The sequence below is a fragment of the Zea mays genome, chromosome 7 (assembly GCF_902167145.1).
Source record: "Zea mays cultivar B73 chromosome 7, Zm-B73-REFERENCE-NAM-5.0, whole genome shotgun sequence".
NCBI lineage: Eukaryota > Viridiplantae > Streptophyta > Magnoliopsida > Poales > Poaceae > Zea > Zea mays.
This window is the reverse complement of record NC_050102.1, coordinates 107444371-107516459: the sequence shown is the minus strand read 5'-3', so window position 1 is coordinate 107516459 and position 72089 is coordinate 107444371. Positions and strand designations below refer to the sequence as shown.

Below are 72089 nucleotides of genomic sequence, written 5' to 3'. Positions count from 1 at the left end.
TACTATTGCCAACCTTAGAAATGAAAATGCTAAACTAATTGCTAAGGTTGATTCTAATATTTGTGATGTTTCAATTCCCAATCTCAGAGATGATAATGTTAACTTGCTTGCTAAGATTGAAGAATTGAATGTCTCTCTCGCTAGCCTTAAGATTGAAAATAAAAAATTAATTGCTAAGGCTAAAGAATTAGATGTTTGCAATACTTCCATTTCCGATCTTAGAGATAACAACGATATTTTACATGCTAAGATTGTTGAACTTAATTCTTGCAAACCCTCTACATCTACCATTGAGCATGTCACTATTTGCACTAGATGTAGAGATATTAACATTGATGCTATTCATGATCATATGGCTTTAATTAAACAACAAAATGATCATATAGCAAAATTAGATGCTAAAATTGCCGAGCATGACTTAGAAAATGAAAAATTTAAATTTGCTAGAAGCATGCTCTATAGAGGGAGACGCCCTGGCATCAAGGATGGCATTGGCTTCCAAAAGGGGGACAATGTCAAACTTAATGCCCCTCCTAAAAGATTGTCAAACTTTGTTAAGGGCAAGGCTCCCATGCCTCAGGATAACGAGGGTTACATTTTGTACCCTGCCGGTTATCCCGAGAGCAAAATTAGGAGAATTCATTCTAGGAAGTCTCACTCTGGCCCTAATCATGCTTTTATGTATAAGGGTGAGACATCTAGTTCTAGGCAATCAACCCGTGCAAAATTGCCTAAGAAGAAAACTCCAACTGCATCAAATGATCATAACATTTCATTTAAAACTTTTGATGCATCTTATGTTTTAACTAACAAATTCGGCAAGATAGTTGCCAAGTATGTTGGGGGCAAACACAAGGGATCAAAGACTTGTGTTTGGGTACCCAAAATTCTTGTATCTAATGTCAAAGGACCCAAAACCATTTGGGTACCTCAAGTCAAGAACTAAACTTGTTTTGTAGGTTTATGCATCCGGGGGCTCAAGTTGGATCATCGATAGCAGGTGCACAAACCATATGACAGGGGAGAAGAAAATGTTCTCCTCCTATGAGAAAAACCAAGATTCCCAAAGAGCGATCACATTCGGGGATGGAAACCAAGGTTTGGTCAAAGGATTGGGTAAAATTGCTATATCTCCTGACCATTCCATTTCCAATGTTTTTCTTGTAGATTATTTAGATTACAACTTGCTTTCAGTTGCGCAATTATGTAAAATGGGCTACAACTGTCTTTTTACAGATGTAGGTGTTACTGTCTTTAGAAGAAGTGATGATTCAGTAGCATTTAAGGGAGTGTTAGAGGGTCAGCTATACTTGGTAGATTTTGATAGAGCGGAACTCGACACTTGCTTAATTGCTAAGACTAACATGGGCTGGCTCTGGCATCACCGACTAGCACATGTTGGAATGAAGAGTCTTCACAAGCTTCTAAAGGGAGAACACATTTTGGGACTAACAAATGTTCATTTTGAGAAAGACAGGATTTGTAGCGCATGTCCGGCAGGGAAGCAAGTTGGTGTTCATCATCCACATAAGAACATTATGACAACTGACAGGGCCCTCGAGTTCCTACACATGGACCTATTCGACTCGATTGCTTACATAAGCATCGGCGGGAGTAAGTACTGTCTAGTTATTGTGGATGATTATTCTCGCTTCACTTGGGTGTTCTTTTTGCAGGAAAAATCTCATACCCAAGAGACCTTAAAGGGATTCTTGAGACGGGCTCAAAACGAGTTTGACTTAAGGATCAAGAAAATTAGAAGCGACAATGGGACAGAGTTCAAGAACTCTCAAATTGAAGGCTTCCTTGAGGAAGAAGGCATCAAGCATGAGTTCTCTTCTCCCTACACGCCACAACAAAATGGTGTAGTGGAGAGGAAGAATCAAACTCTATTGGACATGGCAAGAACCATGCTTGATGAGTACAAGACTTCGGATCGGTTTTGGGCTGAGGCGGTCAACACCGCCTGCTACGCCATCAACCGGTTATATCTACACCGAATCCTCAAGAAGACATCATATGAACTCCTAACCGGTAAAAAGCCCAATGTTTCATACTTTAGAGTCTTTGGTAGCAAATGCTTTATTCTTGTTAAAAGAGGTAGAAAATCTAAATTTGCTCCTAAGGCTGTAGAAGGCTTTTTACTAGGATATGATTCCAACACAAGGCATATAGAGTCTTTAACAAGTCCTCTGGACAAGTTGAAGTTTCTTGTGACATTGTGTTTGATGAGACTAACGGCTCTCAAGTAGAGCAAGTTGATCTTGATGAGATAGGTGATGAAGAGGCTCCGTGCGTCGCGCTAAGGAACATGTCTGTTGGGGATGTGTGTCCTAAGGAATCCGAAGAGCCACCACATGCACAAGATCAACCATCTTCCTCAATGCAAGCATCTCCACCAACTCAAGATGAGGATGAGGCTCAAAATGATGAAGGAGAAGATCAAAGAGTTGAGCCACCTCAAGAGGAGAGCAATGATCAAGGGGGGATGCCCATGATCAAGATGGGGAAGATGAACAAGTTCCAAGGCTGCCACACCTAAGAATCCACCAAGCAATCCAACGAGATCACCCCGTGAACACCATCCTCAGCGATATTCAAAAGGGTGTAACTACTCGATCTCGTGTTGCTCATTTTTGTGAACATTACTCTTTTGTTTCCTCTATTGAGCCACACAGGGTAGAGGAAGCACTTCAAGATTCGGATTGGGTGGTGGCGATGCAAGAGGACCTCAACAACTTCACTAGGAATGAGGTATGGCATTTAGTTCCACGTCCTAACCAAAATGTTGTAGGAACCAAGTGGGTCTTCCGCAACAAGCAAGATGAGCATGGTGTGGTGACAAGGAACAAAGACAGACTTGTGGCCAAGGGATATTCACAAGTCGAAGGTCTGGACTTCGGTGAAACCTATGCACCCATAGCTAGGCTAGAATCAATTCACATTTTACTTTCCTATGCTACTTACCATGGCTTCAAGCTTTATCAAATGGACGTGAAAAGTGCCTCCCTCAATGGACCAATCAAGGAAGAGGTTTATGTTGAGCAACCTCCCGGCTTTGAAGATAGTGAGTACCCTAACTATGTATATAAACTCTCTAAGGCGCTTTATGGGCTCAAGAAAGCCCCAAGAGCATAGTATAAATGCCTAAGAGATTTACTTATCACTAATGGCTTCAAAGTCGAAAAGGCCGATCCTACTTTATTTACTAAAACTCTTGACAATGATTTGTTTGTATGCCAAATTTATGTTGATGATATTATATTTGGGTCTACTAACGAATCTACATGTGAGGAATTTAGTAGGATCATGACACAGAAATTCGAGATGTCGATGATGGGGGAGTTGAAGTACTTCTTAGGATTTCAAGTGAAGCAACTCCAAGAGGGCACCTTCATTAGCCAAACCAAGTACATTCAAGATATTCTCAACAAGTTTGGAATGAAGGATGCCAAGCCCATCAAGACACTCATGGGAACCAATGGGCATCTCGACCTCGACACGGGAGGTAAATCCGTAGATCAAAAGGTATACCGGTCGATGATAGGTTCGTTACTCTACTTATGTGCATCTCGACCGGACATTATGCTTTCCGTATGCATGTGTGCAAGATTCCAAGCCGACCCTAAGGAAGCTCACCTTACGGTCGTAAAACGAATCTTGAGATATTTAGTTTATACTCCTAAGTTTGGGCTTTGGTACCCTCGGGGATCCACATTTGATTTAATTGGTTATTCGAATGCCGATTGGGCAGGGTGTAAAATTAATAGAAAGAGCACATCGGGGACTTGCCAGTTCTTGGTAAGATCCCTGGTGTCTTGGGCTTCAAAGAAGCAAAATTCTGTAGCTCTTTCTACCGCCAAAGCCGAGTATATTGCCGCAAGCCATTGTTGCGCGCAATTGCTTTGGATGAGGCAAACCCTTAGGGACTATGGTTACAAATTAACCAAAGTTCCTCTTCTATGTGGTAATGAGAGTGCAATCCGCATGGCGGATAATCCCGTTGAGCATAGCCGCACTAAACACATAGCCATTCGGTATCATTTCTTAAGGGATCACCAACAAAAGGGAGATATCGAGATTGCATATATTAACACTAAGGATTAATTAGCCGATATCTTTACCAAGCCACTAGATGAACAAACTTTTAACAAACTTAGGCATGAGCTAAATATTCTTGACTCTAGGAATTTCTTTTAAAGTTTTGCACACATAGCTCATCAATATACCTTTGATCATATCTCTTTTATATACTATGACTAAAGTGTTTTCAAGTATATTTCAAACCAAGTCATAGGTGTATTGAAAGGGAATTGGAGTCTTCGGCGAAGACAAAGGCTTCCACTCCACTCCATAACTCATCCTTCGCCGTCGCTCCGAGCAACTCTCCAACTTTGGTATAATCTTCACTCATATTGTGTTCGCCAAAGGGGGAGAAAGTAGTTAAAGGGCTTATATTTCACTCAAATATCCGTTTTTGGCGATTCATGCCAAAGGGGGAGAAAGTTTTAGCCTAAAGCAAAAGGACCGCACCACCACCAATTTTCAAAATTTAAAAGGTCTTGAAATGATGAATTTTTCAATTGGTATCTTATTTTTGATAGAATTTCAAATTGGTTCACCCTCTTCAAAAACTAACATCTAAAACCCTCTTGAACACTAAGAGGAGGATTTTATTGAGGGGGAGTTTTGTTTTAGTCAAAGGAAAAGCATTTGAAACAGGGGGAGAAAATTTCAAATCTTGAAAATGCTTCTCAAAATTTTGTTTATTTACCTTTGACTATTTGCAAAAGGACTTTCAAAAGAATTTACAAAAATAACTTACAAAAACAAAACATGTGGTGCAAGCGTGGTCCAAAATGTTGAAAATAAAGAAACAATCCATGCATATCTTATGAAAATATTTATTGGTTCAATTCTAAGTAATCTTTGCACTTACATTATGCAAACTAGTTCAATTATGCACTTCTATATTTGCTTTGGTTTGTGTTGGCATCAATCACCAAAAAGGGGGAGATTGAAAGGGAATTAGGCTTACACCTTTTTCCTAATTGATTTTGGTGGTTGAATTGCCCAACACAAATAATTGGACTAACTAGTTTGCTCTAGTCTATAAGTTTTACAAGTGCCAAAGGTTCACAATAAGCCAATAAAAAGACCAATAAAGGGTTCAAACAATGAGAGCAAAAGACATCCCAAAAGGCACCCTGGTCTGGCGCACCGGACAGTGTCCGGTGCACCAGGGCACTCGACGCTGAACTCGCTACCTTCGGGAAAATGGGAGGCCGCTCCGCTATAATTCACCGGACTGTCCGGTGAAGCACCGGACAGTGTCCGGTGTCACAACAGACTGTCCGGTGTGCCAGCGGAGCAACGACTACTTCGCTCGCAACAGTCGACTGCAACGCATTTAATGCGCGCCTGCGCGAGCAGAGGACAGAGCACGCGCAGTTGGCGCACCGGACAGTCTACAGGACCTGTCCAGTGCACCACTGGACAGCCCAGAGGCCCCACCTGTCAGAGCTCCAATGGTCGAACCCCAAGGGCTGGCTGACGTGGCTGGCGCACCGGACTGTCCGGTGCGCCATGCGACAGCAGCCTTCCAACGGCCATATTTTGGTGGTTGGGGCTATAAATTCCCCAACCACCCCACATTCAATGGCATCCAAGTTTTCCACCTTCAACACATTACAAGAGCTATAGCATTCAATTCTAGACGCATCCAAAGAGATCAAATCCTCTCCCAAGTCCGGAATCACTCCAAATCAAATAGTGACTAGAGAGAGTGACATTTGTGTTCATTTGAGCTCTTGAGCTTAGATTGCTTCTTTTCTTTCTCATTCTTCTTGTGATCAAACTCATTTGTAATTGAGGCAAGAGACACAAATTGTGTGGTGGTCCTTGCGGGAACTTTGTGTTTCGATTGATTGAGAAGAGAAGCTCACTCGGTCTAAGTGACCGATTGAGAGAGGGAAAGGGTTGAAAGAGACCCGGTCTTTGTGACCACCTCAACGGGGAGTAGGTTTGCAAGAACCGAACATCGGTAAAACAAATCCTTGTGTCTCACGCTTTATTTGCCCGCGATTTGTTTTTCACCCTCTCTCTCGGACTCGTTCTTATTTCTAACGCTAACCCGGCTTGTAGTTGTGCTTAAGTTTATAAATTTCAGATTCGCTCTATTCACCCCCCTCTAGGCGACTTTCACAAAGGCCACACAACAAGAACCTACCACCATACAATTAGCAAGCAAGAATAACTTGCTTCATCAGCTGCTCAACCTTCTCAGTCAAAGGAGGTGTTCAGTACATCTTCATATTGTTCACCGTATGTCCCCTAGTATGTTCAACCCATGTCACAGGGGCCAAGGCTACATCTGCCTTTGGCCTCAAATGCTTCAAGCAACCCAGTGATGAGCACATGGTCACCATCTACCTCCTTTGTCCCAGGACCACCTCTCTATGACCAAGTTCCCGTTGGTCATCCTAAGTTCCCAATGCAAGATTTATAGTAAAGGGACAGAAGGGAGGGATCCAAAACTTGTACGGTCAACAGTATGGTCCCAGAGACGAAGCAATATACTAAGAACCCCAAGTTGCTGGGTAGTGGAGACCCGAAGCTACTAAGAAGAAGCTATTTCGCATTTACGTTTATTTGCAAAACCTCTTTTCTATTTTGTAAGTCAATGTAATAAGTGAGTTGGCACCTTCAAGTGCAACGAGGAACCAATTTATTCACCTAAGTAACGGTGAGAAAGCTCCAAAGTCGTTCCTAAGGGAATGCAAAGCTCCAATTTATTCACCTAAGCAGCAGTGAAAAAGCTCCAAAGTTGTTCCTAAGGGAATGCAGAGCTTCGATTTATTCACCTAAGTAATGATGAAAAAGCTCTGAAGTTGTTCCTAAGGATGCAGAGCTCCGATTTATTCACCTAAGTAACAGTGAAAAAGCTCCAAAGTCATTCCTAAGGGAATGCAGAGCTCCAATTTTTCACCTAAGTAATTGTGAAAAAGCTCTGAAGTCGTTCCTAAGGGAATGCAAAGTTTTGATTCGATCACTAAGTGATATTACTTCAAGGCCATTCATGAGAAAATGGAAGCATAAATTTAGTTGATCCTGAAGCTATCTCTATGAAAGAACATTCCTTTGTAATGTGTGGAAGGAAGGGAAGGTGTTTTTTACATGCGGCTCAAAAACGCATGATGGATAACTTTCACACATCACAAAGGAAAGAGAGCTAATCAATAAAAGTGAATCAAGGAAGTACAATTATATTACAATGAAGCTGCTAGAAAGCTTCGAATGTTCAAATCGCTCTGCAACACAAATATACAATAAAAATAATTGTTCCTTATCCCTGCATCATTTCGTCGTAAATTTGTTCACAAATTTTGAATCTAACATCGTCTATAGCTTTCTTTGTGACCCTGACAGCTATTGCTTCGGCTTCTATAGTAGCATCCTCAGCTTCGCCTCAATATGCTTTACTTCAATTATCACCTGCGATGTGGAAACTTCCCAACAAAAGTTAGAGGACAAATAGTCAAAATGAGCACAAAGAAATTCAATAGAGGTAAAAAAGGAAAGTACCTTTGGCCTTCTTGGTTTGCAAATTTTTTCTAATGTTTGCAGCTTTTTTGGCCGCCTTTTGAACCAGCAAAAAAGTTGACGTTAGAACACAAGCATATCTTGTGCAAGAATGACGAAGGTAGATAAACTCGAACCTTCATTAGAACCGAAGCAGTGCTTCGAGCGCCTATCCACGCGCAGTTGTCCAATCCACTGGGAACACTTTTTTAAGAACGAGTTTCACTAAGTATCCACCACATCATACCCTCCAAGTCACCATTCACAAAAAAATTCTCCCAAGATTTAGCTCCGGCAGAAGAAAAGGTCTTCGTCAATTCATTATAGCACCTATTGCCGAGGGTGTAGCAGTTAGCCACCAGAATCCGATAATTCTCATTACGTTGCGTTATGTGGTTTACTTCATCATTGAAGTCCCCTATCTTCACTTGGGCAGCGCTAAGGTCAATAGCTGATTCGGCAGACGCTTGCCTTATCTTGAAAGTTTAAGCCTCGAATTCCTCATTGGCTCGCTTCAATTCTGCTTCAAGCGACGCAATACGTTTATTTTTTCAATATTTGAATCTTCGAGCTCTGACACATTCCTCCCCATTATTCCCTTGAGTTTGATTTTCTCCTCGGATTTATCCTGAACATTGGTTTGGCTTTCAATAAAATATTTCTCTAGAATCTTAAAGGATTTCTCCTTCTTTTCGCAGTCAAACCGAAGCCCAGACACTTCAGACCTCAGTTTAACTATCTCCTTTTGGGCAGCTTCACCCTCAACATTTCCCTTGTTCCTTAGAGCTTTGCTAAAAAACAAACCCTAAGAGAAGTCAAAAAGATAACTAAGTATTGTAACAACCCAACTTGAAGCTTACAAGAAAAACCAATAGAAATTACCTTCATATGCATGTAAGCCAGACAGTCCAAAAAAATCTTTGAAGGACATGGTTGAAGCATGGCCTCTAGCTTGGAAGGACATTGTCTGCCATGTGGCGGCACACTTACGTCTCTAGATTATCCGGGCAACAATATAGATAATCGTCCAGCCCTCCCTCGAAGATGGTGGACCCTAAAGGGTATCCAAGTTGTTCAGCATAGCCAATGTCTTCGGCTAGCCGCTTCGCACTGATAATCTTCCTAGCTGCATGATGAACTCTATATTTTTGGGCCCCTCGCTATCCTCAGAAGGATCATCGCTATCTAGAATATTTCCCATTCAACCTCCCCCTTTTTAGTGATTCATACCAACACACCTAAAGCAACTCAAATATGACTAACTTAAAGCAATATGAGTAAAAGTAGCAATTTGAAGTTCAAACTCAAACAAATGAAGTATTCAAATGATTTGGCATATTTGGATCATTTAGCCACCCCTTATTTTTTATTTTGCAATCAAAGCCATTTTCCAACCTTTTCTTATTACTAAGTCAAAAACACTTGGATTTTACAGATCAAACTAGTGTTGATCAAATACCAAAGTCTACCCATTTTCTCATAAGATAGATTTCTGCCCCATAAGAGAACAATTTTTTGCAATAAGAGATCTCCTCTTTGCTATCAAGAGGGTTTTGATCAAAAAGACAAGTTTAAATCTCAAAACATTTAAAATACAAGTGGTGGTTGATCTAGTTGCTTTGGCATCTAATTTCTCCCCATTTGGCATTAAGCACCGAAACGGAGAAACTAAGTTGCCTAACCCCATAGCCTTACGAAGAATAGTGAATGAAAACCAAAAGCAAGGTCCCGTATCTTCACTTGGGCACCACTAAGGTCAATAGCTAATTCGGCAGATGCTTGCCTTATCTTGAAAGTTTCAGCCTCGAATTCCTCATTAGCTCGATTCAATTATGCTTCAAGCGACACAATACATTTATTTTTTCAATATTTGAAGCTTCATGCTCCGACACTTTCTTCCCCATTGTTCCCTTGAGTTTGATTTTCTCCTCGGATATAGACTAAACTTTGGTTTGGCTTTCAATAAAATATTTCTCTAGAATCTTAAAGGATTTCTCGTTTTCACAGTTGAACCGAAGCCCGGACACTTCAGACCTCAGTTTAACTATCTCCTTTTGGGCAGCTTCACCCTCAACATTTCTCTTGTTCCTTAGAGCATTGCTAAAAAAACAAACCCTAAGAGAAGCCAAAAAGATAACTAAGTATTGTAACAACCCAACTTGAAGCTTAGAAGAAAAACCAATAGAAATTACATTCAGATGCATGTAAGCGAGGCAGTCCAAAAAATCTTCGAAGGGCATGGTTGAAAGCATGGCCTCTAGCTTCAGAAAACCAATATTGTCTGCCATGTGGCGACACACTTCCATCTCTAGATTATTCGGGCAACAATATAGATAATCATCCAGCCCTCCTCCGAATATGGTGGACCCTGAAGGGTATCCAAGTTGTTCAGCATAGCCAATGGCTTCGGCTAGCTGCTTCACACCCATAATCTTCCTAGCTGCATGATGAACTCTATATTTTTGGGCCCCGAACTCTTGGTTAAAGGTCCCTTCGCCGAGTGGTGTGTCATCCTCAATGACCTTCTTACCCTCTTCAATTTTTGTGGGCCCCTTGCCTTTGTCTTCCGCCATAACAAGCTTGGTGGAACCAACTTTTCCCTTCGACCACTATCATCGCTGAAGGAGTTGTCACTAAGAGCATAAGTGTAACACCCCTGGTGTTACTGCCACTAAAACTTGAGCATAACATCATGAGAATTAGCATATCATATGATTGTTACACTAAGAATGCATTCACTAGGCAAAAATTTTAAACAAGTTGTATTGATGTGACTAATTATGGGTGAAATCCTAGGGTAGGGTACTTAACCCTAAACTAGGATTAGGAGTGTCAATAAAGCCCAAAAGAGATAAAACTTCAAAACTCAATAGAAAAGGGCATAAGATATCACCATCAATGCATTTGAGTGGCATTCAAACCCTAGAAGTGCTAGAAACCCTAAAAAGGACCACTGAAAACCCCCAAATAGAAACCCTAGGGGGTTATATGTAAATTTTGACCACTTTTGGATCCAATTGCAAAAACCAAAGTGTTAGGGTACCTTAAGTCATATGGTTCACATATTTGAAGATTTGCAAGTCAAAAGATGTGAATTGGGCTTATTTGCAAAAGCCACTCAATTTCTCTCATATGACTAAGTCTAAAAATCAGTGAACAAGGCTAACTTTGGAGCTCTATAGATCTAAAAATACAAAGAATTTGCCTAGGGTCAGTACATCAAAAGTCTAGAGCTATAGTAGGAGAACAACTTTGCTTAAGTAACTAAGCTTTAACTACATACAAAGTTTGGAGAAAAATAAGCTCCAAGTTGTGTTGTCAGTCAGCCCTAAGTCTGAATTTTCAGTAACAGTGAAGTTGGACAAACTTAGAGCTCGATTTTGAGTAGGATTCTGTGACTATTTGATGGTGAACATTGTAACAAAGTTAAAGCTAGTTTGTTAGGCTGCAACTTTGATACAACATGTTGGTCTGGTCACCACATAAAATTTGGACCAAATTGACCCCAAACATGCTCTGTCAGGTCGACTGAAGGAGCTGCGCGATGGTATAGTAACCATATCAGATCGCCAGCTCAGTGAACTCACCGCCGGCGACCGTGCGCCTGGATTCGCGCCCGCCGCGGTGGTTTGTGCTCGGCGCTGTTGGATAACGCAGAGGGAGTAAGAAATATCACCTAGTGGATGAACTCCGGCCACTGTTCACTCCGGCCACCGTGTCCGCTTAGCTCACGACCACTTTGGATCTACCCTCGCCGGAGTTAGACACCTCGCAGCCTTGCGCCATGTGCCTCGGCACTTTAACCACACCGCCGTGACTCATGTTAGCCCATCCGGTGATCGCTGGTGAGCTTGCCACGGTAATTGCCACCAATCGCGTGCGCTAGTGCACCTCCTCCTCTTCGATCGCCACCGCGCGAGTTTAAATTCACTGGCCATCGTTCAAGAGCCCTATAAATTGAGCACACCCTTGGCTCCATTAGGTATTCTAGCATCCAATCCACCTGCTCATACCTCCAATTACTCACCAGAGCCCACGAATTGCTCATTTCCCCCAAATCGGGTTTCCGCCACCGTGAAAAGGTCCTCGCCGTGGCTAGCTCGTTCCAGGTCTGTTCATGCTCTCTACTCTACCGTTTTAGTGTCCTTAGACTCTCCTGATGCTCCTCGACCCATTCAATTGAGCTAAACCACGCTAGATCGTTGGGAACACACATGTTCATCCGTTGTTCGCGCTGTCTCCGTGGACAGGGTGATTTAGAGCTCAGATAGTGCAATTGATCGAGGGGAAATGCTTCTTCGGTGTTGAATTAGGAGTAAACCAATTTAGAGCACTGGTTGTGGCATATTCCAGCCAGAGCGAGCTCGTCGGAGCTACTGCTCCACCGTTCCACGTCGTGGACCTGATGTTGTGAAGAATTAGAATTAGAGGGGTGTTTTTGTAACTGTCAGTGAAACGTAGGAATAGTGTCGTGAGCCCGTTTCAAGTTATTCAAATCAGCAGGGGCCCATTCGCAAAACAGACAGGCGGGCGTGTTCTGCCGATGCTGGGCTGGCTCGGGCCAGATTCAGCCCAACCCTATTCATGTTTTTCCTTTTTCTTTTTCTGTCATGATTAGAGAATTTCTAGAAAATTGTAGAAAAATGCTAAAAATACAAGATCAATTTTGCTAGGTTCCTAATTTTCTATAGTTTTTAATAAAAATAGTAGTATGATTTTTAGTTCAAATAGGGAATTGTGGAGTATTTAAAATAGCCAAAACTTATACTCTTGGAATTTTAGAAATTGATCAATAACTCCAAAAATCATTAAACTTATTTGATAAGCTTTAAATTTTATTTAGAAGCCTGGGGTAAAGTTTGGTATGATTTGGACAATGTTTGATGCCTAAACCCCAAAACCCTAGTCTTCTAGTGATGTCTGCCCTATGAACTACACTACTGACTTTAAAAACCCTAGTTTCCTGGAGTCTCGTGAAGGAAAATTGTATTCAAGACCTAAGATAATATACTTTTGTTATCTTTGCATTTTCATAAGCATTACATGAGCATTCATGGTTATATATATATGATATATAGAAAACGAGGAAGAAGTAGAAGTTAAAGAAGCAAGAGCTACACCACCACCACCTGAAGAACCACCGACCGGGAACTGCTTTTACTTTGACATCTGTGGAGCAGAGCCCGACTCACCTATAACACAAGGCAAGCCCCGGTCCATTTGCCACCTCCTTGCTATTTTAAAATCTTTCTCACTTGCTTGATGCATTAGGTGATAGGAGTTGTGTGCTAAACAAATTGCTGCATTTCCTTCCTTGAGAGCTTGATTACCTTTCCTTGATCCCTTGTTTTATAAAAAGGTTTTTTCTTATGCTTAACTTTGCTCTAGAAAAACAAAATGTTTTGATTTTGACAAAAGATGATGCTTCAAAAGGGTGGGATGTTTTCAGAATAAAACTTGATGGTGGATCCATCATGGCCGTGATGGGTTCAATATCGGAAAAGATGTACCTCTGCCAGGTACCAAACTTTGGGTTGAAAATAATAAAGCTGAAACCGGGCGGTTGACTTGCACGAGAAAGGAGTCTTGGTGTAGTGTCTCCGTCTGAGTCGATTAAGGACCTTGTCGATGAAGGCTTGATGATCGAGGACCTTTTAACTGGTCACAAGCCTCATCATGGGTAAGCTTTGCCTCGGGCAGACTAATACTAGAATAAGATAACATGCAATGGGAGTGGAGAGATGGCGAGAGTAGCGTGTACCCTCCGTGGCAAGAGGCTGGACGGTGGTGTATCTGTGCTCTCGGTTGGCGTGAACCTGATCTGGTCTTAAAAACCCCGGTGGCGAGTTGACATATGCAAGGGTTAAGTGCTACATATGTCGTGTGATTGGAGATCCTCAGCTTAGTATTAATCAATTCGGATCGCCGTTACTTCTCGGATATGAAGACTTGGTCACTGCCCTACACGTAGCATTCCAGTGAACAAGAAGGGTTGATAAGAAAATGGCTAGCATAGGCCAAGTGCTTGAACTAGGGTAGAAAGAACTCTAGATTCAGGTAATGACTTAACTTGCTAATAAAACTGGACTTTTAAGGATCCATTATTAATAAGCATTTTTGCAAAGAGAGTCTTGATTCTTGATAAGCCATACCTTGATTCCCAAAAGCCAGCATATCCTTGAGAGTCTTTTATTTTGACGGGTAAGACTTGCAAAAGTACACTCTGTACTCAAGGTTTTCGAACCCATGTTGTTGTAGGTGAGGAAGCAGCAATTTTTTGTTGCTTTTGTTCCAAGGTGGTGCCTAAGGAAGAAAACCAGGACTGAAGCCTCGGGAGGAAATGTCCTCCTTTAAAAACTTTTTACTGTTAATCGGGAGGGGTTTTTGCCTCCCAGGGTTGTAATAATATTACTCCAGCACTCTTATATTTTACTGGTCTGTAATAATACTACTCTTTCTATACTTTAATATAAAATAAGTTGTTGTAACTGCTTCCGCCTACTCGTACCTCCGATGTGTTGTAATATCTGCGTGACGGGTGAACTGCTCTTGGGCAAGGTAAAGAATTCAGATACCGAACTTGTCAAGTGATCAGGTGCACCTGCAGGGTTGTTCGAAGTCCGATGGACAAGGACAACTGTAGGTGGTCCTAATGACTTGGGAGGTTCTGTCACAGTTGGTATCAGAGCGCAGCCCATCTCTGCAGATGTTATGAGGCATTTTCAAAAAGAATTTTCAAAGACTTATCTAAGAAAATTTCTTTCCTTCTTATCTAACTACCTTCTGAACTACTTATTTTAAGACCAGATAGTAGATGTATAGAAGGCTATGAATCAACTAAGGTTGATTCTGTAATTATGCATGCATCATGTTAAAAACTATACTAATAAAGTTTTCCCCCTTATGGATATATGCCGCCGCGCACGAGGAAAACCGCGTGTAAGTCCACTGGACCGATTGGCGTTCCTAGCCACCAGTTGGCCTCAAGGCATGAGGAGAGCAGCAGCTGCAGCAATGACCCCATTGGAGATCTAGAAGCCTAGGTGGAGCAACTTCGAACGGAGCTATGTCACAGAAACAGTGTGTGGGTTGAGGATGGTCAGCATATAAATGAATTAAGAACTGACATCCGACATCTGCAAGACGAGCTTGCTGAACGGGATCTGGCACTCGATTCCGTCAACTCATGTTCCATTGCTTGGGACCGGGAAGCCAAAGCTCGAGCCCATGTGGAGGAGCTTAGCACGACCGTTGACAACTTGCAGGTGTACTGCAATACATTGCATGAGGAAGTTCATGAATTGTATTCGCGACTGCACCCTGACGTACCTGCCGACCCTGTCGGAATGGGAGCTGGACCTTCTGGAACTGCAGGTGAAGCACTTAGTGGGGAACTGGATCTTTTCAAGCCCCATCCTTCAATGAACTTGGCTGATTAATGGTCCCCTACACCCGACAACGAAGCTACTAAGGATGATAAATTGTAGCAGTAGTATAGTTTAGAAATAATGTTAATGTAAAATAGATGCCATCACGAACTTGTGCACATGACGGCGCGGGAACATCCCATGGTCAAGAAGATACACCCAATCCACCACCGGTACCACCCACGCTAGCCGAGGCTATCATTGCCTTGGTCACCGCGACCGCTGACAACACCCTCTTCCTACGTGAAATGGCGAGACTGAAAGGGAAATGTGCCCTTGAGCCATTTCTAAGTATTTTGGTGATTGAGTGTCAACACAAGTGCTTAAATGTGAAAATATGCCCATAGATGAACAATGTGCAAATCATAAGTAAAGGTATGTTTCTAAGCCTTAGTACATTGGTTTTGTGTACTAATATCTTGTCCAAGTGTTAGAAACAGGAAGAAGAAGAAAAGAAAGGAAGTGGAGAGTGGCTGTGCAAAGCCAAAGGCTGCTTCGGGCTGGGGCACCGGACAGTCCGGTGTGCACCGGACAGTGTCCGGTGCGCCAGACCAGCGCGGAGAAAACCAGCCGCTCTCGGGTTTTTCTCCGGCGACTTCGGCTAAAATTCACCGGACTGTCCGGTGTGCACCGGACTGTCCGGTGAGCCAACGGTCGGCCGGGCCAACGGTCGGCCGCGCGATCGGCGCGCGACACGTGGCCGAGCCAACGGTCGGAAGGAAGCACCGGACTGTCCGGTGTGCACCGGACTGTCCGGTGCGCCAGATCTGCAACGGTCGGCAACGGTCGGCTTCGCTTTTTATGGAAACAAATCGGGCACCGGACAGTGTCCGGTGTGCACCGGACTGTCCGGTGCGCCCGACGACAGAAGGCAAGGATAGCCTTCCAGATGTGCTCTCAACGGCTCCTAGCTGCCTTGGGGCTATAAAAGGGACCCCTAGGCGCATGGAGGAGAACACCAAGCATTCTTTGAGCACTCTTAATCACTCACACATCAATCTCGCGCACTTGTTCGACATTCTAGTGATTTGAGCTCCATTCTAGTGTGCTAGTCTTTTGAGCTCAAGTCCGGGTCTTGTGTGTGCGTATTCGCTGTGATCTTTGTGTTGTGTGTGAGTTGCTAATCCCTCCCTTGCTCTGTGATTCTCTGTGAACATCTTTTGTAAGGGCGAGAGGCTCCAAGTTGTGGAGATTCCTCGCAAACGGGATTGAGAAAAGAAAAGCAAGAACACCGTGGTATTCAAGTTGATCATTGGATCACTTGAGAGGAGTTGAGTGCAACTCTCGTCCGTTGGGACGCCACAACGTGGAGTAGGCAAGTTTTGTACTTGGCCGAACCACGGGATAACCACTGTGTCATCTCTGTGATTGGATTCTTGTGGTTATTGTGTTTTGACTTCTCTCTAGCCACTTGGTATAAACTGTGCTAACGCCTAATCAAGTTTTGTGGCTATAAGTTTAAGTTTTTACAGGATCACCTATTCACCCCCCCTCTAGGTGCTCTCAATTGGTATCGGAGCCGTTCTCTTCAAGAAAGGGACTAACCGCCCGAAGAGATGGATCCTAAGGGGAAGGGAATTGTGATCAACGACAAGGAGAAGGAGTCCTTCGTCAACGAGCCAAGGGATGACAAGTCCAATGACTCGGGCTCGGGCCACAAGCGAAAAGATGGGAAGAAGAAGAAGACAAGACGCATCAAGGAGATCGTCTACTACGACAGCGATGAGTCCTCTTCTTCCCAAAAGGACGACGACCACGACTACAAAAAGACGGTCAATTCGAACTTTTCATTTGATTATTCTCGTATTCAACATAGTTCGAATTCGCATTTGCTTTCCATTCCTCTTGGCAAACCCCCACACCTTGATGGGGAGGACTACGGATTTTGGAGTCACAAAATGCGTAGTCACTTATTCTCTCTCCATCCAAGCATATGGGAGATTGTGGAGAATGGAATGAAATTTGATAGCTCGGATAGCCCTATGCTTATAAATGAACAAATTCATAGAAATGCACAAGCTACTACTGTTCTCTTAGCATCTTTGTGCAGGGAAGAATACAATAAGGTGAGTGGCTTGGACAATGCCAAGCAGATATGGGACACCCTCAAGATCTCTCACGAGGGGAACGACATCACCATGCTCACCAAGATGGAGTTGGTGGAGGGCGAGCTTGGACGATTCGCCATGATAAGGGGAGAGGAGCCAACTCAAACCTACAACCGGCTCAAGACCCTTATCAACAAAATAAGGAGCTACGGAAGCACGCGTTGGACGGATCACGACGTCGTCCGCCTAATGCTCAGGTCCTTTACCGTTCTTGATCCTCATCTCGTGAACAATATTCGTGAGAATCCCAGGTACATGATGATGACGCCCGAGGAAGTGCTTGGAAAATTCGTGAGCGGGCGGATGATGATCAAGGAGGCAAGATACGTTGACGACGCATTGAACGGTCCACTCCACGAGCCTCAACCCATTGCTCTAAAGGCAACGAGGAGCAAGGAGTCGCTTCCTAGCAAGGTGGCGCAAATTGAGGCGGCCGGTCTTAATGAAGAAGAAATGGCCCTCATTATCAAGAGATTCAAGACGGTGCTAAAGGGTCGCAATGGACAGCCGAGCAAGACTAAGACCAAGGGGAAGCGATCATGCTTCAAATGCGGTAAGCTTGGTCATTTTATTGCTAACTGTCCCGATAATGATAGTGACCAGGAAAAGGGAAACAAGAGGGAAAAGAAGAAGCATTACAAGAAGGCAAAGGGCGAGGCGCATCTAGGCAAGGAGTGGGACTCGGATTGCTCCTCGTCCGACTCCGACAATGAAGGACTCGCCGCCACCGCCTTCAACAAATCGGCTCTCTTCCCCAACGAGCATCACACTTGCCTCATGGCAAGGGAAAAGAAGGTAATCACTCGTAATGCTAATACTTATGATTCTTCTAGTGATGATGAATCTAGTGAGGATGAAATTGATTACTCTAGCTTATTCAAGGGATTGGATAGAACTAAGATAGCTAAGATTAATGAGTTGATTGATGCCTTAAATGAAAAGGATAGAACCTTAGAGAAACAAGAAGATCTCTTATATGAAGAACATGATAAATTTGTTAGTGCTCAAAATTCACTTGCTCTAGAAGTTAAAAGAAATGGAATACTTTCTTGTGAACTTTCTACTTGTAATGAAACCATTTCTTCTTTAAAAGGTGAAATTAAAGATTTAACTACTAAACTAGAAGTAGCAAGTAACTCGTATGTTGAAAATATTACAATTTGCACTAGGTGTAAGGATTTTGATGTTAATGCTTGTAGTGAACACTTAGTTTCCATTTCAAAATTAAGTGATGAAGTGGCTAGTCTTAATGCTCAACTTAAGACTAGCAAAAGTGATTTTGAAAAACTAAAATTTGCTAGGGATGCCTACACGGTTGGTAGACACCCCTCAATTAAGGATGGACTTGGCTTCAAGAGGGAAGCCAAGAACTTAACAAGCCATAAGGCTCCCATTCCCGCCAAGGAGAAAGGGAAGGCCCCTATGGCTACTAGTGCTAAGAGGAACCATGCCTTTTTGTATCATGAAAGAAGACATACTAGAAATGATGTTTTTGATTCACATGCTTATGACTCTTATGCTATGACTGCTTCTAGTTCTCATGTTATGCATGATAGAAGAAATGTTGTTCACCAAATGCCTAGGAAAAATGTAGTTCATAATGCTCCTAGGAAAGTAGTAAATGAATCTTGTACAATATATCATGCTTTGAATGCTTCCTTTGCAATTTGTAGAAAGAATAGAAAGATAATTGCTAGGAAGTTAGGGGCTAAATGCAAAGGTGATAAAACTTGCATTTGGGTCCCTAAGAAGATTTGTGCTAACCTTGTAGGACCCAACATGAGTTGGGTACCTAAGACCCAAGCCTAAATTTGCCTTGCAGGTTTATGCATCCGGGGGTTCAAGCTGGATTATCGACAGCGGATGCACAAACCATATGACGGGGGAGAAGAAAATGTTCACCTCCTACGTCAAGAATAAAGATTCCCAAGATTCAATCATATTCGGTGATGGGAATCAAGGCAAGGTAAAAGGGTTAGGTAAAATTGCAATTTCCAATGAGCATTCTATTTCCAATGTGTTTTTAGTAGAGTCTCTTGGTTACAATTTACTATCTGTTAGTCAATTGTGCAGCATGGGGTATAATTGTCTATTCACTAATGTAGATGTGTCTGTCTTTAGAAGAAGTGATGGTTCACTAGCTTTTAAGGGTGTATTAGACGGCAAACTTTATTTAGTAGATTTTGCAAAAGAAGAGGCCGGTCTAGATGCATGCTTAATAGCTAAGACTAGCATGGGCTGGCTGTGGCATCGCCGCTTAGCACATGTGGGGATGAAGAACCTTCACAAGCTTCTAAAGGGAGAACACGTGATAGGACTAACTAATGTTCAATTCGAAAAAGATAGACCTTGTGCAGCTTGTCAAGCAGGGAAACAGGTGGGAGGCTCTCATCACACCAAAAATGTGATGACGACATCAAGACCCTTGGAGATGCTGCATATGGACCTTTTTGGACCCGTCGCCTATCTGAGTATAGGAGGAAGTAAGTATGGTCTAGTAATTGTTGATGACTTTTCCCGCTTCACTTGGGTGTTCTTTTTGCAGGATAAGTCTGAAACCCAAGGGACCCTCAAGCGCTTCCTCAGGAGAGCTCAAAATGAGTTTGAGCTCAAGGTGAAGAAGATAAGGAGTGACAACGGGTCCGAGTTCAAGAACCTTCAAGTGGAAGAGTTTCTTGAGGAGGAAGGGATCAAGCATGAGTTCTCTGCTCCCTACACACCACAGCAAAATGGTGTGGTAGAGAGGAAGAACAGGACGCTAATCGACATGGCAAGGACTATGCTTGGAGAGTTCAAGACCCCCGAGTGCTTTTGGACGGAAGCCGTGAACACGGCTTGCCACGCCATCAACAGGGTCTACCTTCACCGACTCCTCAAGAAGACGTCGTATGAGCTACTAACCGGTAACAAACCCAATGTATCGTACTTTCGTGTATTTGGGAGTAAATGCTACATTCTAGTGAAGAAGGGTAGAAACTCTAAGTTTGCTCCCAAAGCTGTAGAAGGGTTTTTGTTAGGTTATGACTCAAATACAAAGGCGTATAGAGTCTTCAACAAATCATCGGGTTTGGTTGAAGTCTCTAGCGACGTTGTATTTGATGAGACTAATGGCTCTCCAAGAGAGCAAGTTGTTGATCTTGATGATGTAGATGAAGAAGATGTTCCGACGGCCGCTATACGAACCATGGCGATTGGTGATGTGCGACCACAGGAACAAGAAGAGCAAGATAAACCTTCTTCCTCAACTATGGTGAATCCCCCAACTCAAGACGATGAACAGGTTCATCAACAGGAGGCGTGTGATCAAGGGGGAGCACAAGATGATCTTGTGGTGGAGGAAGAAGCGCAACCGGCACCTCCAACCCAAGTTCGAGCGATGATTCAAAGGGATCATCCCGTCGACCAAATTCTGGGTGACATTAGCAAGGGAGTAACTACTCGATCTCGATTAGTTAATTTTTGTGAACATTACTCCTTTGTCTCTTCTATTGAGCCTTTCAGGGTAGAAGAGGCCTTGCTAGATCCGGATTGGGTGTTGGCCATGCAAGAGGAGTTAAACAACTTCAAGCGCAATGAAGTTTGGACACTGGTGCCTCGTCCCAAGCAAAATGTTGTGGGAACCAAGTGGGTGTTCCGCAACAAACAAGACGAGCACGGGGTGGTGACGAGAAACAAGGCTCGACTTGTGGCAAAAGGTTATGCCCAAGTCGCAGGTTTGGATTTCGAGGAGACTTTTGCTCCTGTGGCTAGGCTAGAATCAATTCGTATCTTGCTAGCATATGACGCTCACCATTCTTTCAGGTTGTTCCAAATGGATGTGAAGAGCGCTTTCCTCAACGGGCCAATCAAGGAGGAGGTGTACGTGGAGCAACCCCCTGGCTTCGAGGATGAACAGTACCCCGACCATGTGTGTAAGCTCTCTAAGGCGCTCTATGGACTTAAGCAAGCCCCAAGAGCATGGTATGAATGCCTTAGAGATTTCTTAATTGCTAATGCTTTCAAGGTTGGGAAAGCCGATCCAACTCTTTTTACCAAGACTTGTGATGGTGATTTGTTTGTGTGCCAAATTTATGTCGATGACATAATATTTGGTTCTACTAACCAAAAGTCTTGTGAAGAGTTTAGCAGGGTGATGACGCAGAAATTCGAGATGTCGATGATGGGCGAGTTGAACTACTTCCTTGGGTTCCAAGTAAAGCAACTCAAGGACGGCACCTTCATCTCCCAAACGAAGTACACGCAAGATCTGCTAAAGCGGTTTGGGATGAAGGACGCCAAGCCCGCAAAGACTCCGATGGGGACCGACGGACACACCGACCTCAACAAAGGAGGTAAGTCTGTTGATCAAAAAGCATACCGGTCAATGATAGGTTCTTTGCTTTACTTATGTGCTAGTAGACCGGATATTATGCTTAGCGTATGCATGTGTGCTAGATTTCAATCCGATCCTAAGGAATGTCACTTAGTGGCGGTGAAGCGAATTCTTAGATATTTGGTTGCTACGCCTTGCTTCGGGCTCTGGTATCCAAAGGGGTCTACCTTTGACTTAGTTGGATACTCAGACTCCGACTATGCTGGATGTAAGGTCGATAGGAAGAGTACATCGGGGACGTGCCAATTCTTAGGAAGGTCCCTGGTGTCATGGAACTCTAAGAAACAAACATCCGTTGCCCTATCCACCGCTGAGGCCGAGTACGTTGCCGCAGGTCAGTGTTGCGCGCAACTACTTTGGATGAGGCAAACCCTCCGGGACTTTGGCTACAATCTGAGCAAAGTCCCACTCCTATGTGACAATGAGAGTGCTATCCGCATGGCGGAGAATCCTGTTGAGCACAGCCGCACAAAGCACATAGACATCCGGCATCACTTTTTGAGAGACCACCAGCAAAAGGGAGATATCGAAGTGTTTCATGTTAGCACCGAGAACCAGCTATTCGATATCTTTACCAAGCCTCTAGATGAGAAGACCTTTTGCAGGCTGCGTAGTGAGCTAAATGTCTTAGATTCGCGGAACTTGGATTGAATTGTAGCATACATGTGTTTATGCCTTTGATCATGTTCATTCTGCATTTTGTTGTTTATTGTGGTGTTCAAGTTGTACAAACACTCCCTGGACCTCACAAGTCCGTTGCAAAGTGATGCACAGTTTTAGGGGGAGATGTGTTACAACTTGACCCTTTGAGACTAACCATATGCTTGAGTTTATTTGACTTAGTCTCGAAGGAGAATTGAAAGGGAAAAGGTGGACTTGGACCATGAAAGACTTCCACTGCACTCCGATGAGAGGGTAACAAATTCCAAGTTCATCTCATGAACTCTTATTGCCATTTGATCTTAATTGAAGATTTTTGTGAGGCAATGGGGTTAAAGGGCCAAGATTGATCCCGTTTTGGTGCTTGATGCCAAAGGGGGAGAAAATAAAGGCCAAAGTGATAAATGGATCAGCTACCACTTGAGAAATTTTGAAAATAGTAGAATAGAGTTTTTGTTTTGTCAAAAGCTTTTATTATCTCTTATTGTCTCTATGTTCAAAAGTTGGCTTCTTGTGGGGAGAAGTGTTGATTATGGAAAATAGGGGGAGTTTTTGAAATCTTTGATCAATCTCTTTTGGAATGACTCTCTTTGTGCTTCGATATGTGTGTTTGACTTAGAGGTAGAGATTTGAATTTGATTTGCAAAAACAAACCAAGTGGTGGCAAAGGATGATCCATATATGCCAAAATTGAATCAAAACCAATTTGAGTTTTTATTTGAAGTGATTTTGCACTTGTTCTAGTTGCTTTATGGTGTGTTGGCATAAATCACCAAAAAGGGGGAGATTGAAAGGGAAATGTGCCCTTGAGCCATTTCTAAGTATTTTGGTGATTGAGTGTCAACACAAGTGCTTAAATGTGAAAATATGCCCATAGATGAACAATGTGCAAATCATAAGTAAAGGTATGTTTCTAAGCCTTAGTACATTGGTTTTGTGTACTAATATCTTGTCCAAGTGTTAGAAACAGGAAGAAGAAGAAAAGAAAGGAAGTGGAGAGTGGCTGTGCAAAGCCAAAGGCTGCTTCGGGCTGGGGCACCGGACAGTCCGGTGTGCACCGGACAGTGTCCGGTGCGCCAGACCAGCGCGGAGAAAACCAGCCGCTCTCGGGTTTTTCTCCGGCGACTTCGGCTAAAATTCACCGGACTGTCCGGTGTGCACCGGACTGTCCGGTGAGCCAACGGTCGGCCGGGCCAACGGTCGGCCGCGCGATCGGCGCGCGACACGTGGCCGAGCCAACGGTCGGAAGGAAGCACCGGACTGTCCGGTGTGCACCGGACTGTCCGGTGCGCCAGATCTGCAACGGTCGGCAACGGTCGGCTTCGCTTTTTATGGAAACAAATCGGGCACCGGACAGTGTCCGGTGTGCACCGGACTGTCCGGTGCGCCCGACGACAGAAGGCAAGGATAGCCTTCCAGATGTGCTCTCAACGGCTCCTAGCTGCCTTGGGGCTATAAAAGGGACCCCTAGGCGCATGGAGGAGAACACCAAGCATTCTTTGAGCACTCTTAATCACTCACACATCAATCTCGCGCACTTGTTCGACATTCTAGTGATTTGAGCTCCATTCTAGTGTGCTAGTCTTTTGAGCTCAAGTCTGGGTCTTGTGTGTGCGTATTCGCTGTGATCTTTGTGTTGTGTGTGAGTTGCTAATCCCTCCCTTGCTCTATGATTCTCTGTGAACATCTTTTGTAAGGGCGAGAGGCTCCAAGTTGTGGAGATTCCTCGCAAACGGGATTGAGAAAAGAAAAGCAAGAACACCGTGGTATTCAAGTTGATCATTGGATCACTTGAGAGGAGTTGAGTGCAACTCTCGTCCGTTGGGACGCCACAACGTGGAGTAGGCAAGTTTTGTACTTGGCCGAACCACGGGATAACCACTGTGTCATCTCTGTGATTGGATTCTTGTGGTTATTGTGTTTTGACTTCTCTCTAGCCACTTGGTATAAACTGTGCTAACGCCTAATCAAGTTTTGTGGCTATAAGTTTAAGTTTTTACAGGATCACCTATTCACCCCCCCCTCTAGGTGCTCTCAGAGACATCAAGTTCAGCAACAAGGCAGGAGGGCTTATCCGCAGGGACCCCGCGAAGCTTCAAACTTGGATTTCTCGGAAACTCGTCCCCCACTTTTCATCAAAGCTGAGGATCCTCTCGAAGCTGACGAATGGGTTCGGGTCATTGAGCAGAAGTTTGGACTCATCCGATGCACGGAGACCCAGAAACCATTATTTGCGGCTCAGCAGTTAAGAGGCCCTGCCAGCACCTGGTGGGGAAATTATGTGGCCATTCAGCCTGCCGGACATCAGGTCACATGGGACAGATTTAAATTGGCATTTCGTGAGCACTACATTCCAGAAGGAGTGCTCCATATGAAGCAAGAAGAATTCATGAAACTCAAGCAAGGTGTTACACAGTATCTCAACAAATTCAATCATTTGTCCCAGTATGCCATTGACCAGGTCAACACTGACCTGAAAAAGAGGAATTGTTTTATGAGAGGCCTCAATGACCAGCTACAGCGAAAGATGGCCACCTGTCTTGATCTCTCCTACAGCAGGGCTGTCAGCACAGCGCTGGCAGTTGAAGCTAAGTATGCAGGCCTAGGAAAATCAAAGGGAAATGGAGGTGACAGGTCCAACCAAGGGCCTGAAAAAGCGACAAAGGTTGGTGATTCGACCTTTCAATCAAAACTGTTCTTCGCCTCGTCCACCATCCTACCCCTTCATACAGCCTATATTCATCCGCCCTGCCACTGTCCCCACCTCAACAACTCAGCCGAGTGCCCCTGGTGCTCGTTTCCCCGCACTCCCGAGTTCATCAACTGGCTGCTTCAATTGTGGGAAGTCTGGACATTTCAACAAAGACTACCCATATCCGAGGCGGAACAACTCCAATAACCAGCAGAACCCGGGAAGTTCAAGCCAAGGCAAGGGAAACACGACAAATAATGCAGCGGGCAAAAATATGAAGAAGACTAGGCGAATCTACTATACACAAGTGGCCACTACACCGGAGGGAGAGCCGGTTATGATGGTTACGTTTCTCGTGGCCAATCACCCTGCAGTCATTCTCTTTGATTCTGGTGCTTCACATACATTCATAAGCAAGAAGTTTGTGGAGAAATATCGCATTCCTTGCATTGAATCAAGGGAAGGGTTTATTATTCATTCGCCTGGGGGACAAATATTCACTAAAGAAGTGGCTTTCCATGTGCCCGTAACATTGGCTGAACGGGACTTTCCCACAAATATGATTGTTCTGAAAGGCCAAGATATAGATGTAATTCTGGGCATGAATTGGTTAGCCCAGCACAAAGCTATCCTCGACACTGATCTGAGAACCATTAGGTTGAGCTATGGCCAGGAAGAGGTTCTCTTGCCCATCCCTGTAGCTATTCCAGCTAAACCATTTGGCAGAGTTTATGAAGCCATTATACCAGAAATCCAAGATATTCCGGTAGTATGTGAATTCCCAGACGTCTTTCTGGAAGATCTGCCTGGATTGCCTCCAGAGATAGATGTAGAATTTGTGATTGAAATGAAGCCCGGTACAGCTCCTATTTCTAGAAGGTCGTACCAAATGCCTCCGAATGAGTTGGCAGAGCTCAAGACACAATTACAAGATCTGCTAGAAAAGGGATTCATCCGACCTAGCTCGTCACCTTGGGGTTGTCCAGCAATCTTTGTCAAGAAGAACGATCAAACGCTTCGGATGTGCGTGGACTACAGACCCCTTAATGAGGTCACAATCAAGAATAAGTACCCTCTTCCCCGGATTGATATCTTATTTGATCAGCTTACCGGAGCTCGGGTATTTTCCAAGATTGACCTCAGATCGGGTTATCATCAGATTCGTATCCGATCCGAAGATATGCCCAAGACCTCATTTACTACGCGGTATGGATTATTCGAATATCTGGTTATGTCTTTCGGATTAACAAATGCTCCTGCCCACTTCACATATCTTATGAACTCAGTATTCATGCCCGAGTTGGATAAATTCGTGGTAGTCTTCATTGACGATATCTTGATATATTCCAAGAATGAAGAGGAGCATGCTCGGCATTTGCGGATCGTATTAACGCGCTTAAGGGAGCATCAATTATGTGCTAAATTCAGTAAATGCACATTGGCTGGAGGAGATCCAATTTCTGGGACACGTATTGTCTGCCAAGAGGATTGTGGTTGATCCTAGCAAGGTCAAGGATATTTTAGAGTGGAAACCACCAACCACTGTACATCAAGTTCGAAGTTTCCTTGGACTGGCTGGTTATTACCGCCGATTTATTCCAGATTTTTCCAAGCTTGTGAAGCCAATCACAAGTTTATTGAAGAATGATACAAAGTTTAATTGGTCCTCAAGATATAATGAAGCCTTCGAGCAGCTGAAGGTGTTATTGACCACTGCTCCGGTATTAGCTCAATCGGACATTGAAAAGCCTTTTGATGTGTATTGTGACGCATCAGGCAGTGGTTTAGGTTGTGTCTTGATGCAAGAGGGATGAGTTATAGCGTACGCCTCGAAATAGTTGCGCCGGCATGAGGAACATTATCCAACTCATGACCTGGAATTAGCTGTTGTGGTTCATGCCCTGAAAATATGGCGTCATTATCTGCTGGGGAATATCTGTCATATATATACAGATCATAAAAGCTTGAAGTACATCTTTACCCAGTCAGAGCTAAATATGAGGCAGAGGAGATGGCTTGAGCTGATTAAGGACTATGAATTGGAAATTCACTATCACCCAGGCAAGGCCAATGTAGTGGCAGATGCACTAAGCCGCAAGGCTTTTTTTCATTGTCTTACGATGAAGACTTCTGACATTAAATTATGCCAAGAAATGGAGAAGTTGAACCTGGGAATGATTCAACATGGAACCTTAAATCACTTGAAGCTTGAGTCGGTTCTTCTGCAGAGAATAATTGATGCACAAGGAAGTGATGTGGATATGAAACACATTCATGAGAAAATAGAGGCTGGTAAAGCAAACTGTTTTAGAAAAGATGATCAAGGCGTTGTATGGTTTAACAACCGCATAGTTGTGCCCAAGAATAATGAAGTCTGCCAGGAAATTTTAGATGAAGCTCATCTTAGTCGCTATTCTATTCATCCCTGAAGCACTAAGATGTATCATGACCTAAAGCAACATTATTGGTGGACAAAGATGAAGATCAAAATTGCACGCTATGTGGCGAGATGCAACACTTGCAGACGTGTCAAAGCCATACACATGAAAACTGCTGGTCCATTGCAACCTTTACCTATCCCAACTTGGAAATGGGAAGACATAAGCATGGACTTCACTGTGGGATTACCCAGAACAGCAAAAGGGTTTGATTCCATTTGGTTATCATTGATCGACTTACAAAGATCGCCCACTTCCTCCCAGTTAATGTAAAGTATCCAGTAATCGCATATGCGGAACTATATATTGCTCGTATTCTCAGTTTACATGGTGTTCCGATGACAATAGTGTCGGATCGTGGACCTCAATTTGTATCCAAATTCTAGGAAGAACTTCACAAATCCTTGGGTATTAAGTTGCTCCACAGTTTGGCCTATCATCCTCAAACTAGTGGGCAGACTGAGAGAGTAAATCAAATACTTGAAGACATGTTGCGAGCATGTGCTCTAGAATTCCCACAGAAATGGGATGACTGCTTACCATTAGCGGAGTTCTCATACAACAACAGCTATCAAGAGAGCATCAAAATGGCACCCTTTGAAGCTTTGTATGGACGACGGTGTCGTACTCCGTTAAACTAGTCTGAACCAGGATAAAGATGGTTTTACAGGCCTGATATGGTAAAAGAAACAAAAGAGAAGTTTCAACGAATCATACATAATTTGAAAGAATCCCAAGCTCGCCAAAAGACTTATGCAGACAAACGACGCAAACCCTTGTACTTTCAAGTTGAAGATTATGTCTACCTGAAAGTCTCACCAATGAACGGTGTATCATGTTTCGGAGTAAAAGGGAAGCTTGCACCCCGGTACATTGGTCCTTTTCCTGTTCTTGAACAATGTGGACCAGTGGCATATCGACTCCAATTACCCGAAACATTGTCTGCTATGCACAATGTGTTCCATGTGTCTCAGTTGAAGAAGTGTCTTCGGGTTCCAGATCGAACCGTTGAAGTGACGGATGTTGCCTTAGAAACAGACTTGACATATTCAGAATATCCTATTCGAGTCTTGGATCAAAAGGACAGGATTACCCGAAGGAGAACCCTTAAGTTTTATAAGATACAATGGAACCAACACATGGAAGATGAAGCTATTTGGGAAACTCAAGACTTTTTAGAAAAGAATTTCCCAGGATTTTTAGTTTCATGTAAATTGTGAGATATATACAATTGTTGTAATAAAGGAGTAGGCCCCATACCATCCCTGCCTTGTACCAAAAATAAGGAAATAAAGATATGACGCGTTTCCTTCTCCATTACTTGCCCTAGACTTTTAATCTCGGGACGAGATTCTTTTATGGGGGGAAGGATGAAACACCCCTAGTGTTACTGCCACTAAAACTTGAGCATAACATCATGAGCATTAGCATATCATATGATTGTTACACTTAGAATGCATTCACTAGGCAAAAATTTCAAACAAGTTGTATTGATGTGAGTAATTATGGGTGAAATCCTAGGGTAGGGTACTTAACCCTAAACTAGGATTAGGAGTGTCAATAAAGCCCAAAAGAGAGAAAACTTCAAAACTCATTAGAAAAGGGCATAAGATATCACCATCAATGCATTTGAGTGGTATTGAAACCCTAGAAGTGCCAGAAACCCTAAAAAGGACCACTGAAAACCCTCAAATAGAAACCCTAGGGGGTTATATGTAAATTTTGACCACTTTTGGATCCAATTGCAAAAACCAAGGTGTTAGGGTACCTTAAGTCATATGGTTCACATATTTGAAGATTTGCAAGTCAAAAGATGTGAATTGGGCTTATTTGCAAAAGCCACTCAATTTCTCTCATATGACTAAGTCTAAAAATCAGTGAACAAGGCTAACTTTCGAAGCTCTATAGATCTAAAAATACAAAGAATTTGCCTAGGGTCAGTACATCAAAAGTCTATAGGAGAACAACTTTGCTTAAGTAACTAAGCTTTGATTACATATAAAGTTTGGAGAAAAATAAGCTCAAAGTTGTGCTGTCAGTCAGCCCTTAGTCAGCCCTAAGTCTGAATTTTGAGTAACAGTGAAGTTGGATAAACTTAGAGCTCGATTTTGAGTAGGATCCTGTGACTATTTGATGGTGAACATTGTAACAAAGTTAAAGCTAGTTTGTTAGGCTGCAACTTTGATACAACATGTTGATCTGGTCACCACATAAAATTTGGAGCAAATTGACCCCAAACATGCTCTATCAGGCTGACTGAAGGAGCTGCGTGATGGTACATTAACCATATCAGATCGCGAGCTCAGTGAACTCACCGTCGGCGACCGTGCGCCCGGATTTGCGCCCGCTGCGGTGATTCGTGCTCGGCGCGGTTGGATAACGCAGAGGGAGTAAGAAATATCACCTAGTGGATGAACTCAGCCACTGTTCACTCCGGCCACCGTGTCCGCTTAGCTCACGGCCGCTTCGGATCTACCCTCGATGGAGTTAGACACCTTGCAGCCTTGCGCCACGTGCCTCGGCACTTTAACCACACCGTCATGACTCATGTTAGCCCATTCGGTGATCGCCGGTGAGCTTGCCACGGTAATTGCCACCAATCGCGTGCGCCAGTGCACCTCCTCCTCTCCGACCGCCACCATGCAAGTTTAAATTCACTGGCCACCATTCAAGAGCCCTATAAATTGAGCACACCCTCGGCTCCGTTAGGTATTCTAGCATCCAATCCACCTGCTCGTGCTTCCAATTACTCACCAGAGCCCACGAATTGCTCATTTCCCCCAAATCGGGTTTCCGCCACCGTGAAAAGGTCCTCGCCGTGCCTAGCTCGTTCCAGGTCTGTTCATGCTCTCTGCTCTCCTGTTTTAGTGTCCTTAGACTCTCCTGATGCTCCTCGACCCATTCAATTGAGCTAAACCACGCTAGATCGTCGGGAACACCCGTGTTCATCCGTTGTTCGTGTTGTCTCCGTGGATAGGGCGATTTAGAGCTCAGATAGTGCAATTGATCGAGGGGAAACACTTCTTCGGTGTTAAATTAGAAGTAAACCAATTTAGAGCACTAGTCGTGGCGTATTCTGGCAAGAGCGAGCTCGTCGGAGCTACTGCTCCGCCGTTCCACGTCGTGGACCTGATGTTGTGAAGAATTAGAATTAGAGGGGTGTTTTTGTAACTGTCAGTGAAACGTAGGAACAGTGTCGCGAGCCCGTTTCAAGTTATTCAAATCAGCAGGGGCCCATTCGCAAAACAGACATGCGGGCGCGTTCTGCCGATGCTGGGCTGGCTCAGGCCAGATTCAGCCCAACCCTATTTATGTTTTTCCTTTTACTTTTTCTATCATGATTAGAGAATTTCTAGAAAATTGTAGAAAATGCTAAAAATACAAGATCAATTTTGCTAGGTTCCTAATTTTCTATAGTATTTAATAAAAATAGTAGTATGATTTTTAGTTCAAATAGGGAACTATGGAGTATTTAAAATAGCCAAAACTTATACTCCTGGAATTTTAGAAATTGATCAATAACTCCAAAAATCATTAAACTTATTAGATAAGCTTTAAATGTTATTTAGAAGCCTTGGGTAAAATTTGGTATGATTTGGACAATGTTTGATGCCTAAACCCCAAAACCCTAGTGATATGACCACGCCATTAAGCAACATGTTACAACCCCCAAGTCATACTACATCAACTCAAGTACAACCAACATCATCACCAACCCAAGTCTTTGATGGACCAATTACACGTAGCCGAGCTAAGAAGCTACAGCAAGAGGTGCACGCGCTACTTTATGAATTTCATTTAAACACTAATGAGAATTTTATGCTACCTAAGTCGTGTATGTTGATATTACTTAGGTTCACCAAAGAGGAAGGACAAAACATATCAAGGGCGAATCAGCAAGAAGAGCTATATCCGAGTCAGTCCAGCGCAACAGAACCGTCCAAAAGAAACAGTCATATCTTTTGATTCCCAAAAGCTATGAAGGCCCATAAGTACTTTTTGGAAAGCTCTTGAAGTCTAGTTTCCAATGCTTCTAAAGCCGACTTAACCACATCTACCAGAAAGGCAGCCGACCTACTTTAGTGCCGACTGGTCAGAAGGTCAACAGTCAGCTTGATGACCAAGTTTTCGTATTAAACTGCATCATTCTACGAAGTTTCATTAAGCATGCTATATATGGTGAGAAAGCTTATCTAGTTAGCTTTCCAATGCAACCAGTCCCACGTCATTTAAAGATTCCTAGAAGAAGTTATTGCCAAAATACTGAAGACTGCGCAGAAGTCAAACAGCCACACGGAAATCAACTCTGCAGATCTCCCGAAGAGGCTCCTTCACATTAGCTCGTGAAAATACTTTTGTTTTGTGTTTATACGTCGCTAAGGCTGGTTGTTACTAGTATAAATACCCCCCTATGTCTATGATGTAAGGCAGCTTATGATAATCTAAAACAGAACCCCTTTGTTCAGCTGTGTGCTAACAAATATTGAGAGTGATCTCTACCCCTTTGCTCTTGTGAATTCCTTCGCGGGATTGCAGAAGCGGCGGCTTCATCCGCTCCCAATTGGTGCTCCTACTCCCTTCGAGGTCTCCTCGATTGATTGTAGGCTGTGTTGGTTGGTTCTTTGAGAGTGTGGTTGGGCGAATCCTCGATTCAGGCTGCCGGTTAAAGATGGTGGTTGGCTTCGAGTTTTATTTGTCAGGTTGCACTAGTTATCGCTGCTTGCAGCAAGTTATCTTGGCTTCTTTGAAGCTAGTTATCTGAAGATTGATCCTACGTCGTGAAGATCGGGCATCGTGACGCATCATCTGGTATCAAAGCCTCAGTTGCCACGGTAGGATTCTTTACCCTTAGCTACATATATTTTGTGTTCGTCCTATCCACCAAAAAGCCATAAAATATTTTTTCATAGCCCTTTGTTTCAATCTGTTATTCCAGTGAGTTTTGTTAAGTTTCAGTCCTTAGAGTCTTTGTTTAGTTGCTGGTCACTCTATCCTTTGTGTTCCCTTTGAGCCTCTTATATATATCTGAAAATATCCACAAAAAGAAAAATATGAAAACTCTCATCATTTCCTTCGCGTTAACTTTGATCCTATTTAAGTTATAGCTGCTGGTTGAGTTCTATGTTAAGTATTATAAAGTGTGCAATATTATATCAGATCTCTGTGTTTAGTTCTATAAAAAAAAGAGTATCAAAAAAAAGAGAAGAAAGAAAAGTACCAAAGAAAAGTGTTGAACAAGATTGTGAAAGAAAAGTAGAACAATCAGTTTGTTTATGTGCACAAGTGCTGAAAATTTTATCAAGTTGTTCAACCAGTTTGCTATTGTCATTTGGTGCAAAATTTTGGTTGGATCTGATTGCAACACTTGCATTCCAATCATACTCCTTGTCTGCATCAAATCTGAAATTTCTTACGCGTGTGTTTGATCTATTTACATCACTCGTATCTTGTGGTCAGCACTAGGCAGGGAACTTCTAGTCGGATGGTTATCTAACTTAACAACAACTAGAATTCAGATTGTATCCCTTGTTTATTAATCCCCACCAAGCTCCACATATAAGCCATCGTAATCGGTACTCTGGTCTTGTATTCGCTTAACCACCACTTTCTTGTTACCACCACACATTTTCTTGCAACCCGCAGGGAACTCATAAGAGCTTTGGTTGGTAAGAGTGGTGAGGTTGTGAGATTCTATATAGCTTCATATTCCACCTATATTTGTTGCCTTGTTGCCACTAACTTCGCAGGAAGATGGATCCCAACGTTGAGATTGAAGAATGTGTCACCCTGATACAATTCAATGAGCTCAAACAAAGCATAGAAGCCAAGCAAGATCTGTTGGCACAAGATCTTCAGACACTTATGGCTGAAATCAGAGGTCGTCGTCGACTCCCCGACGGTGTAAAAAACCATGATGAAGATGGGGAAGAAGATGAAGGAAATTATTCTAGAAGAGCAAGTGAACATGGGAGGAGAAATCAAGGTGCTGCATATGGTAGAGGAAGAGGCCGGAATCGAAGAAATAATGACAATGAAGAATCTGAATTTGGGGATGATCAGTCTCAACATCGCTATGGTCGTCGTCATCATAGAGGCGTCAACCAAGAAGAGAGATTTGGGAAACTTAAGTTTACCATGCCAAAATTTGATGGTAGATCTGATCCTGAAGATTATTTCACATGGGAATTGAAAATGGAGAAAATCTTCCGCCTACATAATTATTCAGAGGAGAAGAAACTTGCAATGGCATCTCTTGAGTTTGAAGGATATGCTCTGATTTGGTGGGAGCAACTTCTTCGTGATCGTGAAGAAGATGGAGAGGACCCTATTATTACTTGGCAAGAGATGAAGCGAGAAATGAGAATTCGTTTTGTGCCGAAGCATTATCGGCGTGATCTTTTTGATAAATTGCAGAATTTGAGGCAAGGAAGTTTCTTTGTTGAGGATTATTATAAGGAGATGGAGAAGGCCATGATTAGAGCCAATGTGTATCAAGACGAAGAGCAAACCATTGCACGTTTCATGGCTGGGTTACACCGCAACATTCAGCGTATTGTTGAGTTTCAGCCGTACCAAAGTCTTATTGATTTGGTACATCAAGCCACCAAAGCTGAACTCCAGCTGCAACAAGATGCTAAGAGCAGCAAGCCCTTGTCATATGGTGCACGAACCATGATTGGAGGAAGCAAATCGATCTCAAGGTTTACTGTTGCATCCTCAGCAACAAAAGATTCAACTGGAGGCTTGCGATCCAATATTCAAGGCAATTCTAGTGGAAAGAACGGTGCTGCTCCAAACACGAGTTATAAACCAGCAGCCTCCACTTCAACGTCAGTGGGTTCAACAGCCAAGAGTAGTGGTATTCAGTGCTTCAAGTGTGGAGGTCATGGTCATGTCATAAAGGAGTGTCCAAATAATCGTGTGATCCTTGTGACTGATGATGGAGAATATACATCAGCTAGTGAAGAGGAAGCTGAAGCAGGAAATGAAGATGACATTGATAAATCTGAAGAACATACGGGATGTGAATTTGAGCATGGTACTACTCTTGTGGTTACACAAATCTTGAGTGTTCAAATGAAAGAAGCTGAAATTGGACAGCGACATAATCTTTTTCAAACACGAGCAAAAGTGCAAGACAAAGTAGTAAAGGTGATCATTGATGGAGGGAGCTGTCATAATCTTGCAAGTCGTGAGATGGTTGAAAAGCTTGGTTTGAAGTTGCAGCGACACCCTCATCCATATCATGTCCAATGGCTGAATGAATCGGGAGATATCAAGATTGGTTATAAAGTGAAAGTTCCGTTCAAGATTGGAGAGTATGTTGACATAGTGGAGTGTGATGTTGCACCCATGTCTGTGTTTCACATGCTGCTAGGAAGACCTTGGCAATATGACCGATATTCTCAACATTGTGGAAGAACAAATCAATACACTCTAGATCTGAAAGGGAGAAAGTTTGTACTCAAGCCTATGACCCCTCAACAAATCATGGCTGAACACTTACAAAAGAAAACTGAAATTAGTACAGCAAGTAGAGGAGGAGAAGAGCAAAAGAAATTGAGTGCGATCCACAATTCGGTGAGTGAGTGCTACAAGCCAAATTCCAAAGATAAAAAGAAGGAAGAGGGAGAACACCTAGTTATGCTAGCCACAAAATCCGAGCTGAGAGAAGTGAGGAACAACCCATATCAAGTGCTCTTTGTACTTGTGAACAAAGATGTTTTGATTTCTCCTAACGACATAACATCTCTTCCTAGTGTTGTGGCTGATCTTTTGCAGGACTATGAAGACGTATTTCCACAAGAAACACCGGCTGGACTACCTCCAATTCGAGGGATTGAGCATCAAATCGATCTTATTCCAGGGGCTGCACTTCCTAACCGTCCACCATATCGAACCAATCCCGAAGAAACTAAGGAAATACAAAGGCAAGTACAAGAACTTCTTGATAAAGGTTTTGTTCGTGAAAGCTTAAGCCCTTGTGCTATTCCTGTGATTTTAGTACCTAAGAAAGATGGATCTTGGAGGATGTGTGTTGATTGTAGAGCTATAAATAATATTACCGTTCGCTATCGCCATCCTATTCCACGACTAGATGATATGCTTGATGAATTAAGTGGTTCCACAATTTTTACTAAAATTGATTTGAGAAGTGGATACCATCAAATAAGAATGAAAACTGGAGATGAATGGAAGACTGCATTTAAAACAAAATTTGGGTTGTATGAATGGTTAGTAATGCCCTTTGGGTTGACTAATGCTCCTAGTACTTTTATGAGATTAATGAACCATGTCTTAAGAACTTTCATTGGAAAATTTGTTGTTGTCTACTTCGATGATATTCTAATTTATAGCAAGTCTTTTGATGAACATGTGAAACACATTCGACAAGTTTTAGATGAGCTTAGAAAGGAGAAATTATTTGCTAATCTTGAGAAGTGCAGTTTTTGCACAGACCATGTTGTGTTTCTTGGCTTTGTTGTTTCAGCAAAAGGAATAGAGGTGGATGAATCCAAGGTGAAAGCCATCAAGGATTGGCCAGCTCCAACGAATGTAAGTCAAGTAAGAAGTTTTCATGGTCTTGCTGGTTTTTATAGAAGATTTGTGCGAGATTTCAGTACCATCGCTTCTCCTTTAAATGAATTGACAAAGAAAGGTGTTGAATTTAAATGGGGAAACTCACAAGAAGATGCTTTTCAAGAATTGAAGAAACGTTTGACTGAAGCACCTGTACTTATTCTTCCTGATTTCACTAAAACTTTTGAAGTAGAATGTGATGCTAGTGGGATTGGGATAGGAGGAGTTTTAATGCAACAAGGAAAACCTATAGCATATTTTAGTGAAAAATTGGGAGGTGCTCAATTAAATTATTCTGTGTATGACAAAGAATTGTATGCTTTGGTCCGAGCGCTTGAAACATGGCAGCACTACTTATGGCCAAAAGAGTTTGTTATTCATTCCGATCATGAAGCTTTGAAGTATTTGAAAGGGCAAGCCAAACTGAACCGTCGCCATGCCAAATGGGTTGAGTTTATCGAAACATTTCCATACATTGTGAAATATAAGAAAGGTAAGGACAATGTGGTCGCTGATGCCTTGTCTCGAAGGAATGTGTTGTTGAATCAACTAGAGGTAAAAGTTTTGGGTCTTGAAATTTTGAAAGAAATGTATAATGATGATCCTGAATTTTCAGAACCATACAATCATTGTAAAGATGGAAAAGGTTGGGAAAATATCATATACATGATGGATTTTTGTTTAGAGCTAACAAACTTTGTGTACCAAATTCTTCGGTTAGATTGCTTTTATTGCAGGAGTCACATGGAGGCGGTCTAACAGGTCATTTTGGACAAAGGAAGACTTATGAAATGCTCAGTGATCATTTCTATTGGCCCAAGATGAGGAGAGACGTCATCAGCTTTGTGGAGCGTTGTGTCACCTGTCACAAAGCTAAGTCAAAATTGAACCCTCATGGTTTATATACTCCTTTACCCGCTCCTAAAATTCCTTGGGAAGACATAAGCATGGATTTTGTTTTAGGACTGCCGATGACTCGAAAAAAGAGAGATTCTATTTTTGTTGTGGTTGATAGATTTTCAAAAATGGCTCATTTTATTCCATGCAACAAGAGCGACGATGCTTCACATGTTGCTAATTTGTTTTTCAGAGAAATCGTGAGACTACATGGAGTGCCCAAGACCATCGTATCTGACCGTGATGTGAAGTTTGTGAGCTATTTTTGGAAAACATTGTGGGCAAAGCTTGGGACTAAACTTTTGTTCTCCACCACATGCCACCCCCAAACTGATGGCCAAATTGAAGTGGTGAATCGTACATTGTCAATGCTGCTGCGAACAATGGTAAAGAAGAACTTGAAGGATTGGGAGGAATGTTTGCCACACGTGGAGTTTGCTTATAATAGGGCAGTACATTCTACAACTAATTTATGCCCCTTCGAAATTGTATATGGGTTTAAACCTATTGCTCCCATAGATTTGTTGCCCCTTCCATTGCAGGAAAGAACCAATATGGAAGCTTCCAAGCGTGCTGCATATATAAAAAAGATACATGAGAAGACCAAGGAAGCAATTGAGCTCAAAGCAGTGCGCAAGGCTGCAAGTATGAACAAGCATAGGAAGAAAGTGTTATTTGAGCCAGGGGACTTGGTTTGGATTCACTTGCGCAAGGAGCGTTTTCCTGATCAGCGCAAATCCAAATTGATGCCACGAGGGGATGGTCCATTTCGTGTTCTTGTCAAGATCAATGATAATGCATACAAGATAGATCTTCCACTAAGCTATGGCGTGAGCAACACGTTCAATGTTGCTGACCTCTTACCATAAACAAGCGAAGACATTTCAGAGTCGAGGACGACTCCTTTTCAAGGGGAGGAGGATGATATGACCACGCCATTAAGCAACATGTTACAACCCCCAAGTCATACTACATCAACTCAAGTACAACCAACATCATCACCAACCCAAGTCTTTGATGGACCAATTACATGTAGCCGAGCTAAGAAGCTACAGCAAGAGGTGCACGCGCTACTTTATGAATTTCATTTAAACACTAATGAGAATTTTATGCTACCTAAGTCGTGTATGTTGATATTACTTAGGTTCACCAAAGAGGAAGGACAAAACATATCAAGGGCGAATCAGCAAGAAGAGCTATATCCGAGTCAGTCCAGCGCAACAGAACCGTCCAAAAGAAACAGTCATATCTTTTGATTCCGAAAAGTTATGAAGGCCCATAAGTACTTTTTGTAAAGCTCTTGAAGTCTAGTTTCCAATGCTTCTAAAGCCGACTTAACCACATCTACCAGAAAGGCAGCCGACCTACTTTAGTGCCGACTGGTCAGAAGGTCAACAGTCAGCTTGATGACCAAGTTTTCGTATTAAACTGCATCATTCTACGAAGTTTAATTAAGCATGCTATATATGGTGAGAAAGCTTATCAAGTTAGCTTTCCAATGCAACCAGTCCCACGTCATTTGAAGATTCCTAGAAGAAGTTATTGCCAAAATACTGAAGACTGCGCAGAAGTCAAACAGCCACACGGAAATCAACTCTGCAGATCTCCCGAAGAGGCTCCTTCACATTAGCTCGTGAAAATACTTTTGTTTTGTGTTTATACCTCGCTAAGGCTGGTTGTTACTAGTATAAATACCCCCCTATGTCTATGATGTAAGGCAGCTTATGATAATCTAAAACAGAACCCCTTTGTTCAGCTGTGTGCTAACAAATATTGAGAGTGATCTCTACCCCTTTGCTCTTGTGAATTCCTTCGCGGGATTGCAGAAGCGGCGGCTTCATCCGCTCCCAATTGGTGCTCCTACTCCCTTCGAGGTCTCCTCGATTGATTGTAGGCTGTGTTGGTTGGTTCTTTGAGAGTGTGGTTGGGCGAATCCTCGATTCAGGCTGCCGGTTAAAGACGGTGGTTGGCTTCGAGTTTTATTTGTCAGGTTGCACTAGTTATCGCTGCTTGCAGCAAGTTATCTTGGCTTCTTTGAAGCTAGTTATCTGAAGATTGATCCTACGTCGTGAAGATCGGGCATCGTGACGCATCACCTATAACACAAGGCAAGCCCCGGTGCATTTGCCACCTCCTTGCTATTTTAAAATCTTTCTCACTTGCTTGATGCATTAGGTGATAGGAGTTGTGTGCTAAACAAATTGCTGCATTTCCTTCCTTGAGAGTTTGATTACCATTCCTTGATCCCCTATTTTATAAAAAGGTTTTTCTTCTGCTTAGCCTTGCTCTAGAAAAACAAAATGTTTTGTTTTTGACAAAAGATGATGCTTCAAGAGGGTGGGATGTTTTCAAAATAAAACTTGATGGTGGATCCATCATGGCCGTGATGGGTTCAACATCGGAAAAGATGTACCTCTGCCAGGTACCAAACTTTGGGTTGAAAATAATAAAGCTAAGACCGGACGGTTGACTTGCACGAGAAAGGAGTCTCGGTGTAGTGTCTCCGTCTTAGTCGATTAAGGACCTTGTCGATGTAGGCTTGATGATCGAGGACCTTTTAACTGGTCACATGCCTCATCATGGGTAAGCTTTGCCTCGGGTAGACTAATACCAGAATAAGATAAAACGCAATGGGAGTGGAGAGATGGCGAGAGTAGCATGTACCCTCCGTGGCAAGAGGCTGGACAGTGGTGTATCTGTGCTCTCGGTTGACATGAACCTGATCTGGTCTTAAAAACCCCAGTGGCGAGTTGACATATGCAAGGGTTAAGTGCTACATATGTCGTGTGATTGGAGATCCTCAGCTGAGTACTAATCGATTCGAATCGCTGTTACTTCTCGGATATGAAGACTTGGTCACTGCCCTACACGTATCATTCTAGTGAACAAGAAGGGTTGATAAGAAAATGGCTAGCATAGGCCAAGTGCTTGAACTAGGGTAGAAAGAACTCTAGATTCAGGTAATGACTTAACTTGTTAATAAAACTGGACTTTTAAGGATCCATTATTAGTAAGCATTTTTGCAAACAGAGTCTTGATTCTTGATAAGCCATACCTTGATTCCCAAAAGCCAGCATATCCTTGAGAGTCTTTTATTTTGACGGGTAAGACATGCGAAAGTACACTCCGTACTCAGGGTTTTCGAACCCATGTTGTTGTAGGTGAGGAAGCAGCAAATTTTTGTTGCTTTTGTTCCAAGGTGGTGCCTAAGGAAGAAAACCAGGACTGAAGCCTCGGGAGGAAATGTCCTCCTTTAAAAACTTTTTACTGTTAATCGGGAGGGGTTTTGCCTCCCAGGGTTGTAATAATATTGCTCTAGGACTCTTATATTTTACTGGTCTGTAATAATACTACTCTTTCTATACTTTAATATAAAATAAGTTGTTTTAATTGCTTCCGCCTACTCGTACCTCCGATGTGTTGTTAATATCTGCGTGACGGGTGAAACGCTCTTGGGCAAGGTAAAGAATTCAGATACCGAACTTGTCAAGTGATCAGGTGCACCTGCAGGGTTGTCCGAAGTCCGATGGACAAGGACAACTATATGTGGGCCTAATGACTTGGGAGGTTCTGTCACAATAAGTTTAGCCTTCGGGCTCATTGGCCTCTTCACAGCTGCTGCAGGCAACATAATATCCTTCATCGCTAGAGTAGTTGTAGCAGTGTTGTCGGGGACCATAATTAGGGGTACCCTCAAGACGCCTAATTCTCAGCTGGTAACCCCCATCAGCATAAAGCTGCAGAGGCCTAATGGGTGCGATTAAGTCAGGGATCAGTCCATACGAGCGACTCGATCACGCCTCGCCCGAGCCTAGCTTCGGACAAGGGCAGCCGACCCCGAGGGATTTCCGTCTCGTCCGAGGCCCCCCTCCAACGGCGGACACATCTCCGGCTCGCCCGAGGCCTTGCCTTCGCTAAGAAGCAACCCTGACTAAATCGCCGCGCCGACCGACCGAGTCGCAGGAGCATTTAACGCAAAGGTGGCCTGACACCTTTATCCTGACGCACGCCCCCCCGGCAGAGCCGAAGTGACCGCCGTCACTTCGCCGCTCCACTGACCGGTCTGACAGAAGGACAGCGCCGCCTGCGCCACTCCGACTGCAGTGCCACTTGACAGAGTAAGACTGACAGGCGGTCAGGCCCTGCCAAAGGCACCATAGGAAACTCCGCTCCGCCCGACCCAGGGCTCGGACTCGGGCTAAGCCCCGGAAGACGGCGAACTCCGCTCCGCCCGACCCAGGGCTCGGACTCGGGCTAAGCCCCGGAAGACGGCGAACTCCGCTCCGCCCGACCCAGGGCTCGGACTCGGGCTAGGCCCCGGAAGACGGCGAACTCCGCTCCGCCTGACCCAGGGCTCGGACTCGGGCTAGGCCCCGGAAGACGGCGAACTCCGCTCCGCCCGACCCAGGGCTCGGACTCGGGCTATGCCCCGGAAGACGGCGAACTCCGCTCCGCCCGACCCAGGGCTCGGACTCGGGCTAGGCCCCGGAAGACGACGAACTCCGCTTCGCCCGACCCTAGGGCTCGGACTCCGCCCTGGCCTCTGCCGAACGACCTCCGCCTCGCCCGACCCAGGGGCTCGGGCTCGGCCTCGGCCATGGAAGACAGACTCGACCTCGGCTTCGGAGGAGCCTCCACGTCGCCCGACCTAGGGCGCAGGCCAGCCACGTCAACAGGAAGCGCCATCATCACCCTACCCCGAGCCGACTCGGGCCGCAGAGAACAAGACCGGTGTCCCATCTGGCTAGCTCCGCCAGATAGGCAATGATGGCGCCCCGCAAGCCCTGTGACGACGGCGACTCTCAGCTCTCTTACGGAAGCAGGAGGACGTCAGCAAGGACTCAGCCGCTCCGACAGCTGTCCCTCCGCCAGGCTCCGTTGCTCCTCCGACAGCCACGACATCACACCAGCTGGGTGCCAAGATCTCTCTGGCTGCCACATTGGCATGTACTTAGGGCGCTAGCTCTCCCCCGCTAGACACGTAGCACTCTGCTACACCCCCATTGTACACCTGGATCCTCTCCTTACGCCTATAAAAGGAAGGACCAGGGCCCTCTTAGAGAGGGTTGGCCGCGCGGGGACGAGGACGAGACAGGCGCTCTCTTGGGGCCGCTCGCTTCCCTCACCCGCGTGGACGCTTGTAACCCCCTACTGCAAGCGCACCCGACCTGGGCGCGGGACGAACACGAAGGCCGCGGGATTTCCACCTCTCTCACGCCCGTCTCCGGCCACCTCGCTTTCCCCCCTTCGCGCTCGCCCACGTGCTCGACCCATCTGGGCTGGGGCACGCGGCACACTCACTCGTCGGCTTAGGGACCCCCCGGTCTCGAAACGCCGACAGTTGGCGCGCCAGGTAGGGGCCTGTTGTGTGTTGACGAACAGCTTCCCGTCAAGCTCCAGATGGGCAGTCTCCAGCAACCTCTCCGGCCCGGGACGGTGCTCCGTTTCGGGAGTCTTGAGTTCATGTCCTTCGACGGCAGCTACGACATGATACTCCTTCCACCGCCGCGCGACAACGACAATGGCGACCGACAACCCGCCCGACGGCGGCGGAATCGACGACATCTTCCCCGCGTGGTGGAGGAACAACATTCGAGCTCGCCCCGTCCTCTCCCCCGCCAACGGAGGAGGAGGTGGGGCAACCAAGGCCAAGCGGGAGGCCACGCTTCGTCGGCTGTCGAGCGAATCGACGTACCCAGCGCCTCAATGGGGGGGCGCATCGGGCGTCGATCTCGCGTTTGAGACGAAGGCAAGCGCCGTCCCCCCGCGACACGCCAATCCCGAGCAAGTGGACGACGCCGGCGCGCTCGCGGAGAGCTTGCAGGACGTCGCCCTCGTACATGAGACGACAGTGCAATCAGTCCCCGACGTGACTATGTCGCTCCTCGTCGACCAAAAGGTACTGACTGATTCCCATCCTGCGTCATTTCGACTCAGCCTCAACCCGCCTAGCGACCTCGCGTTGGCGGGCGCTCTCATTGAGGCGAGTGCAACCCCTCTGGGGTTTCGTATGCGGTCGCCTTGGGACCGGTTGACGGACGTCTCGACCTACGGGCCCTCTGGGTCCGAGGAAGATGACGATCCCAGCATCTGTTGGGATTTCTCTGGATTTGGCAACCCCAGTGCCATGCGGGACTTTATGACCGCATGTGACCACTGCCTCTCCGACTGTTCCGATGGTAGCCGCAGCCTCGACGACAAGGACTGCGGCCCAAGCCGCGAATGTTTCCACGTCGAGCTAGGGGATCCCTCCGAAGGCAACCATCTCGGCATGCCGGAGGACGGTGATCTCCCTAGGCCGGTGCCTCGCGCTGACATCCCGTGGGAGCTAGCTGTGGTCCCCGTTCCGGCGGGGGGTCACGACCCACAGCTCGAGCAAGTCCGCGGGGCGCAGGCCAGGCTCGACGAGGGAGCAGGAGCGCTTGAGCCGATCCGCCGGGACGTCGGGCAGGTATGGGCGGGCCAACCCCCGGCCGGAGAAGTACGTCACCTGCCCCAGGGTTTCCAACACCGCATCGCCAACGACGTCAGGGTCAGGCCGCCACTCGCATCCAGTGGGGTCGGTCAGAACCTGGCAGCCGCAGCGATGCTCCTCCGCGCGATGCCGGAGCCATCGACCACCGAGGGTCGGCGAATCCAGGGAGAGCTCAAGAATCTCCTGGAAGGCGCTGCGGTCCGACGGGCCGAGAGCTCTGCCTCCCGAAGGCAGGGATACCCCTCGGAACCTCATGCCGCGACTTCCCGATTCATGCGGGAAGCCTCGATCTACACCGGGCGCACGCGCAACACCGCGCCTGCGGCCCCGGGCCACCTCGGCAACGAGCACCTTCGTCGCGACCGTCGGGCCCACCTCGACAAAAGGGTGCGCCGAGGCTACCACCCCAGGCGTGGGGGACGCTACGACAGCGGGGAGGATCGGAGTCCCTCGCCCGAACCACCCGGTCCGCAGGCCTTCAGTCGGGCCATCCGACGGGCACCGTTCCCGACCTGGTTCCGACCCCCGACTACTATCACAAAGTACTCGGGGGAAACGAGACCGGAACTGTGGCTCGCAGACTACCGCCTGGCCTGCCAACTGGGTGGAACGGACGACGACAACCTCATTATCCGCAACCTCCCCCTGTTCCTCTCCGACACCGCTCACGCCTGGTTGGAGCATCTGCCTCCGGGGCAGATCTCCAGCTGGGATGACTTGGTCCAAGCCTTCACCGGCAATTTTCAGGGCACGTACGTGCGCCCCGGGAATTCCTGGGACCTCCGAAGCTGCCGGCAACAGCCGGGAGAGTCTCTCTGGGACTACATCCGGCGATTCTCGAAGCAGCGCACCGAGCTGCCCAACATCACCGACTCGGATGTCATCGGCGCGTTCCTTGCCGGCACCACCTGCCGCGACCTGGTGAGTAAGTTGGGTCGCAAGACCCCCACCAGGGCGAGCGAGCTGATGGACATCGCCACCAAGTTCGCCTCTGGCCAGGAGGCGGTCGAGGCTATCTTCCGAAAGGATAAGCAGCCCTAGGGCCGCCCATCGGAAGATGCTCCCAAGGCGTCAACTCCGCGCGGCGCCAAGAAGAAAGGCAGGAAGAAGTCGCAAGCGAAACGCGACGCCGCCGACGCGGACCTTGTCGCCGCCGCCGAGTACAAGAACCCTCGGAAGCCCCCCGGAAGGGCCAACCTCTTCGACAAGATGCTCAAGGAGTCGTGCCCCTATCATTAGGGGCCCGTCAAGCACACCCTCGAGGAGTGCATCATGCTTCGGCGCCACTTCCACAGGGCCGGGCCACCCGCAGAGGGTGGCAGGGCCCGCGACGACGACATGAAGGAAGATCACCGAGCAGGAGAGTTCCCCGAGGTCCGTGACTGCTTCATGATCTACGGTGGGCATGCGGCGAACGCCTCGGCTCGGCATCGCAAGCAAGAGCGCCGGGAGGTCTGCTCGGTGAAGGTGGCGGCGCCAGTCTACCTAGATTGGTCCGACAAGCCCATCACCTTCGACCAAGCTGACCACCCCGACCACGTGCCGAGCCCGGGGAAATACCCGCTCGTCGTCGACCCCATCGTCGGCGACGTCAGGCTCACCAAGGTCCTGATGGACGGGGGCAGCTGCCTCAACATCATCTACGCCGACACCCTCAGGCTCCTGCGCGTCGATCTATCCTCCGTCCGAGCAGGCGCTGCGCCCTTCCACGGGATCATTCCCGGGAAGCGCGTCCAGCCCCTCGGACGACTCGACCTTCCCGTCTGCTTCGGAACGCCCTCCAACTTCCGAAGGGAGACTTTGACGTTCGAGGTGGTCGGGTTCCGAGGAACCTACCACGCGGTATTGGGGAGGCCATGCTACGCGAAGTTCATGGCCGTCCCCAACTACACCTACCTGAAGCTCAAGATGTCGGGCCCCAACGGGGTCATTACCATCGGCCCCACGTACAAACACGCGTTCGAATGCGACGTGGAGTGCGTGGAGTACGCCGAGGCCCTCGCCGAGTCCGAGGCCCTCATCGCCGACCTGGAAAGCCTCTCCAAAGAGGTGCCAGACGTGAAGCGTCATGCCGGCAACTTCGAGCCAGCGGAGACGGTTAAGGTCGTCCCTCTCGACCCTAGTGGCGACACCTCCAAGCAGATCCGGATCGGTTCCAGGCTCGACCCCAAATAGGAAGCAGTGCTCGTCGACTTTCTCCGTGCAAACGCCGACGTCTTTGCGTGGAGTCCCTCGGGCATGCCTGGCATACCGAGGGATGTCGCCGAGCACTCGCTGGATATTCGGGCCGGAGCCCGACCTGTCAGGCAGCCTCTGCGCCGATTCGACAAGGGGAAGCGCAGAGTGATAGGCGAGGAGATCCACAAGCTAAAAGAAGCGAAAAGCGTCAAACTCAGCCCTGAAAGGTGGGCCCTCGGGGCGTCCCAGGGCATGGTCTTGGAGTTCATTATCTCCAAACGGGGCATCAAAGCCAACCAGGAAAAAACTCCGACCATCGCACAGCACCCCGAGCCCTTGCTGGGGGTACCCGGGGGCTGCACACACCCCTGGAAAGGCCGCTTGTCATCGCCGACGTTCTGGAGCCCGGAACGTACAAGCTGGCCGGCGGTCAAGGCGAGGTCTATGGCAACGCTTGGAACGTCCGACAGCTACGTCGCTTCTACCCTTAAGACGTTTTCAAGTTGTTCGTATACCTCGCTCATACACAAGTCTCAGTCGTCAAGGAAGGGTCGGCCTCGCCTCGGCAGAGCCCGACCCTCCCTCGGGGGCTAAAAAAGGGGGAACCCCTCTGCGTCAAGATTGGGTGTACTTCTCCGCATCCAAAATTTTCGATCAAAAAGGGCTTTTGCGTTCTCCCGGCTATGTCAGAAGCAGGGTCCCGAGGAGCGAACATGGGTACATGTAACTGGCGAGGCCGACTGAGCCGAGGAACTCCTATGCCTCCGGGTTAGGGACACCTCACTCATCACCTGCCACGAAAAATGGCCCAACTCGGGAAGCCGCCCTTATTATTGACAAGCTAGGCCGGACATGCAAATTGAAAGAAAGGAGAGTACGACTTCATGCAAGAAAAACAAAGTGTTCAGGCCTCAGCGGCCGCGGTAAGACACACATCCAACAGAAACTGTTCCAACAAGAGTTAGGCGCCACCTTGGGAAGGAGCCGCGCCTTCAGTTCCGTCCCCGCCGTCGGTAAGATCCATCTCGGCTTCCGGCGATGGCGCAGGGGGAAGGATCTCCGCCTCAAAGGTGGTCGCCAGTGCCGCGCTCGGACCCGCGGCGACCGCGTCGAGCCGCTGAACTTCTGCCAGGGCAGCTTCGTCTTCGTCAGGAAGACAATACCCCTCACTAACCCGCTCCAGGTCCACAACGTAGTGGGAAGCGAGCACGGCGAAGGCCCGCCTGACGCCGTGGTGTAGCGCCTCGCGGACTCTGCCGCGTGCGTGATCACCCAAGGCTTGAAGGCGGCTTTGAGGGGAGCTTCCTGAGGGGACGTCGCCGGAGCCAAGGATCCGATAAACGTCCGAGACGGCCTCGGACATGGCCGCGAGGTCAGCCTCCCTCTGCTCGGTAGCTCCGGCAAGCGCCTCGGTGAGCGCCTTGGCGGACTCGTCAAGGGCGGACTCGAGCTCTGCGAACAACCAGAAGAAAGACCTCAAGCACAAGGAGAGGAAACAGACAAGAACAAGAACCAGGGACGGCCAAGGCGTACCTCCGGCTCGGGCACGCTGCTCCGAGGCCGCGACCTGGGCTGCGGCTAGGTCGGCCGCGAGGGTCTCAGCCCGGCTTTCGGCCTCGGCAGCCCGGCCCCGAGATTGGTCCCGCTCCTCGACGACCTGGACGAACTCCGACCGCTGCCGTTGCGCCTCTGCGCGCGCCGCTGCCGCCTCGGCTCTCAGATCAGCGCAGAGCAACTGGAGGTCCGCTACCTTGGCATCCTGCTGAGAAAGGCGCGCAGTAGCCCCGGCGAGCGAGGTCCTCAGGGATCGCAGCGAGCCCCAGACATCGACCTCGCGGCGGATGAACGACGACTTGGCGGCGCTCCGATCCGTCAGATCCTGGGGGAAGGAAACAGGGCGTCACGAAGAACGCCTCGCTCACAGAAAGGAAAAGGTATGCCTGAAACCGTTACCTGGAGGATTTTGGGGACGTCCCTGCAGAAAACCTCCAGCGACGACCGGAGCGACCCCACCGTTGCTTCAACACACTCGCGGAGCTCATCCCAGGACTGGTCCTCCTGTTCATCGTCGAGAACGAAGACAGGGTCCGAGGCCTCGCGGGTCCGAAACCGGAGCAACTGGCGCCGGGCCCCGGGGCTCCGCCGCACAGCGATGAGGCTGCCGCCCGGCTGGACGGATCGCGCCTCCACACCCACCTCTTCCGAGGCACTGGGCGCCGACGCATCAGCCATCTCGACGCCGCAGCAACCGGACGCTCTCCGATTGGGACGGCGGCGACTTCGGTAGCGGCAGGCGCCAGCATGGCCGGCACGACAGGCGGGCTCGGGACCACGTCGGTGTCAGCCGCCTCCCCTATCACGATGGCCGCCTCGGCAGAAGAGCCAGCCTCGGGAACCTGCTCCCCAGCGACAGGTGACGCCCGAGCCCCCTGCGGTGAAACGCCCTGCGAAAGGGTCGGCTGAACGACGAGGCCCGGGGCGGCGCTGGCCGCACAGACCGGCGCCGTCTTAAGGGCCTTCCGGGGTGCCAGGTCGGTCTGGCCATGGCTTCGCTTGCTGAGGAAAAAAGGAAAATCACGACCGAGACATATGAATGGAAAGCCAAGACGAAGACATTCCGAGATACTTACCCACTCCGGGCCATGATCCACCGCGCCTGGGGGGAGGTTTCTTGGATCCCGGCTCCCGGAACAGCCGCCGAGGTCCGCTTCGCCGGCAACTTCGGCGCCACCTTTGCTTTGGACACCCGGGGAGCAGATTGCCCGGGCACTGTCACGATGACTTGAGGGTCACCCCCATGCGCTGCCGGTGCGAGCGGCGGCCCCTGGGGAGCAGACGCCCTGACCTGGCCCTCCGAAGCCACCTCAGCTCCTCCGGCCGAGGGGTCAGGTGACCTCTCGGGTTGCCCCTGTGCCTCGGGCTGGGACCCCGATGCCCCAACTCCGGGGACTGACGGTGTCGGCCCGCTCGGGGGCTGGCTCGACGGCTCCTGGCCACACCCCAAGCCGGGGCTGAGACCGAGACGGGCGGCCATGTCGTCCTCCTCCTCATCATCATCGTCATCGTCGTCGTCGGGCGTCTCCGGCGACGGCTCCCTCGGGAGTCCCTCCCTCTCCTGCTGGCGACGACGCTTCTCCAAGGCGTCCCGAGCCCGCCTCCGCTCGCGGGCCCGGGCCTTCTCCGCGTCCTTCTTCTTCTTCTTCTCCTCCGCGGCAACCCGCCGCGCTGCTCGGTCCACCGCGTCCTCCGGGACCCGTGGCCGGGAGGGCTTGTGCCACCCCACCTCCTGAAGAAAGGGGGGAAAGAAGCCCGATCGTAAGAACCAGGAGCAACCCAATGTATGAAGGAGGAAGGAGCGAACACTCACCAGAGTTACGCACCCCTGGTCGGGGCGCATCCGAAGCTGGGAGAAGGCGTGGGAGTCCGGCTTCCCCATCGCAGCCGACACCCGCCATTGGAGGGCATCGAAGGGAAGAGGATCAGGGGACATCCGTGAGCCCTCCCAGTCAGCCTCCGGGGTCATCTCCCAGAGCAGCAGCCGTCGCTCCGCCAAGGGAAGCACCCTCCGACGGTGGATGGCGGCAACCACTCCCGCAGCGGTGAGTCCCCCCTCCCGCAACGCCTCCAGGGCCTGGAGAAGGGGTTCGAGGTTTTTCTGTCTCTCGTGCGGGGTCCCATGACGCCAGGCGTCGGTGGCGGCGGTGACTACTCGCTGGGAGAACGGCGGGAGCAACTCACCGTCATTCCGGAGGTAGAACCACCGGCGCTGCCACCCCTTGTTCGAGGACGCGAGGATGGCAGGAATGTACTGCGACGCCCGCGACTGCCTCAGCAAGAGGGTGCAGCCGCCGGCCCGCACCGCTGCGCGGACCTTCCTCTCCCCCGTCGGCGAGGCAAAAAGCTCGGCGAAAAAGAGATGAGTCCACAAATCCCAATGGGGGGCGATCCCCAAATACCCTTCGCACACCGCTACGAAGATAGCGGCCTGCGAGATGGAGTTGGGGGTGAGGTTGTGCAACTCCACCCCATAGTGGAACAGGATTGCCCACATAAAGCGGTCCGTCGGCACACCGAATCCCCGCTCGTGGAAGGAGACGAAGCTCACGACGTACCCCGGCGGTGGGGATGGAGCGACTCCACCCACGAGAGGAATCCATTCTGGTCGCTGCTCATCGGTGAGAGGGCGGAGCAAACCCTCGCCGACCAGACCTAAAGGAAGAGGCAGGAAGCGGAGCGAAGAACCGTCACCAAACCCTCTCCCGGGTATATAAAGACCAGGGCGAGACACTAGTAGAGATCTTATCATCGATGACGTTCGTATTGCGTCACTGCATGTGTATATATCGTCACAGAGTAAGGTTTGTGATGAATTTGTGACGAGTTCGATTTGGTCATAGGGGTCGCGTCACATTTGTTGTGTTGTGACGGACTACTCAGTTTCGTCATCGATGTGTATACATTCTGTGACGAAAGGCGCGTTGTCATGGAAGTGAATGCATGCTATGACGATCAGTTGTGGTCATAGAGGAAGACACTTTTCCGTCATAATTCGTCGTCTGCCCGAGCAAACTGACGGCGTTGTTAACGCCGTTTGGTTGCTGTGACGGTACGGTATCGTCACAGATAGAGCCGTGGTTTGGTCATTACCAGCCGTTTGGAAGGTGCTGATGCGTATGACGTCAGCGCTGACGTGGCTAGTGACGTGGCAGCTGACGTCAGCGCTGACGTAACGCTGACGTGGCTAGTACAGTGGCAGCTGACGTGGCATATGGTTTATTATATGCCACCAGTTTGGTCACAGATGTGCAGAGAATATTTTTATTGGAAATTGCAAAATATACTAGAACAGAGGAATGAGCACACAATTCCATATTCCATAGATGAATACAACTAGTATTCCAGTGCGCATACAAACTAAGTGGACAACACTAAACTCAGTTCATAGCATCACCACATGAGTTCACATTTCAGTTGAGTTTGCACAAACATAACAGCATATAATCAAAAGTTGACACCCACGAGCAACTAGAGTTTTTGGGTACCCTCATGTCAAAGAACAGGCCAAAAACAGCAGCTCTGACTAGCAGCCCTCATGTCGAAGAAGAGTTACCATGCAAGGACAAGAGCTTCTTGATGAGCACATTGGTCTCCTCCATCTCCTTGCTGTTCTTCTCTGTTATCTTCTTGTACTCCTCCAACTCCCTTTGTGTCCTCGCCTGCTGTTCCTCAGCTTCTTCACATTTCTTCCTGAGCTGGTCGAGTTCACCTTGAACAGCAGCCGTCGCTTCAGCTGCAAGTTGTTCCCGAAGCTCACTATGATTTGATGATGAAGCCTTGGAGGTTGCCGATGTTTTGATGCCGACGCTTTTCAGGAATTGGTGTGAGCTGCTCTGGGACAGCACCTTCGACACAAGGTGCACACTGGATGCTGGCATCTCACCTTCAGCAACAGGTTCAGCCCTCAAAGCCTCCATATGAGACTGAAATATCATGGACAGAAACAGTTACATGTTATTGCTAATGAGCAACAGGAAGATGCTGACAATAATGTGAAAACAGTGACTTTCATTGCTAGTGCACGGGTCCTACAAGGCATTAACAAAGACTATGAAAAATAGACTGACAGACTCTAAAAGCTATACATTTGTTGGCAAATTATAGCAGATTATAGCAGTTACAAATTATAGCAGATTTGCTTAAAAGCTATACATTTGATGGCAAATTAAAAGCTATTCATTTGAAATACTCTATAAATAGACTATGAAAAATAATGTGAAAACAGTTACAAATTATGGCAGATTTGCTTAACAAAGACTCTAAAACCTATACATTTCTAGTGCACGGGTCCTACAAAAAATAGACTATGATATTTACTTTCATTTCAGAAATTTGATGGCAGACAAAATAGACTATGATCTGAACTCCCCTGGGATGGGTCAAGCGATCTCACTCATCGATCTCACTCCCCTTCGTTCCATCGACCCACAGCCAGCCTCCCTCATATGATCTCATAAAAATTACACTAAATAAAGAAAACAAATGAACTTACAAGTGCTTCTCTTGCCGGTTCACTCAGGCCACGTTTGGAGCTGGTATGACAGGTCTTGAAGGCGTCCACCGCATCTAGTTCTTCAGTCTGGTCTAAGCTGGGTTCTTCTCGGTTTCTCTTCTGCTTCTGTTTCGTGGATAAACAATCACAGCGAAGTTTGCTCAGATCAAATGCAATAGAAGTTGAGTGCACAGGTGCAGGTAGTAGTACAAGGTAATAGTTACTTACATATGCATGTAAGTGTGCCACATAGCAGCGAGAACCCGTAGCCTGATGAAACTTGACTTGACTGCGGTTCTGCTTGTTCTTTGCACTTATTTCCTACAAGAGAATGAACATGTCAGATTAGATCATAGGTTCAATATGCGAAGATCCTTTGCAAACGTATAGTGAAAGAACAATATATGACAAGATACCCATACCATGTTCTTTGGATCAGACCACTTTGCAACTAATGCCCTCCACTGTTCATCAGTCATGTAAGATACAGGAGAAGTTGTGCTAATCTCATTTGCAGGTACACCATTGAAGTATTTCTGCTTGAGCCGATAACGCTGGTTTTTTACCGCAGAGCGTAGCATATCGGTGCAAGCTTCCTTTGTTGCCTTGTCCTCAGTGTTAACGGACAAGCGCCCCTATGCATATGACAATTCCATAGTTAGTCAATTCAGGTTAAGCAGTATACAAGTGAACCATAGAATCAGTAATGCACTTACATTTAGCTGTGACACAAAGCTGTTGTAGTATTTCTGGTCGTCCTTGTAATCTTTCCAACGAGTTAGGATAGGCATGGTTTCCCGAATAATGATGCCAGCCTCTGATGCAAACTTGGCAGCTTGAACAGGTTCATGTGGCCTTTTTTTGCCTTCCTCAACAGCTATGGGCAGTCTCCTTTGCATAACTTTAGTCATCCTGTCCAGTTGTTTTCCCTTGGTTGCTGCCCTGGGTCTCCTTGGTGCTCGCTGTGTAGGAGCTACAAAATATAATTCGCTTTTATTGAATAATGAAATTGTTTTGTTTAATGCAAATCAGCAAAAGAGATGCCTTATTTGACTGAAAAAATAGAACTTGCCTTCAGTTTCTTCATCTCTAGCTACATTGGCTTGAGCATCACCTGTACTGTCATGAGCAGCAGATGCCATGGCTTCCTCTTCAGCTCTGCTGAAATGATCAGCAAGTCCAGGTGTAGTACGGCTGTTGCCTTCAGCATCACCTGTACTGTCATGAGCAGCAGATGCCATGGCTTCCTCTGCAGCTCTGCTGAAATGATCAGCAAGTCCAGGTGTAGTAGGGCTGTTTGGTATGTGATCATTTCCATCTGTTGGTTCCTGTACATTGTGGCCATCTGTCTCTGTAGAGTGAAACCTTTTTGAAGATTGCTCCTCTGGTTGTGCACCTGCCCTCACTCTCTTGCTGAACCTAATGCCTGGAGCCATGTTGGGGTCTATCTTCTTCTTTGAAGCAAGGGTTGTGTTTCTACCTCTTCTAGGATACTGTCCACAAAAAAAAAGTCATGTGCATTTAAAAGCAAGACCATATATTAATTAAGAGGTATGAAATAAAGAATATGAATCTAAAGGCATGAGCATATATTAAACACCAGATAAAAAACATTGAAATGCAATGCAACTATTTGGCATCCACTACTTTGAAGATAGAAGGAGCACCTTCATTGCCAGGGGTTTTGGCTGCTCATAATATTCACTGTCATCATCAGTATCTCCTTGATCATCATCGTCAAGGAGATAGAAAGAGACATATGAATCCGAATCTGAACTATTATTTATCTTGTTTGCTGCATGTTTCCCCTTTGTTGATGCAGATGGTGAGACAGAATTATTTAGAACAGAAGTATATTTGTTCAGACCCAAATCTTGCATCTTCTTTATATTCTCCTCCACTTGTTTATCCCGTCTTCTCTCATAAGCAGTTCGCTCATGTTGAACTACTTGCAAGATAGATAAGAACAAGCATACTGTGTGTATTAGATAATGTAAAGGATTTTACTAAAAGCTAAGAGGTACTACTATTTGCAGGGAAGGATTTGACTAAAAGCAAATAGATAAGATGTGTAGATTCAGTCATTATGAAGCTTGGTTATGATTGTGCAAGTTCATAATTGTGGTTGCACTGTAACTGTAGTGTTTCCCCTGTTTGGTTGTGGAAATCTTTATGCAGGCTTAAACAATGTTCAAAGTACTAGCTAGTACATTGATTAGGCGATGTAGATTTACACAAGCTGATGAACAAAAAAAGTGAAGATATTATCATCTCTTTCTACCAGCAAGGTTCAAGAAAGCACTAAGCGCTGAGCGAGCGGTATGGTGGTGAAAATGCTTAAGCGTGATTAATCGTGCTTAATCATTTTTGTTAAAAAAAGAAAACAATACATGATATTGGGCCACCCTGCAGCAGCCCTTAACCCCCACCTCCTCTCTTCATGAGTCTGCAGCCCACTAGGCCCACCTGCCAGGAGGCTCAACGCAAAACCCCTCTCCCGTGATGACCTCTCCTCCGTGCCGTACGCTCTCCGGCTCCCTCTCCCGAAGCCTCTCCTCCCTCGTGCGATCTTCACCTCTACCGTGAAGCCGCTCCGCCTCTCTCTCACCAATCTGCTGCCTGCAGCCATTGTTCCTCCTCTTCCTCTCCCTCCTCTACTCCCTTAAACATGCCGAATGGGCACGATTAAGCAAGGCCAGCGCTTAATTGCCCGCTTAGTAGGTAAGCGATGCGTTGACCCTCTGCGCAGCGCTTAACCGCGCCTAATCGCACGCCTAATCGCGCTTTCTTGAACCTTGTCTACCAGTACTAGAAACATAAGTTCTCTACTAAAACATGGATGTGACTGCATATAACACAATGTAAGGAACCAAACACAACTGTATGAGTGCACAATGATTACATAAATCAATATACAATATCTCTGATAACAACGAATGAATAATTAAACTAAATCTAGCGATGCTTAGGGTTTAGGGGTTGGACCTTTCTGACTTCTGTGCCTCCTTTTGTTCACCATCAAGGTCGTCTGCGATGACCCAAATCCAGCGATGTTAGGGTTTAGGGGTTAGCGAGAGCAATGTGGATGGGGCGTGTTAGGTGGAAGGGGCGAGAGAAATGGGGATGGCAATGAGATAGAGCGGGATGCGGCGAGTGAAGTCGGCGCCGACGCAGCTCATCGACGCGATTAGAGGTAAGGGGGCGGCTGTGAGGTACCTGGTCGAGGGGGCAGGTCGTCGACGGCGGATGTGTCCCAGCGGCGGCGGTGAGGTTCCTGGTCGAGGGGGCAGGTCGTCGACAGCCGTCGTGTCCCGGCGGCGGCGATTAGGTTTGGAGAAGTGGGGGAGAAAGAAGAGTGGGGGAGAAATAAGAGGAGCGCGGGAGATAGAGGATGAGAGCGGAGTATGTTTTAGTGACGACGGCGAAAATGTTTTTGGCGCCCAATGTGTTTGGCAATGCGGAGTCTAATGCGTTTAAGTATACTAGCGCTGGGTATATGTCGAAAACACGTGCATAGCCCAATGGTTTGACTTGCTAACTATAAGGCCGAGCTCCAAGGTTCAAGCGCCTGCAAGGAGACTTTTTTTGTGTTTTGCATACCATTTTATATTAATTCTTTGTTTTTTATTTATCTCTATGTTTTTTTTTTGCAATTATCTATTCATGGACACATTAGTTGGGTTTATGATCATGTTATAATATTTTGAAATATTTTTGCAATAGTGGTACTATACATCTCTCACTTGCAATAGCATCTCTCACTTATTAATTAGCCTTATATGAGAGATGTATGCATTTCTTAGGATGTGTGTCACCACTTTGTCCGAATGAGTTGAAACTATTTTGTGAACATTGTACACCAAAATGAATGGTCCATGCAAGTTTTTAGAGTTTTCTAGCTAGGCTATGGTATTGTAACAAATATCTTTACGAAATACAACAAATAATTACAGTAATTAGTAAACTAGGTCTGAACAATGCATAACTGCACACAACATCATATGTTGGTTCAATAATCATGCCATTAAAGTTTAAAATGGTTTGGAGAAAGTGGTAGTATTGATCCATCACAAGCATGAACATCTCTCACTTAGTAATTAGCCTTGTATGAGAGATGTATGCCTTTCTTAGGATGTGTGTCACCACTTTGTCCGAATGAGTTGAAACTATTTTGTGAACATTGTACACCAAAATGAATGGTCCATGCAAGTTTTTAGAGTTTTCTAGCTAGGCTATGGTATTGTAACAAATATCTTTACGAAATACAACAAATAATTACAGTAATTAGTAAACTAGGTCTGAAAAATGCATAACTGCACACAACATCATAGGTTGGTTAAATAAACATGCCATTAAAGTTTAAAATGATTTGGAGAAAGTGGTAGTATAGATCCATCACAAGCATGAACATGTCTCACTTAGTAATTAGCCTTATATGAGGGCTGTATGCATTTTTGTAGGATGTATGTCACCACTTTGTAAGAACGAATTGCATGTTTTTGTCAACATTGTACACCAAAATGAAGTGTACATGCAAGTTTATAGATTTTTCTAGCTACCTAAGGTTTTTTAGCACTTATTCTTTAGTAAAATAACAAATACTTACATTAATAGTTAAACTAGTTCTAAAAATTGCACCGGCACAAAACATCATGGTACACCTCCATTAACACCCCAAAAAAAGGTTGAAATGATTTGGAGAAACGGGTGCTATACATGTAAATAAATAAAAGAAAAATTCGAAAATGATTGAAAAATGTAAACAAAACAAAAAAAAACCTACCTATCCCAAAGCTCGAACACAAGACGCCTGGGTTCACAGCAGCAAGTAGTTACCATTGGACTAGTCACGTTTGTTCGTTAGTAACAGAGCGCAGTTATATTTAAGCATAAACTGTTCTCTGTCCAGGATGTAACCGAGCGCCCAGTTCAGAGTCTGCATTTTCAGATTGTTCAGTTCAGAGTTAACTCTGCTGCCCAGTTCAGATTGGTGCCCAGTTCAGAGTTCAAAGTTCAAGCAATCTGAGAACTCTGCCCAGTTCAAAGTTCAAGCAATCTGCCCAGTTCAGTTCAAGCAATCTGAGAATTTTCAGATGTTCAGTTCAGTTCAAGCAATCAGATTCTCAGATCAAAGTTCAGTTCAAGCAATCTGCCCAGTTCAGTTCAAGCAATCTGAGAACTCTGCCCAGTTCAAAGTTCAAAGCAATCAGATTCTAAACTGCCCAGTTCAAAGTTTATATTTCTAAACTGCCCAGATGGTCATTTCATTTTCAGAGATCAGTTCAGACTTCTGCATTTTCAGATTAAAACCCAGCTTAAATTTTGACAATAAATTAAAACTTGCTTAGATCACATGAACTGAAAATTGATTCCCATAAACCCAGCTTAGATCACATGAACTGAAAATTTTCAGATGTTCAGTTCTAAAAATACAGAAAATACAGAATACACATTCAGTTCACCACAAGTTCAGTTCACCCCAAACTCAGTATTTCAGACACACATTCAGTTCTGAAAATACAGAAAATACATTGTATCATCTATCCGTACTAATCTGAACTGAACACTTCATAAATCAACTATCAATACTAGAAATCCTCATCTTCATCTTCTATGGACATGTCATCATTGTTGTCATCGCCACCATCATTAAAATATTGAAACATTGTATCATCTTCCTCCTCATCCTCACTATCTTCAAGAATAATAGCAGCTTCCTTCTTTTTTCTTATTAGTTCCTCTAAATTGCCTTCAATTAGACTGGCTTCTCCACCTTCAACATTGTGCAGAACCTGATTATCATCACCTTCTTGCACTATATGGTCTGTATCAGAACAATAATCATCCTGATGCACATCATTATTGCCCTCATATTTTTCAGCCACATCATAAATATTCCTATGCTCAAATTTCTGCACAACTCGGAAATCTTTACATTGTGGAGTTGTGTCTTGCAGGTAAAATATCTTTTTCGCTTGGTCTGCCAAGATAAAAGGATCGGACTTGTACCAAAATGACTGCACATTGATGGATTTGAAATGGCTGTCATCTCGAATGCCCACAGTCTTTCCTACTTGGTTGTACCAATCGCATCGAAATACAACCACCGACCGACGAACTTGATAATTCGAGTTATATTGTAACTCAATTACCTCTTTAAGGACACCATAAAAATCTATGTTCTCCCCATTATGTTCACCTTCAGTCATTACACCACTATTTTGTGTCTGCATGAACTTCTCACGATCCACTGTGCTAAACCGCACTCCATTAATCTTGCAAGCTGTACTAGTCTTAACTCGCCGAGCTGGGCCACATGACAGTGCCCACAGTCCTTCGCTAACCAATTCTGGATTCTCATTACGCTTCTTCTCAACCTGTTGCAACAAAATTACTCAGCTGAGCAATTACATATGCATACCCAAAACTTTAGTAAACCTATAACATAAAAGTTTAGTGACTTACATGGGACATAAACCACTTTGCAAATCCTTGTTGAACCATTCGATCAACATCATTTGGACGTGCACCTTGCTGCGATAGCTCCTCCCTGTACAGACTGCATGGCATACTTTATTCATAAGCATATTTTCAAATTTAATAAACATAACATAAATTATGTAGCACATACCAAACTAACTTACGTCAAATATTCCTGTACTTCATCAGCATTATGTAGCACATACCAAACTAACTTATTCATGGTAGCATCATCAATGTACTCAGTCTTAGTACCTCCAACAAGAGTAGCACCATGCTTAAAAACAGACATGTCATTAGGCAATGGCATCTCTGTACCACTATCATCATCCTGGTTAAATCTAGTGTCAACATCCTTCATGTACCTAGAACAAAATGTTAAGGTATCACTTGCCATATATGCCTCAGCAATTGATCCTTCCGGCCTAGCCCTGTTCCTTACAAAATTTTTCAAAGTGCCTAGTCGCCTTTCTATTGGGTACATCCATCCATACTGAACAGGTCCTCTAAGCATTGCCTCATCGGGAAGATGGACACTCAAGTGCACCATGACATCAAAGAAGGCAGGTGGAAATATTTTCTCAAGCTTGCATAGGATCAATGGAATATCTCCTTTTAGCCGTTGCACAACATCTATCCGTAGATTTCTACTACATAGTTCCCTGAAGAAGGTCCCCAGCTCTGCAATTGCTTCATATACATCCTTCCTCACCAGTCCTCTAAGGCCAGCGGCTATGATTCTCTGTAGGAGTATGTGGCAAGAATGTGTTTTCAGTTTTCCAACCACCTTTGAACCATCTTCACTTATGTATCTTGCTAGGTTATCCGCAAATCCATCAGGAAACTTGATACCTTTGAGGAACTTGCAAAACTCGACTTTCTGATCCTTCCCCAACACATATGGAGCAGGTGGAGCCCTGCAGGCCGAGTTGCCATCTTGTTGCAAGTGCAGTTCAGGTCTTATGCCCATATCATACAAATCTAGCCTTGCATTATGTGTGTCCTTGGACTTGCCTGGTATACTAAGTAGTGTGCAAAGAATATTTTCACATACATTTTTCTCTATGTGCATCACATCGAGATTATGTGGAAGCATCAAATCTTTCCAATATGGCAATTGCCACAACCCAGATTTCCGGCTATAAATCTTTGGACCGTCACTACTACGCTTCCTTTTATTTCCAGTAATGTCAGCCTGCTTCCCTGGTCTGACATCTTTCACCTTCTCTAGCTCTTGTAGGACCTCATCCACAGTGAACCTGCCAGGCACAACTTTGTTTTCACGCTTACCATTGAAATCCAAGCTATTCCGCCATGAATGTGTCCTTTTAAGGTAACGACGATGTCCAATGTAGCATAACTTGTTCCTTATTGCCATAGACAACGGATTCTTGTCGCAATAAATACATGCATAATACCCTTTTGTTGTTCGCCCAGATAACGTGGCCAGCGCTGGATAATCATGTATACACCATAGTACAGCAGCACGAAGGTCGAACTTCCTACCAGTACATGCATCATATGTCTTGACACCCTTCCATAGCTTCAGCAGTTCTTCAATTAGGGGCTCAAGGAACAAATCAAAATCCTTTCCTGGACATCTTGGACCTGGGATGAGTAAAGACATAAAGCAGTTTGTTGGATTCACGCATTCCCATGGTGGGAGATTAAGCGGTGTCACAAGCACTGGCCACATACTGTACTGGGTACTCATGTTGCCAAATGGATTGAATCCATCGGTAGCTAAGGCTAGCCTCAGGTTCCTTGGATCATTTGCAAAACCTGGGTACTTTCGGTCAAAGTCCTTCCACGCTTCCCCATCAGCTGGATGGCTCATCACATTGGCGACTGGCTTCCTCACTTTCTTGTGCCATTGTGTTTCCTCTGAAGTTTGTTTTGAAGCAAAAATTCTTTTCAACCTTGGCAACAGTGGAAAATGCCTCAAAACCTTATGTGGAACCCGCTTCGAACCAGTTTCATCTTTCCATCTAGACTCTGTGCATACTGGGCACTCATTCAATTTAGCATTAACATTCCGAAACAACACACAATTGTTCTTGCACACATGGATGTTTTCGTATCCAAGGCCCAATTCTTTAAGATATTTCATGGCCTCATTATATGATTTTGGCAACTCACTATTAGGGTATCCATCGGACATCAGCTTCATCATTGCTGAAAATGATGTATTGCTGATTCGATAACGAGACTTCATATACAACATCCTCACCATAAAAGAAAATTTTGAATGGCTAGAACCCGGACTAAGTGCCTTCTTTGCATCTCCAAGAACTCCTGCAAATCTTGGCTCTTCTCCATCAGCCTCTGCCGCTGCAAACAGTTCACCGATCATCTCAGGTACTCCATGATCATCATCGTAAACATCATCGTCCACATCCATATTTATCCCAAAGTCATTATCATATCCTTCGACATCCTCCTCTATACCCTCAACTTCTGTATCTGCCGACTCCCCATGATGAATCCACCTCGTGTATGTAGCTGACATTCCATAAATGTGTATATGAGTTTCTACTTCACTCTGAGGTCGCAACCTTTGATTAAGACAATTCACGCACGGACAACGAATGTCTGTGTCTTCTGGGTATCTTTCAGTAACAAAATTCATGAACTCTTCAACTCCTTTCACATATGCAGGTGTGAATTGTTTCCCATAAACCCATCTTCTATCCATCTATTTTGACAATAAATTAAAACTTGCATTAACTCCATAACTATGATTACATTGAACAAAATTGAAAACCACATCAAACACATGCATATATGAAATAAAATTCAAACGCACATAGAACCTTATTGTCAAAAACACAACACATCAAACCTTGTCTTTTCTCCCCGCCCTGCCGCTGTTCTGTCCACGCCCGCCGTAGCTATGCGCAAGACGCCGCTGCTTTGCCGCGCCCGAAGCTTCTCTGCCTCGCTGTTTGCAGACGACGCCGTTCTTCCAACACAGTTGGATCAATGGATCAGGCGACAAGATCGCTCGTTCGCTGCGACGCTACCCAGTTGCCGATCAAGCGGACGACGACATACGCCGGCGTCGTTGTGTGCCGTAACCTGACGGCCGATCGCACAAGCGCAGATCGCAGCAGGAAAAAACAGAACAGGCGTGATCGCAGAATGGCGGCTGGGAAAACCTGTTAACATAACGACAGATGGGAACACATTAATAAACGGGAAGTTTCTTTATATACACGAACAAGTTCGTAGTCTGGTGGTAGCAACGATTTAACGCAAGCCGCAGGTCCCTGGTTCGAAGCTCCGCGGGCGCACCTTTTTTTTGCCAAATAACTAACTGCCGCTTCGTACTGGGCCGGGTCCGCGTCGCCAGGTGGGGTCTGTGTCCCAAAAAACTGCGGCCCATGTAGGCCAAGGATCCCACGCCGTGTGTACACGTGGGCCGTTTTTTACTAAAACTCATCTGTGACCAATTTATTTCAGCATTACGTCAGCCGATCAAGCCAAATTAATCTGTGACGTTCCTTTCATTTTCGTCTATGACGTTCCTTTCATTTTCGTCTTTAATATTCAAGTCTAATCTTCGTCCCTTGTAATTGTTGACGAAGCTATCAATTTGGTCATAGAAATGTATCAATCTGTGACTGAAGTCACCAGCGTCAGTAGAAAATCGTCACTGATGATCACATTCTTACTAGTGAGACCGTTTCCAGCGTTCCGCCCGGACCGGACGCGGGATTCAAAAAACGCGAAGCGAAACAGCCGTTCGTCGAACGGCTCGCGCACGCGCAACGGCCGCCCTGCCAACCACTCGCCCCGTCGCATTAACTCCGCGGCGGGACAGGCGGCGCTTCTGGCAGGAGAAGCGGGCGACGCTTCGCCTTCGCCGTAATAACCGTGCCACAAAAGGTACGCCACGTCGTTCGATTTCGTATCCTTTTCCTTTTTTCTTCCTCTTTCTCTATCTCTTGCAACAGGGACCGGGAAAGGGGGATACCCCGAAAAGGATCCTTCCCTGTGAAGGAACCGGGCTCTGAGCCCCCCTACTGATCAGAGGTTCGAAGGCTGGCCCCCCGAGGGTTTCAACAGCCGCCTCAGATCGCGTGGGCCCTACACCCACTACTGGTCAGTGGTTCGAAGGTCGGCCCCCCGAAGGGCTCCACGGCCGCCTCAGGCTACTCGGGCTCCGCGCCCATTACTGATCAGGGGTTCGAAGGCTGGCCCCCGAAGGGTTCACAGTCGCCTCAGACGCCGAGCGAGGGATGACCAGGGGTACGTTCGATACATAACCAAGGCTCGGGCTGCGCTCCCGAGGTACCCTAGGACATTTCCGAGACCAGCGGGAGCGATCTTGTAACGGAATCCCATCGGAGGGAGGCATCGAGCCCTCGGACCCCGTCGCCAAGGGACCGGGTCCGGCAGATCACCCGCAGGTACTTTTGGGCATGCCTCTGGGCCCCTAGCCGACCCCCAACGAACGGGGCACGGACGTCCACTCGGATTACCTGCTTGCAGCTCACCGGAGACACCATGTTCGGTGCCCATCGAGGGTAACATGGCGCTCTCCCCCCCTCCTCCTTGAGGAAAGGCGACGTAGGGGCGTATGCAAAAAAGCCGAGTCTGTCCCTGATCGCCCTCTCGCCCTGTGCGGAGGCTCGGGGGCTGCTCTCGCAAACCCGGCTCCGGTCGAACCGTTGACAGCGTCAACATACCAGCCCGAGAACTTGGGCCCCGACCGTGCACCCGGGCTACGACCAGTTCGCATGAGGGAACGACCAGACCAGCCGAAGCATTACGCAAGGCATTAAGACCTCGAAGGAGTGAAACCACTCCTCCGAGGCCTCGGGGACTACACCCGGCGGGTGCGCTCGCGCGCACCCACCGGAACAAAATGCAACCGAGAAAGGCTGGTCCCCTTGCAAAAAAGTGCGACGAAAGCCTCCAAGCGAGTGCCAACACTCCCTTCGAGGCTCGGGGGCTACTGTCGGGGACCATAATTAGGGGTACCCTCAAGACGCCTAATTCTCAGCTGGTAACCCCCATCAGCATAAAGCTGCAGAGGCCTGATGGGTGCGATTAAGTCAGGGATCAGTCCATACGAGCGACTCGATCACGCCTCGCCCGAGCCTAGCTTCGGACAAGGGCAGCCGACCCCGAGGGATTTCCGTCTCGCCCGAGGCCCCCCTCCAACGGCGGACACATCTCCGGCTCGCCCGAGGCCTTGCCTTCGCTAAGAAGCAACCCTGACTAAATCGCCGCGCCGACCGACCGAGTCGCAGGAGCATTTAACGCAAAGGTGGCCTGACACCTTTATCCTGACGCCCCCCCCCCCCGGCAGAGCCGAAGTGACCGCCGTCACTTCGCCGCTCCACTGACCGGTCTGACAGAAGGACAGCGCCGCCTGCGCCACTCCGACTGCAGTGCCACTTGACAGAGTAAGACTGACAGGCGGTCAGGCCCTGCCAAAGGCGCCATAGGAAACTCCGCTCCGCCCGACCCAGGGCTCGGACTCGGGCTAAGCCCCGGAAGACGGCGAACTCCGCTCCGCCCGACCCAGGGCTCGAACTCGGGCTAAGCCCCGGAAGACGGCGAACTCCGCTCCGCCCGACCCAGGGCTCGGACTCGGGCTAGGCCCCGGAAGACGGCGAACTCCGCTCCGCCCGACCGATGGCTCGGACTCGGGCTAGGCCCCGGAAGACGGCGAACTCCGCTCCGCCCGACCCAGGGCTCGGACTCGGGATAGGCCCCGGAAGACGGCGAACTCCGCTCCGCCCGACCCAGGGCTCGGACTCGGGCTAGGCCCCGGAAGACGACGAACTCCGCTTCGCCCGACCCCAGGGCTTGGACTCCGCCCTGGCCTCTGCCGAACGACCTCCGCCTCGCCCAACCCAGGGGATCGGGCTCGGCCTCGACCAAGGAAGACAGACTCGACCTCGGCTTCGGAGGAGCCTCCACGTCGCCCGACCTAGGGCGCAGGCCAGCCACGTCAACAGGAAGCGCCATCATCACCCTACCCCGAGCCGACTCGGGCCGCAGAGAACAAGACCGGTGTCCCATCTGGCTAGCTCCGCCTGATAGGCAATGATGGCGCCCCGCAAGCCCTGTGACGACGGCGACTCTCAGCTCTCTTACGGAAGCAGGAGGACGTCAGCAAGGACTCAGCCGCTCCGACAGCTGTCCCTCCGCCAGGCTCCGTTGCTCCTCCGACAGCCACGACATCACACCAGCTAGGTGCCAAGATCTCTCCGGCTGCCACATTGGCATGTACTTAGGGCGCTAGCTCTCCCCCGCTAGACACGTAGCACTCTGCTACACCCCCATTGTACACCTGGATCCTCTCCTCACACCTATAAAAGGAAGGACCAGGGCCCTCTTAGAGAGGGTTGGCCGAGCGGGGACGAGGACGAGACAGGCGCTCTCTTGGGGCCGCTCGCTTCCCTCACCCGCGTGGACGCTTGTAACCCCCTACTGCAAGCGCACCCGACCTGGGCGCGGGACGAACACGAAGGCCGCGGGATTTCCACCTCTCTCACGCCCGTCTCCGGCCACCTCGCTTCCCCCCCTTCGCGCTCGCCCACGCGCTCGACCCACCTGGGCTGGGGCACGCGGCACACTCACTCGTCGGCTTAGGGACCCCCCGGTCTCAAAACGCCGACAAGTGTATTTTTCCTTGTCATCCTCATATTCATCAAAATATTAAAATGAGCTTGTTACCGGAGCTATGCGGTCATCGTCCTCTTCTCCGTTGCTCTTTGAAAGAGAGGCCAGAGCGGCAACCCCTTGAACCTTCGAAATATTGACTTCTTCAAACCTTACTTCTTGAGTCTATGAAGTTGCAAGGATCAAAGAAGTCTCCCCGTGGTGGGCAACGTCACAGTCTCGGGCACAGCCTGTGGAAACCCGAAGACAATTAAGTCAAGCAATGAATAACCTAAGCAAAATAAGACTTCAAAAAGATTAACTCACTAGTAGAACTTCTTCAAAAGCCTGAGAAGGTGTGGTTCTAGACCATATCTTTAGGACCTTGCTCTGCTTTGTTGTCACCTTTCTCTTCTATCTCTTCTTTGATACTGAACCATGTTAGGGTAATTAGGGTAGAAATAACCAATGGCATCAAAAACACGGTTTAGACAACGTCTCTTTCGTGCTGCAAAAGCCTAATGCAGAGCTTCGGTCTCTGGCTTGCTAAACTTTCCAAGAATTTCATTGTGTTTTCCTTCAATAGAATCTAACCATTCATCACAAGGTTCCTGTCGGTGTTTCGGGTCCGACCACGCACCCAGGGTTACCCCCGAGGTGCTTTTTAGGAGTAGGACGGTGTTACCGACTGTAGCTCGATGGTTCGTGCTGGGCGCACGAGAAATAGTAGACAATGATGTACATGTTTGGGCCACTTTGAGGTGCGTAACACCCTACGTCCTGGCTAGAATGCTTTATGCGATGGGTTACAAGGGAGCTCTCTAGTGCTGGAAAACGTAGAGAGCGGGGTGGATGGCTAAGTGATGAATGATGTCTCTCTCGATCGATCGTCTTGAAGGGGTGCCCCTAGGCCTTATATACTCGACCGTGGGGCATTACATGTGGATATGATAACAACGTGAGCCGGAATAGTAGTGAACTAACTGAGTTTGTCTCCCTATAATTCAGCTGACTCATCCTCACCCAGTTCCGATGTACGGGGCTCCTGTGCGGGAAGGTCGGGTCACTGCTGTGATTACTGCTCGGATGTTTTTGGGCCGTCTGGGCTTGCATCGACCCGGCCTTGTGCTGATTTGTCTCACTGTTCGTTCCTCCTAGGCCCACGAGGGGGATGACCTTACGAATTATGGGGCCTTTAGGCCTTTCGTGAGGTCTTTTATCCTTCTAGTGGACCCGGGGGGATATCTGTCCCCCACAAGCCCCCGATCTTTGGGCTGATTTTGAAATAAACGGCCCAAAGATCCTAGGTCCAGCTTGCGGTATTTGATTTTACGAGGGAATGCTTTTTGGAAATGAGTCTGCCGGGCCACTGCTTCAGAATTCTGAGCGATCCGGTTAACACGTCTTCTTTTTATTGTCTTCTCCTGCTATTATTCCTTAAAATTTGGTGTTCTGTCTCGGGTTTGTGCTGTCGAACTGTGAAGTCCATTGGGTGCACCGAAGGTGCACCCAATGGATGTAGCCCCCGAGCTTCGAGTAGATTTTTGCAGCATACCAACTTGAAGGTCTTCACTTCAGGTATTATCAGAAATCATTTTCATCTTCCACTCGTGTTTTTTCAGAGGTCAGCCTTGCCTTAACTTTGCCTTGTACTTTAGAGGTCAGCATTTTGCTTCTTTGGGGATGGTGATTCGGTGCACCCAATGGGTGTAGCCCCCGAGCTTCAAGTGGATTTTAGAAAATAATCCACTCGAAGGTCTTCATTTCGTGCTTTTTTCTGAGAATCGTCCTTTTCTTTTGTCGAATGCCTTAGAGGTCAGCATTATGTCATCAACGTTATGCTTCAGAGGTTAGCATACATTTTTGTTTTTGAAGCCGAGTACACGATCTGTCCATATCTTGCTAGGTCTGGCAATTTATTTGATCTGCGACTGATTGGACGTTCGATAGATGGATCTTGACTAGTCTTCATGTCACTTCGTGCTTTGATGCTTCTGTTGATTAGACTTGTACCTTATCGACTATATTTGGCTTTCCTTTGATCCTTGCTGAATCTCTTTTCTGTCTTGGAGTATTCATTGCGTATACTTCACGGATGTGACAGTTTTGGAAAATATACTGATAATTTTTGGGCATCCCCCCAATGGGTGTAGGCAAGGGACGGCTTGGTACGCTGAGCGTTTAGTAAACTGCTTCTGAGTAGTAACTTGATGTGACCGCGGGTGTAATCATATCGCCCGCGCAGTTGGCTAGAGTCCCAATGGGTGTCGTGTTACGTGAAACAGCGTCAGCCGCCTGACGTGTCTTCAGACGGTTTGAATTGCATATTGAATTTTTGTGACTGTTCGGTGGCCGTGGTAGGAGGTGAGCGGTTGCCTTCTTCTTCTATAAATAGTGCTCTTGCTTCTCCAGCGTTTTCACGCTTCTTGCTACTGCTTGCTGCTTGATCTCCTCTCCTTCCTTCCACTTCCGCCATGGGCAAGAGCAAGAAAGGTGGCAGCTCTTCACATCACTCAGGCGACAACCGCAAGCGCGAGCTGACTCCTCCCTCGGAGGACTTCGGCGACTCGGAATACTCGGAGGAGGAGTTCTCCTCCGAGTCCGAGGGCTCTCCGGCTCCTGCCTCTCCCCCGGCGTCGTCTGATAATTCATACGACTCCCAGGGGATCGCCGCGGAGGTATGGACCTACATCCGGGCCATCGAGCGTGCTGGGCTCAAGGGCTCGGATGAGTCGGAGTACTCCTCGGATGAGGAGGATTCCTCCGACTCATCCGAGGAGGGCAGCGGCGGCGACGGCGGTGACGGCGACGACGACAGAGGCGACGGTGACGGTGGTAGCAGCAACGGCAAAGGCGGTGACGACAGCGGCAAGGGCGGCAGCGGCAGCAAGGGCAGCAACAAGGCCAGTGCCTAGATGCCACTGGTTTTAGATGTTAGTGTAGATTAGTAGTAGAAATAGTATTAGCGAAATAATGTAGTAGTAGCTAGTAGTATAGTTAGTTAAATGTAATGTAGTAGAAGGGAAAGCATCAGCTCATAATGAGTTGATTTGTAAGTTCGGTGGTACTTCCCGTATAATGAAGAATGATTTCGATCCCTCTTGTGCGTATCATTCCGCCTTCTTGTTGATCGTCGTTTGTATTGATGCCTACTGCAGAGGTTGTTTCTGAACGTAACGCTTGAGTAGCAATTTAGAATCGTTGAGACGTGCCTCAGACTGCCTTCTTCACGATGCCAGTGCTTTAGTAATGGTGGCCGAGTGATTATCAGCGATGTCGGGGCCCTTTAAAGGTGATGGCCGAGTGGTAACGGGCCGCATCAATGTTTTAGAAATAACGACCGAGCGGTTACTGGCGATGTCGGCGTTTTAGAGGTAACAGCTGAGTGGTAACGGGCCGCGTCGGTGTTTTAGAAATAACGACCGAGCGGTTACTGGCGACTTCGGTGTTTTAGAGATAACAACCGAACGATTACTGGCGACGTTGGTGCTTTAGAGGTAACAACCGAGTGATAACAGACCGCGTCGGCTGCTTTGAAAGTAATGGCCGAGTGAGGTCAGATAATGTCAGCGTTTTTAGAAACAACAGCTGAGTCAATTTGAGCTGCGTCGGCCGTTTTGGAAATAACGGTCGAGTGATGACATGGCACGCTAGCTTTTTTAGAAATAACGGTTGAGTGATGACATGGCACGCCAGCGTTTTAGAAATAACCGCTGGGTGATGACTGGGCACTTTTTGGAAACGGCATCTGGCCCGGGAAAACCCCATATGTACTGCACTGTCGCGCGCCTCCACGCTCCGTGCCCTAGTTTTTGCTTAGCTTTTTGCATCCAGGCTTTCTCTGCTTTCCTGCAATATCGCTTATGCTCCGTTCGCCGGCGAGGTTGAAATGGCGCCCAAGTGGAAAGCTTCGAGTTCGTCTGTTGCAGTCATTCCCCCCCCATCGATTCCAACAGTCAGTTGCCCTTCGCAGGTAACCATATGCTTGTTGTCTCCGAATCCGACCTTCTTCATCTCGTTTCCATCAGGGTTCTTCCTCCGAAGGAGCTCTGCTCATGGCGGATTTGCCGTGGGGTCACTGTTCCGACAGAAGACACCCACGAATCCGTCATTTACGTTCATTTTCTTATCCGTGGACTTGCTCTGCCCATTTCTCCTTTCTTCCGCGGTCTCCTTGATTTCTATCGCCTGAATCTGACCCATCTGAATCCCAATTCCATTCTGCAAGTTTCTGTTTTTGTTCATTTATGCGAAGCCTTTCTTGGAGTTTTGCCCCACTTTAGCCTTTGGAAGTATCTGTACCACTGTCGGCCCGGGATGGCCGGGGGGCAGCACCAGCTGGTGGGGGCGCGAGCTTGGAGATGCGCCGTGGAAGGAAGACTGTTTACCTCGACATCCCACTCAAGGACAACATCAAGGGATGGCGCCTGGAATGGTTCATCATGGAGAATCATGGGAATTCCCTCCCCCCACGGTCAGGGAGACAGTCGGATGTTCGCACTCCGAGCTGGACTGAATCCCCCACGGATCAGGAAGTGGCTGAGGCAGGGGTTTTGTTAGCAGAAGTTGGATTGTTGAAAGAAAGCGGTCTGACTGCAGAAGCTGTGGTCGCTAACTTTGTTTTCAAGAACATTCAACCACTGAAGGACAGAGCATATCCGGCTTATCTGTACCGAGGCTTGGCTAACTCAACCCGGGTAACCAACAGAAGAATTCCTGCCGTGGACTTGGTGAGCCGGCTCGAGATGATACTCAGGGGCAATGTGTCGAATGTCAGCGCTCCTGTTGCATACTCGGCCTGGAATTTGCCTCCCTCCCAGACTTTTACTAGCTTCGTGTCAAATCCTCCTGCTGGTGATAGCGGTTTGGGTCTTAGAGTGCGGCCCTCTCCCAAAGAAGTTAGTACTTTGGTTGCCTCGCTCGGAGAAATTCCTGACGACGAGAGGCAGGTTCATTTTGAGGTGCCTTTGAATCGAAGTGATGCAGAGATAAGTGCCATGCTGGATATGTTAGCTGAGGATTCTTCTGATGCCGCTCCTGCTGAAACATTGGTGGTGGCGCCCATCCCTGAGGCTGACAAAGCTTTGGATGCTCAGAGGTCTGTCAATGTTCGCCCGAAACGTTCTCGCCGAGGCGATCAAGCCTCTTTTCCTGCTGAGGGGGAGAAAAAGAAGAAGAGACGTCTTCGTCGGGTGTCCAGCTTGGATCAGGGTGCCGGTCCTTCTGCTCCTGTTGCTGAGGAAGTGTCAGTGCCTGATTTTACTGAAACTGACCCCAATGGGTGTGATGTCCGTGTTGTTGATGAGGATGATGAAGAAGAGGACGAAATCCCTCTGATTCGGAAGAACAGCCGACATTACATATCTAGTGGGGAAAGTAGTGGTGTTCCTTCTTCTGCCTTGTCTGCCCTCATTGGTCTACAAGAATTATCTCTGGCGAACTTTAATCAAACTCTTGAAGACATGGTTCCAGAAGATCTGTTGTCAGAACCGACAGATGGTGGCGCGATGGATGTTTGTGCTGATGTGCTCGACGCCGGGTTGGGGTCATCCCAGGCAGCTTCCCGCGCCTCATCGACCTTGGAGCGCGGTCTTGAGGGTCAGGAAGCTGGTCTGGATTACACTGCTCCCATGGAAGTGACTGAGGGACCTTCAGCCTTAGAGGTGGCTGCTGCAGAGAATTCGGCCCTCCAGGATGGTGCTGGCGCTTACCCAGCCCCCGAGGGTGTTGCCGGGGATGATTCGGCTTGGATGGGTAGCGCAAGCTGCGACCCAGCCCCCGAGGGTGTTGCCAGAGATGATCCGGCTTGGATGGGTAGCGCAAGCTGTGACCCAGCCCCCGAGGGTGTCCAAGCGGGTTCTCCCTCTTGCACTTCCATGGATGTTCACGTAGGGTCTTCTCCTCCACACTATGGTTGCATGGTGATAGCCCAAACCTTCGGTCAAGGAGTCGCTTTAGAGGCCAGCATACCTGACGACAGAGTTTTGGGTTCTGCTGATGACACTGAATTGGTTCCTGCTGATTCGTTGCAAGTTGCTCCAGGTGGTGGTCCTTCGCTGAGCCATCAGTTGATCTCTCACGATTTGGGGGTCCCCTCATTCTTCTCCAACCTCCAGGTATTTTGGTTTCTTCTGGTCTGACTTTTACCCAGGCAGATAATTATTCTCATGCTTGTCTGCTTTTAATGCCACGCGTTGGTCGATGAGATGTCTAGTTGGCTGAAGTTGCAGGGTGCTTCTGTCCCAGAAAGAGCTTTGTCTCTGGTGCGTTGGAATCTGGTGCTGCTTCAGCGGCGTGTTTCTGACTTAGAGGCGGCAAATGCCGGTCAGTGCTCTTTTGCTTATTTTTGGCTACCTGATTAAACTGCTTCTTACTTTAACACCTTTGCTTGACTGTTTCTTGCCATATATGGCTCGGCAGTATTCTGATCTTGAAGAGAAACATTCTCAAGGTCAAGCTGAACTGGCCCGGCGGTGCTCTGATCTTGAGGAAAAGTATTCTCAAGGTCAGACTGAGCTGGCCTAGGTTTCTGCTTCTCTGAATGATGCTAACACGCTGAACTCTACTCTCCGCGCTCAGCTCAACTCTTAAAAGGTGACTGTGAATCTTGGCTTTGTTCGTGTGTTCTTATTGCTTGCTTGACGTTTGAAGGAAATGATTCTTGTCTGTAGGAAGAAAAACGTGCCCTCGTTACTTCTCGCGACAACCTCGACAGGCTATATCGTGACGCCAGCAACTCGTTGACCATCTTGGAGAGGAGTCATCACTTCACCAGGGAGGAGTTAGACAATCATCGTTATAAGTTGCAGGAATCCTTGGATGACGTGATTTGCCTCAGGCAGTTGGTGTCGACCAAAGGTGTTGTCATCAAGGATCTGCGTGCTTCCAAGAAATCCATCGCCCAAGAGCTAGAGACCGCTCAGTTGGCTGTCAAGGTTGCTGAAGAGACTTCCGCTACTCTGAGGGCCCAGCGCGATAAAGCTATTCGCGCGGGGCGGATTCTGATGAGGAGACCTGGTGTGGTTGTTCTTGACGACATAAGGGCTGATGTGAACGCTGCTCCTGATTCCTCAAGTCGCCCCTCTTCGTCGGTTGCTCCTGAGAAGAACATTGCAAAATAGAAAAACATTGCATGCTTTGAACGCGTGGTTAACGTGCTTGGATGTTTTGTTAGAGGACACCTTTTAGTGCTGAATGCTACTATTGTTTTCCTATTGTTTAGAATTCAACAGTATCTACATTTGTAGAAGTAAAATGCAGTGTGATGGTTTTTGAAATTTCATCATGGGGCACAGAAGTTGCCCTAAGATGGGTGATTGCGAACGTGCCAAGCGTGCAGTGCCAATTTAAATTAGCGTCAATTTAAACCGACTGCTCCGCTAGTAGGGCGTAGTGGTCACCCCGAGTTTAGATAAGCGTGAGCATGTCGCACCGTCTTAAGTCATTGCCAACTTAAGCCGATTGCTCCTTTAGTAGGGCATAGTGGTCACCCCGAGTTAAGTATGCGTGAGCATGTCACACCGCCTTAAGTCAT

General features: G+C 47.2%; 2 protein-coding genes across 2 annotated transcripts; one reads left to right on the top strand and one right to left on the bottom strand.

Annotated features, from left to right (window-relative positions):
• Positions 1-33503: 33503 nt before the first annotated feature.
• Positions 33504-37564, top strand: LOC118472957 (uncharacterized; the record flags this gene model as incomplete). Its single annotated transcript, XM_035961002.1, has 6 exons — positions 33504-33979; positions 34082-34678; positions 35057-35322; positions 35770-36390; positions 36525-37290; positions 37444-37564. Coding segments are annotated over 6 exons (2847 nt in total), but the record flags the coding sequence as incomplete, so codon positions are not given.
• Positions 37565-50262: 12698 nt separating this feature from the next.
• LOC118472956 (uncharacterized) lies at positions 50263-52424 on the bottom strand. Its single transcript, XM_035961001.1, has 5 exons — positions 52174-52424; positions 51880-52092; positions 51686-51778; positions 51458-51583; positions 50263-50888 (listed from the first exon to the last, which is right to left on the bottom strand). The coding sequence occupies exons 1-5, from the start codon at positions 52366-52368 to the stop codon at positions 50499-50501; spliced, it is 1017 nt and encodes a 338-aa protein (XP_035816894.1). The 5' UTR covers positions 52369-52424; the 3' UTR covers positions 50263-50498.
• Positions 52425-72089: the final 19665 nt, after the last annotated feature.

Bases quoted from the DNA above. Each gene is read 5' to 3' on its own strand.
- LOC118472956 (XM_035961001.1), bottom strand. From the start codon at position 52,368: ATGACTAAAGTTATGCAAAGGAGACTGCCCATAGCTGTTGAGGAAGGC. The intron at 51,584-51,685 runs GTAAGTAACTAT...TCCACGAAACAG, and splicing joins TGGCACACTTACATGCATAT to AAGCAGAAGAGAAACCGAGA. The intron at 50,889-51,457 runs GTAAGTTCATTT...ATGATATTTCAG, and splicing joins AACCGGCAAGAGAAGCACTT to TCTCATATGGAGGCTTTGAG.